The sequence below is a fragment of the Sciurus carolinensis genome, chromosome 16 (genome assembly GCF_902686445.1).
Source record: "Sciurus carolinensis chromosome 16, mSciCar1.2, whole genome shotgun sequence".
NCBI lineage: Eukaryota > Metazoa > Chordata > Mammalia > Rodentia > Sciuridae > Sciurus > Sciurus carolinensis.
Genome location: NC_062228.1, coordinates 25,185,420 through 25,257,508, shown reverse-complemented (window position 1 = coordinate 25,257,508; position 72,089 = coordinate 25,185,420). Strand labels below are relative to the sequence as shown.

At 35.1% G+C, this 72,089-nt stretch overlaps 1 pseudogene; it reads right to left on the bottom strand.

The window, feature by feature from the left end:
• Positions 1 to 20,515: 20,515 nt before the first annotated feature.
• On the bottom strand, positions 20,516 to 63,057 carry LOC124966047 (dnaJ homolog subfamily A member 2-like; annotated as a pseudogene).
• Positions 63,058 to 72,089: the final 9,032 nt, after the last annotated feature.

Here is a 72,089-nt window from a genome sequence, read left to right as displayed (position 1 = left end):
AGGGTGGGTAGGGGAAGAATAGATGTTCATTGCATTAGACAATGGGGAATGAAGAGAAGGGAGGGAGGATGGGAATAGAAATGAGTAGAATGTATTTTACAAAACTTTCCCATGTGCATATGTGAATATATGGCCAGTATAACTCCACACTGTATACAACCACAAGAATGGATCCTAATTACAATATGTTATGCTCTGTGTATGTTCAATATGTCAAAATACACTCTAATGTGTATACAAAAAGAACAAATGAAATAAAAATAAATAAATAAATAAACCCCTCAAAATAAAGAAAATTCCATGACTGGACAGCTTCCCTAGTGAATTTTATCAAATATTAAAAAATAACATCCATCCTTCTTGTGTTTTTTCAAGAGATTGAATGAAAGAAACACTTCCAAATAATTTTGAGATTGGTAATACTCTGATATCAAGCCAGACTACAAGGATAGAAAAACATAGGCCAATAACCCTGTTAAACATACTTGTGAAATCATCCATAAAATACTAGCAAATCAAATTCAATGGTACCTTCAAAGGATCATATACAATGGCCAAGTGAAATTCATCACTATATGGAAAGATCATTCAAAACTTGTCAATAAATCAATGTGATATACAACATCAAGAGAATGTGGGCTTAGTCTCGTTGGCTCAACAAATGCAAAAAAATTGATCACAACTTTATACAAAGTTCTCACATAAAACTCATGATTCATTCTTGCTGTAGAACAAATTTGCCTCAGCATAATAAATATCATATATGAAAAGCAAATGGATTACATCATAATGATGAAAAACTGAAAGATTTTCAGCTAAAATAAGGAAAAATCTAGGATACCTAAAACCTTCTCTTCCATTCCACATAGTACTGAAAGTTTTAACCAGAGTAATGAGGCTTCATAAAGAAATAAAGGACCTGAATATTGGGGATGATGAAGTCATCGCTGTTTGGAGGTAATATGATATTACATGTACTTGACAATAAAATTTCATAACAAAAATGATTAGGAAGCAAATAAGAAGGAGAAAGAGTTTTGCATTGAAAATTATAAGACAATGCTGGACAAACTTATAAAAAAAAGACATTATACATTAATGGATTGGAAGATAATATTGTTAAAATACTCATATTTCTTCCTAAAAATTCTTTACATTCATTGCAATCCCTTTCACAATACCAATGATCTATTTTATCAAAATAGAAAAGAAATTCTACATTTTTTTTTGGAAGCACAAAAGAATAGAAAAAGTCACAACACTCTTAAAAATGAAGCACAATTCTGGAGCCCTCACATTTCCTAATTTTAAAACATATTTAAAAGCTACATGAATTAAAATAATATTATTTTTATATCAGTACTAATTAAAATAGGACTGATATAAAAAACAAGCTTATAGGCCAAGAGAATAGAATAGTAAGTCTAAAAATAAGTCCTTGTGTATACAGACAACTGGTATTCAACAAAGGTTTCAATACTACACAATGGGAAATGGATAGTACCTTCAATCAATGGCACTGTGAAAACTGAATATTGACATGCAAAAGAAGGAAACTGGACCTCTTAAAGCATATAGGATGTAAATACTAGACCTGGAACTATAAGACATCTAGAAGAAATAATATGATAGAAAAGCTGCGTAACATCAGTTTTATTTCATTAATATGACACAAAAGGCAGAAGAGCTCAAATCACAAATAGACAAGTGAGATTTCATCAGATCAGAAGCCTCCTGAAAATCGGTGGACACAACACACTAAAAATTTATCCTACAGAATGAAAGAAAAATTTTTTCAAAGCATACATTGGACAAGAAATTAATACCCAAAATGAATAAAGAATTTATATGATTTAATTGCAACAACAGAAACAAAAAACCAAGCCAAACCAAAGCCAAACCAAAACCCTAATTTAGAAATCTAAGCGCAAAGAACTTGAATAAAAGATAAGCAAATGACAGAAGGTATAGGAAAGTGTTCTCAATATAGGTACTCATCAGTGAAATGTCAATCATGACACAGTGAGCTGCCATCTACCAGCTGACAAAGGGTTATTATCAAATATGCAAAAGACAGCAAATGATGGAGGAGGATGTTATATACTGAACCACCAGGGCATTGGTGATGGGATATAAAATGGCACCAGCACTATGGAGAACAGTATGTTACTTCCCCCAAATAAAGTAGAACGATACTATAACCAAGCAATCCTATCTCTGTGTACATAGCCAAAGGATTGAAATCTCCAAGATCTCAAAGAGATTTTTCAATAGTGCTAACAGAATATGATAATCGAATAATGTGAATATAGAGATTATATCACTTTACAAATCAATGAATTGTTTTTAAATTAATTTTACCCTTAAATTTTCTAGATCAATAATCTTTTAGTAATTGGGATAATAATTTTTATAATTTTTAATGCACTTTTTTACTTGTTTAAAAATTAAATATGTCATTTAAAATCTCCAGCAACAGCTTAAATTTTTGAGTTCATAATTTGCAGCAATGTAAGTTTAATTGGAAAATAGTTTGGTTTCCATGCCTGTTTCTGATGTTTTCACTTTCTCTTACATAAAATATTTTAAATCAATACCATAACACACAGCTTATAAAGATTACCACATAAATGTTTGCTTTACCATAAATTTTCTTGTTTTAATACTGCAGTTGAAGTCCTATGCCAGTTACTGAAAATGCACTTAAATGACTATAAAACTTATTTTCTCTCCTTGAATGTAACTTTAATACAAATAAAAAAAGACTTTTCCAAAACAAAACTGCAATAAGGAAACCATTCAGGGAGATGAGGGGAGAATTTGTGAAATGAGGAACAGTTAAGGCAAACTGTACCATGACAATGAAAATCTCTTCTCCATTCCAGCTTCATCTTTTTTTTACTTCTGCTGATATGTCATTCACAGGTATTTGAAAACACAAGCAAAGACTGAAGGTACAATGAGAACTAATTTGTTGGTATTACTCTCCAGTGACATAGGGACATATAGAGAATTTCCTATGAAAAGAGTAAAAAATAATATTTCCTGCAGAGACCAATAGGCCTTTTATTTTCAAATTTGGAGAAGCCACAATGGAAGGGAAGCTTTTGCTAGGTGCTAAACTATTCATGAATAAAGCCAATACCTTTCAATTTTCCCATCTAGAAACTTGACAGATGTGGTCAAAAGCCAATATGCAGTGCTCTTTTCTGAACATGAAGCATCAAATTAAATATAAGCCCCCGGTCTGCAATGATAGGATATTAACATTTGACTCAGACCTACAAAAACCGATCTATTGCCATAACCAACCTGTATAATGCAGGTCACATAGCAGAGATGCAAAGATTAGGCTCAAATGTTCCTATTTTGAGTCTTCTGTCATCAGTCCCGTAGATCTCTTTTTCATGTCGTTACACAAACTCATCCCCATTTAAGTAATATTTACTAAAAATAAGTTGCAAACTTTCCTAACCTTTTCTAAGGAATTAGATCAATAATCTCTTCCAACATTAAGAGAATGATTTTTTTCAGCTACAAAATGACTAATGACACAGAACTCATGCCTAATAACAAATCTTTTTCATGATCCCTAAGCTTGGTAAAGTGCTCTCTTGAAGACAAAAAGAATACATGTTTTCTTTATGAAAACTATGATTGAAGTTTAAAATAAAACTTGTGGTGCTGGTGATGGGAAGGGATTTTTATGGCAGGTACCTAACCAAGCACATAAGTCACAATCCTTTATTAATTACTAAAGGAGAAATAATATTAGCTATTTTATTTAGGATTCATAGGATTTGTTATGCATTATACAATACCTGAAAATATTTTTCTATGCAAAGCTTCATTAAAATTAATGATGCAAGGAAGCAGCCTCATAAAATTATGCACTGATATTCTCATAAAGAGCAATGGCAATTGTGATTGTGTTTACCAGGCAGTTTCTAGGGCATAACTGAAGATACTGTTTCTGTAGGGAATTTCTTCAGAGGAGGTCTCTGTGACATGCCTGATAATAAAATCTCCTCATTTACATTAACTTTTCTATTCATATTGCAAGTCCCCTCCCTTTAACATGACACACATAGGGTCTTATACTAATCTATAAACTCCTTAAATAATTTTACATGAATGTTACAAACTGTTAATGAGTGTTTGACCCTTACTTGGGGAATTAGCACAATCATACATCTTAGCAAATAACATCAAATAATAAGATAACCGAAGCTCCACCCAAGTAAGAGATGTTTTCTCCCTCTAGTGTCTAGGAAAATAAGAAATGGGATTTCAAGTTCCCTAGAACTTGAAAACCTCAAATCTGAATTCCTACCACTCACCAAATTTGTAATCCTGGTGAAGAGGGAAAGGATTAATGAACTGATGCTCATAAGAGTAGATTTTAGTTTTGAGTTCCTAATATGGATCTCGATGATTTGTTAACATTTAATGGAAAAAATGATTTTTTTTTTCTGGAAAGATTTTAAGGTCATCCCTCAGGATAAAGTTGAAATAAAGAGGAGGAAGGGAGTTAATGAAACCAACTATCACTTAAGAGGAATTCATTGTATTCTGAATGTTCTGTATCAATTTCAAGTACTTCTGGAGAGTGGTTAAGAAAAGCACCCAGCAGCCAGCTGTGATGGCACATACACCTTTAATCCCAACTACTTGGGAGGTTGAGTCAGGAGGATTGCAAGTTTGACTAACTTACAGTTTACTATCTTTGAAAATATGATTAACACCTACCATGGGCAAGGTCCCACACTTGTATATAGAATACATTAGTACTATAAATTGATATGGTTCCTGCCTCTAAATATTATACATACAGGATAGTTCTTGGTACATGATATATGTTTTAGACATGAGTAATGTTTCCTTCCTTGTCAACTGCTTCTTTTTGAAGAGTGAGGAACTCACTTAAGAAGATTCTTGCCTCATTCTCCATGTAGATACCATGGGAATAATTTATTAGATATTTATACTCAAATGATTTGAAAAAAAATTATCCTCCCTTCCTTTTTATTTATTTATTATTTTATTTTTCCAATAATGAAAAGTCATTGATATCAAGTAGACCAGGATTCTAGGGTAGGCAAGGTCAGGAATAAATTCATCATCTACATTTTCTGTGTGTCACAGGTCAGTTTAAAGCATGCTGACTCCAAATCTTTCTTTAGATGCTATATGAAAAGAAGAAGAAGTAAGAAAAAAGAGTTGGTAAGACTGGGGGAAACCAGTAACACTACAGCAATTTCCTTCCTATTTCACCCCAACAACTGTGTGCCCTTGGACTTGATCACAAACTACCTCTGTCTTTACAGGTCTAATTCTGACCCTTGCTCCCTAGCACAAATATCTAGTAAGAAGACACTAACAAATTATTTTTGCAGGAGAGCTCAGACGCTCACTTATGGGTCTAGTGTTTTGAAAGACAGCACATGAACATCCTTAGCCAACATTTTTCATCACCCAAATCTTTCCTGTCTGAGGTCAGGAATTTGTCATTTTTAATTGACCAAAGAGATTCTAATAATCACCTGAGATTTGTTACTCAATTTTTTAATTTAAAATAATTTCAGGGGAATTATGCTAAGTTTAAAAAAGAAACTTCATGAGTTTATTTAATATGGGAAACAATTTAAAAATATTCTTAAAATGACAATATTATAGAGACGAAAACAGATTTTTGCCAACCAGGAATTATGGAGGGGTGAGGAAGCAGGGGAATCCTGTGGATCATGAAATAGTTCTGAATCTGCATTGTGTTAATAGTTACATGTGTCAACACATGTGATAAAATTATAGAGAAACACACATATACCAATACATACACAAACACACAAGTGCATGTAACCCTGCTTAAATCTGGACAAACTGAATCATACTAATATAAATTTTGTGTTTTACATGTACCCAAGCTCTTTCTTTACACTTTCTCATCTCTCTGTGAATCAATAGCTATTTCAGAATAGAAAGTGAAAATAATACAAACCAAACTATAAATTATTTTAAAAAGAGAACAATTAAATAATAAAGAAAAAAATTTCCAAATCAATTCTCCCTGTTGATAATTTCTTTGTCTAGGCAACCCACTGAAGTGACAACTGCAATGTCCAGATTGGGCATAAGTTAAATTATTATGTGTCTATACATTCATGCTATAATTTTTTGAAATTCCCCAGTGCTGTTGACATCTTGTAGAACTCATTTATTCAGGTCACAGTCTGTTAATAACTATTCAGCTCATTGATGTTACAGAATAAAACTCTGTGGGAAAAAAAAGTATGCAATTTATGACCCAGTCTTAGATAGATGGTCTGTACTATTATTCCCAAAAGGTTCAATTCTCTGACAAGATCAATTGCTATAGAAAATATATGTGGTGTTTCACACCTAATTCAGCTCTACTTTGCAAAATGAACTTGGAGAAAGCATCCAATGTTGAATATATCCCATACTTGCCCCCATTAAAAATGGATCTCAACATTCAATGATGCGGGTCCCTTCTCTGAATTCAGGAGGATAAAGAGAGCTTAATTAATGGCACAAGAGGTGTGAAAATATTGCTGTGTGATGGGAAGCACATGGAGTTTTCAACTGTGCAACCAAAGAATTGGCAGGGTTTTCCCATGTCCACTGCCAGCAATTCTCTTCCTCTGTTCCTCCAGATTTTGCCAGCTGGAAAGCACAGGCTGTGCTGTCTTCCTGCTTTCCCTCAAGCAATGCAACCCGCTCTGCTGTTAGACACCCATACAAATTCACACAAATGAACCTCGCCTGGCTTCCAAGAAATCAATAAACCAGTACTAAAAATGGTTAAAAGCAGCATACAGAACTGAAGCAATAGGAATTTGTTATTAATTTATTTAAGCATCTTTCACTTGTGCTTTGCTCACCAGGAAAGCAGACCCACTCACTAACCCCACAGAAGAGTTTTGGACTTATAAGCATTTTACTACTAGGTGTTAACATTTATCAATAATTTTGCCCAAGGCACACAAATCCTTTCTCAGTGTTTGACACAGTTGTTTACTCTCTTCTTGAAATGTTTTCTTTTCTGGGCTTAGTGACACAAGTCTTCCTAGGAAACTCCTTGTTTTATAAACTCTCTTTCTGCCCTTCGTATCATTTTATTTTAGAATAATTTTAGATTGACACAGACTACTAGAGAGAGTTCTCTTGTGATTGATATCATTTCTTAATATGATCAATTTGTCACAATTGATAAATTAACATTGGTACATTATTATTAAATAAGTTATGTATTTTGGGGGGGTTTTCTTATTTTCCACATAATGCACTTTTTCTGATCCAAGATTTCATCTAGAATATGTCATTAGATTGAGTCATCATGTCTCCTTAGGCATCTCTTGGCTGTAGCAATTCTCAAATTTTTCTTGTTTTTGATATCCTTGCCAGTTTTAAGTAATAATGGTCAAGAGTTTTGTAGAAAACCCCTCAAATGGATGTGTCCAATGTTCTTATCAAGAATAGACAGTGCTTATGGGTTTGGGGGAAGAAAATCATAGTGGTAATATATATTCTCCTCACATCATATTCAGGGTACCTTCTAACCATGTGAGTTAGCTCTGTTAATGTTAGCATGACTACTAGTTAAGGTAATATTTATCAGATTTCTCTACATATTTCTCTTTCTTTTTCATATGCTATTCTTTAGAAGGAATTCACAATGCACAACTAAAGCTTAAGGAGTGTGGAGTTCTGCTCTACCTATTGAAGAGTAGACTACATACAAATTGTTTGGAACGGCTTTTCATGGGAAATTTATCTCTTCTCCTATATCAGTTTAATATAACTTATTTATGACAGTATAGACTGAGAATTTTTATTAATACTCAAATATATATGTATACACATATGTCTAGATACACTTTATATTTTCTTATTATACATATATATATATATATATATATATATAAAATGCTTTATTTTATACTTTTTGGTTATGATTCCATACTACTTATTTTAGTGCTCAAATTTTTCATCTTTAGCCATTAGGTTTTTTTTTGTTTGTTTATTTCATTTTTGTTTTCTGTACCAGGGATTGAATCCAGGGGGTTCTTAGCCAGTGAACAATGTACCCTAGTCTTTTATTTTTTATTTTGAAACAGTGTCTCACTGAGTTACCTAGGGCCTTGCTAAGTTGTTGAGGCTGGCCTTAAACTTGTGATCCACCTGCCTCAGCCTCCACTGAGATTACAAGTGTGTGCCACTGAGCTCAGCAAGAGCTCTTTCAACTGGCTCCTATGTTCCTCTTCAAAACCACATCACTCTATTTTTTCCCTATCCCCCACCTATGGTGAATTAGCATCTGCATATCAGAGATGTGATCCTACAAAATGTATAATCAGAAAAATGAGAAATTACACTCCACTTATGTATGAGCTATCAAAATGTATAAATGCATTCTACTGTCATATACAACTAATTAGAACAGATTAAAAAAATACATCACTGTTGGTATTTTGGAGTACTTCTTCCGTTTCAGTACCACAAGATGCTCCAGGCTCATGGGTATATTTCTTGCTTCAGACCTGGAATCAGCAATATTTTTTTCAAGGAACTTAAGTTCCATTATGGAACACCAGTATTAGAAAGCAAGATCTCAATGCTAAGTATAGTTGTTGCTACTGGGTGTCATTATTTCTAGTTCCTCTTTGCTGAGGAAGCTAGGAATTATGTGTTATTGCTAGCACGTTTCCATACATATATGTTTAATTATGTTTACATGTATACATCTGAATCCATACAAAGCTAAACATGAGTCTGTTGGTATCTCCAAATGTATTTTATTACAAGCGCCATGCTCATTTTTGTACATTGTTTATTCAATGCAAACTTCTACTTCAACAGTGAGAAACCTGGCTCCCGAGATCCCACATCCATTTACTTGATTGCTCACTACATTGTATATGTATAGTAACTTCACAGTTATTAACTCACACTCCCATGGAAACAGCCTTATGAACTACAGTTGCTCAGTTCTTTTTGCCTGTAGACCTATGGATTTCATTCATTTACAAAATTACTTAAGCCACCATCTTTTCTAGCCTTTAGTGAGACAGTTCACACAAATTCAATTCAGTTGGATGTTTTTGTAATATATTAAGCACTTTATCCTGTAGTATTTGCTCATTACATTTGCCCATTAATTTGTGCATGTTAATGATCATTGTTTTGCTTACAAAGTTTCTTGGGGTTTGATCACAAGTATTGTGTCATGCTTTCATCCTTACAGTATCATATAGAATAATTTGACCACACTAGCAATCTCCTTTATATCACATCTGAAACCCCTAGTGACCCCTGATGTGTTGACTGGTTTTGCTTGAATATTTTCATAATGAAATCTTATAGTATGAAGTCAGTTTACACTGGTTTCCTTCAAAAAGGTAATCAAGATGCAATCAAGATCCATCCAGTGTGATTTGATACTTCAATACTTTTTTAGTTTGTTTTAGTTAGTTATACATGACTGTAGAATACATTTTGACACATCCTACATAAATGGAGTATTAACTTCTATTCTTCTGGTTTGTACATGATATAGAGTCACACCAGTCACACATAATCATATATGCACACAGGGTAATGATGTCCAATTCATTCTACTATCTTTCCTACCTCCATATCCCTTGCCTCCTTCACCCTATCCAAAATACCTCTATTTTTCCCTATCCTCCCCACTTACTGTAAATTAGCATCCACGTATCAGAGAAAACATTCAGCCTTTGCTTTTTTGGAGATTGGCTTATTTCAGTTAGCATGATATTCTCTAGCTCCATCCTGCAAATGACATAAATTTATTTTTCTTTGAGGCTGAGTAATTTTCCATTTGGGAAAGATAAGAGATCCAGAATAGCCAAACAGTCCTTAGCAAGAAAAGTAAAGCAGGATGTATCACAATACCATATACTTAAACTATACTACAGAGCCATAGTAGCAGAAATGGCATGGTATTGGCACCAAAAAAACCATGTAGACCAATGGTACTTAATAAAAGACACAGAGACAAACCCACATAAATACAGTTATCTCATACTAAACAAAGTCTCCCAAAACATTCATTGAAGAAAAGATAGCCTCTTCAACAAATGGTTGCTGGGATAACTGGAAATCCATGTGTAACAAAATGAAATTAAACCCCTATCTCTCACTCTGCACAAAACTCAACTCAAAGTGAATCAAAGACTTAGGTAATAGAATAGAGACCATGCACCTAATAGAAGGAAAAGTAGGCCCAAATTTTCATCATGTCAGCTTAGGAACTGACTTCCTTAACAAGACTCCTAAAGCACAAGAAATAAAATCAAGACTCAGTAATGGGAAGGATTCAAACCAAAATGATTCTTCTCATTACTTTTTTATCATCAAATGTTATCTTGTTATATGGATGTACCAAAAGCTATTTACCCATCTTCCTGCTGAAAGACTTCTTATTTCTTACAGCTTTTGATGATTAAAGGAAAAGGTGCTATAAATATTCATGTAAGTTTCCTGTGGAAATAACTTTTCAAGTAAGGCCTATGAGTGTGCGTATGGGATTTTCCAGAAAGTATTTTTAATTTCTCTGCAAACTTCCAAGTCATATCCCAAAGTTGCTGTTTCATTTTGTGTTCCCATAATTGAATGAGAACTCCTGTTGTCTATATTTTCAATATAAAATGCTATTGGCATTTAAAAAAACAGCCATTTTATTAGGTGTGCAGTGATATCTCATTATTTAAAAATTTGCATTTCTCTGATGAGATATGATATTGAACGTTTTGATATGATTATTTGCCATCTTTATATGAACTCTACAGAACACATCTCTTCAGATGTTTTCCAATCTTTAAATTCAATCCAATCTTTAAATTTTGTTTGCTTATTTTTGAGTTTTAGAAGTTTGCCGTGTTCATTAAGGCCCTTACCATTTTAAATATAGATATTTTAAGTTCCTTCCCTGATAACTCCAACAACTGTGTCACAAATGAGTTTGGTTTTAATGATGACTATCTCCTTAGACTATCTTATCTCTTGTCTTTGGCATGTCTTGGACGATTTTCGTTGAAATTTGACAAATTGCATTGAGTAATTGGGACTAGATACATAGACCTTTAGTATTTTTTGTGTTTGTCTGGCTAAGACTTGGAATCAGTGTGACATTTTCTGTAACTATAAGTGTCAAAGTCTTCACGTCCCTATAATGATGACTTTTTAGTTTCCTGCTCTGAGATTCTCTAAGTATGCTTCCTCAGAGATTGTCTACTTTTGAAGGTCTTTTACTTGTAACACTAAGATAGTATATTAGTGCCCTGATAGTGTGGTTGTAAGGTGCTGAGGATGTGAACACCCTTTAGTTGTCTGATTGAATCTCATATTTCAGTGTTTCTTGGTTGTGACCCTAGCAAGTATGTCTATAATGGTATAGGTTCTCTTCTCCTATTTGTTTCCTTTGGCTATAGCATTTGCATTTCTTTTCTTATGTCTTAATACCTGTTGCCTAGGTTTTCTCTCTTTTTTTTTTTTTTTTTTTTTTTCTCTCTCAGGGCACACAGAAAAGGTAGCAGGGGACTGAAGTGAGGAAAATCAGTTTCTACCAGCTTGGATAAGGCTCTAGCAATGTGCTCCCTCTATCCCAAGACAATAGATCTTTGATACTAAAAGGTATCTGGGCATATTTCACAATGATTTCTATTCCCACTCCCACCCTTTACCCCTCTGTTTTTAGAGAGTCCTAAGGGACTCTTTCTTGAATTTCCACTGGGAGATGCTGGTAGATTCATAGGGGTAAAGGCTGTACAAGAGTGAGACCCCTTAAGACTGTGGTCCCAGGAGATTCTCACCCTCAAGGTAGTTCATAACCACACTGGGACAATTCATTAGTGTGTAAGTATAATCACCAGTTTATGACTCCACTGACTTCTGCCCAGGGTAAGCAGATCTCAGCAGTATCTCTGAATCCACCCATCTCTTCAAATTTGGAGTTGAAAACGTCCTCTGCAGCCTCTGATGTCTGATGGGTACAAGAAAAATCAAGATTTCTTTGATCCTTTTCTTGCTGTAGGATAGGAGTAATAACTTTCAAATTCTTTGTTTGTTGAAGCTAAAATTAGAGTCTCACTTCTTTTAAGCTTTTTCAACATTCTTTACACCTGGAGCATTGATGTACCACATGCCAATTCTCCTTATGATATTTCGTATCCAATGGGATGCCTTGCCCTATCTTACATGATTGATGACTCCTAAACCTATATCTTCATTATTTTCCCAGCAGGTGTTTCATGATCATCCTTTTGCAAATGAAATAAAATATTAAATGTATTGCCAATGAAATAAAGGGTCAACAATAAGAGTAAAAACAGAAGTAAAAAATATCCAGAGGGTTTCTAGCTTTGAATTTGTTAGCTGAATTGCCCATATTCAAGTTATAACTGCAAAGATGTACTTCAAAATCTGCAGAGCATGTCTCTCATTTTGAAGAATGAGTGGAGTTCTAAGGAATTTCTGAAGTGTTTAAGTAAATTCATAAAAATCCTACCTGGACTAAAATAATGGTCTGTGTTTTTTTTTAATTAATTTGTTGCAATAACATTGAGTTAGGAGGAAATATCAGATGCTCCAGAGTCTTCCTTGCCCATCCTTCAACACAGAAATGAGAAATAAATCTTGGTGATATCCTGAAATAACTTTTAAGCGAAGATACGATCTTAATTTAGAGTCAGTTTTGTATTCTCTTTATTCCAGTGATGTTAATGAAACATGAGGATAGTCATGGATTTTTCAATGGCAACTGGTTATTATCAGTGAACGAATCCACAGTTTTGATGTTAGTACATGTTTGAAACATTTTTCATGGTAAAATAAAGTGAAATAATTAAATATAGTCATGTAAAAGGGAAATGGTGTCATCTAGGGAATCCATCCCCATGGAAATAGCATTCTACACATGTAATTTAGCTCTAATATTGTATAAAATGTAATTATACATTTTATAAATGTATAAGGATTAAATGAACCTTTCTGAAATACATGCATATCCAAAATATTACATGTTTTAATAGTATCTGCAAAATATCATCACAATACTAAAAATTCAAGCAAAATTTCATGGAACAGAACTTTACACAATATGTTTTGTGTGAAGGGCTTTGGCATCACATCACAGGCATCTAAAGCGGGATGTTGGGGGAACTATGGTATAAGTGGGTACAAGAATAAACAAAGTTGAATATTCTTGTCCCTATGGCTTAGGTATAAAAGATGACTACTAGTTTGATGCAGGGAGTATCGAAGCTTGCCAAGGAGAATGCAGATATATGAGGCATTGTGAAATTGCACTCATATATTTTTCCATGCCTGTGATTATTTGCTGATTTACTGTTGTCAAACTCCGGTGCTCATTCATTTAATCACGAGTCCCTTCACAACATAATTTAAGGTGATCACTCATGAGAATCTGGGTTGTGCCAAGAGCTTGAGGAACACAGTGAGTTAGTGCTCTTGCAAATTCTATGGGGAGCGATGAATCTCACTCTTCAAATGGGTCCAACATGAAAATGAGCCATGTACGTTTTCAGATTCCCAATGCTTGAGATACATTTTGGCAGAATGGATTGGATTTCTCAAGAGAATCTGGAACTAGAATCAGTAGGTTCATGAAACTCAAGACTACAAAGGATCTGAAACCTGTGGCCAAAATAATTGCAGGGATTATTCCTTGCTCATGGCAAGTGTCTTCAGATATCAGATTCATCTTTGCTCTGCTGTGTGCCAGAAGGATTTCAAATTGATTCTCATTCCCCAAAATAAGCCTCAACTCCATGCAAGTTTAAATCGATAAATAGTTTATCCAACAAAACATGTAGTGCAGAAACCAGAGTTTTGTTTAAAACTTCTTATTCCAGTATATGGTTAGGGAATGATGGTGCTTCAGAACCTTGGATCTCAGAGTATGGCATTTAGCGTATGGCATATTTTTTTAAAAATTCATGCTGCTTCCTATACTGTATTATTGCTGGTCCCAAACATTGTCATCCAAAATTCATTCTCTCAACATAGTCAAAGTCTCTTATGAACCACGGATCCAATGATATTCTACCCAACATCATTTGGACTTATTTTAGGATTTTTTTTTTTTACAAATTCCTAAGTTTATCACTTAAAGAAAGAATGATACACAAAATTTACAATCCATGTAATTCTTGGAAAACATTGGATGCACACATTTTAAAGTATTTCTGTATATACAATTATAAAACCATTAATATAATGATATACCTTATGAATTTTCAAGAGAACAGTTGATATATGTTTAGACAACACTGTGCATTATTTGGAGCTTGGTAGAACTAAGTATTTCTGTCTTATACTCCACGGACATTATTTTTTTTCCAGTTTCCTAGGCCATCAACTCATTAAAAGAGGTAAGGCATGCAAAATTACTTGGTAAATGCTCAGTGCCTTTGATTATTATTTTATGGTGAATTTTGTATTTTTATCTTTTAAAAATATGCTTAGTCTTTCTGATTTCATTCTGCATAACACAAAATATCCCTCTCTTAACTGTGTTGTGCCCTCATCTCCCTCCCCATTTCCTTGTGCCTTCCTTTCCTGTTTTCTCTCTATTCAAACTGCATTTCTTTGAATGTCTGCAGTACCCTCGCTCCTTCCTGATTTAGGATCTTCACAGTTACTCTGCTTTTAGCCTAGAGCAGTCCCTTAGTCTACCATTTTTCTTTCCATAGTTAATCTCCACTTTCAATCTGAAATAGCAACCCACCTCCTTAGGGAAGTCCTCTCTGAGCTTAAAGACTTTGCCATGAGCATCAATCATAACTTTTGATATCACCATCAAAAAAATCACAAAATAATTGTGATATTTTATATGCGGTCGTTTTTTCCTTAGACTTTGCTATGAAGTAAAAAATGATTTTGTTTAATATTATATTTTTAGAGTCAACATACCTGACACATAGCAGTTATCTTAGAAACATTTGTTGAATTAATGAATGAATGAAAACAGAAGAAGATTAACTGTTTAGTGGGAATGTTCTGAAATAATCCCAACAATTGATTAAAGAAGGCTACTCCAGCCCTTGATCCAAGAAAGCTAAGCCCATAGAATCTCAAGACTGCTTGAAAGCTATAAAACCAATATTATGAGCAAATTCTATATTGATAAATTTTTTTCCACTGTGTGATAATATTTAAAAATTTTTTTTGAATTGTAAGTGCTACACAAAAGCTTTCATTTAAACTTCATTGATAGTCATCTTGGTTCTCTGATAGGTACTTTTCCCAGCATTTTCAATATTTGGCACCTTTAGGGGCATCTGCCTACATTTTGTGAGCTGTGCTAGTCTGACTGCAGACCAGTTTTTGATATTTTCCATACATTTCACTTTCAATAACATTTCCCAAGTGAAATGTCTTATTTGTGATGACTTTGACTCCTCATTTGCTCTTTCAATTTTCTTACACAAATGCTCAGGGAAATCTATATTTTCTACTTGAAAATATATTTACCTATTTAGATAAAAGTTCCTTTCCGTATTTCCCATAGACATCACCATGTTTCTTTTTACTGTTTCGAACCTTTTTATCCCCCTTTGGCACTGAGTTCCTTTCACCAAAGGCACTACAGAGATCCGTTTCATCTTGCCTGGAGAACGACAATCTTAACACTTCCGAGGTCTGTTTTTGTTGAAGTTTAGCTGGACAACTATTTGCATCTTGGATTAGAAGGGCTGTGTTCACTCTTATCTGGAATCAGTACCCTAAACCGTCATGATCCAGACCACAAAAATTCAACTACAGTTTCCGTGTGGGAGCCAACAGTCAGGATCCACATGTGGAGTGTATATGAATGACAATGGAGAAGCAATGGAGAAATCATCTGGGAGCTAGAGAGTTTGGACATAGTCTCAGACTCCTTCTTGCAGTCTCTGCTGTACAGACTGGACTATGATTGCAGATACAGACGAAATTCTGTAGTGTTTTACCTTAGCCATGCTTATAGGGAAACAATATTCCCTTGAATAGTTTCAGTTTTTGGAATGAATTTGTAAAGTTCCTCAACTAGCTGCTGATTAGGATTAAAAGACAATTATTAAAGGACATATTTGAGAATAAATTTATTGCACTTCCATTATAAACAACATGAAACAAATATTCACTTATTTATTAATATAAATCATAAGCAGAAAATAGAAATCACTATAATCTATCCATGTTTATTATAGATTATATCAAAACACCAATATATTTTTGAATAAAAAAGGGCATCTCCTTTCTCCTCATAAACTATAGTATATTTACATTCTTTTTTGGGGGGTGGGGGGGCCTATCTTGTGATTTATATCAAATATCTCACAGAATTTTAAACCAAAAACTTTTTGTGTCCCAAACTGTATTAACATATAATGTCCCTAATACTTATCTACCTTTGACCATTTACTTTTAACCTAATTATTTATTCAATTTAGAAAAATTTTTCCCCATTATCTGTATATTCACCAGAATTCTATGAAAGAAAAACAAAATAGTTCTTTACAATGGGCATTTTTTTCTCCACAAAAGTTCAGATAAATAATATACCAAAGATACCTTGAAACCATTGCAGCATATATTCTTTAAGAATATCATGAAGATTAATATTCAACTTTTGTCAGGTGAAGAGGGTTGTGTTATATGGTATATACATGCAATTACTCTTTTGTAGCTTTCAAGTACATTTCTAAATGAGTGTTTTAATGAACACTTTCTGTATGAGCCACATATGAATCTCTAAATGTTTTAGTACACATATATAATCAGAAATATTCTCTTAAGAATATCTAAACCAAAGAATTTAAAATCTTATCATTTTCGAATATAATCAATATAAACATTGTTAAATACTATTTGTACCAGGTGTTTGAAAACCAGTGGTATTATATTTTTGAGCACATCTCAGTTTGGACTAGCCACAGTTCAAATACTGATTAGATACATGTGACTTTTGGGTGCACATTGAACAGTTCACAAATGAACATTTTTTTGAGTGGAAAAACAATCTCATGAAAAAAAAAATGACCTTCCATTTTAAAAACAGAATTTGAAGTTTGAAGAGTGAAATCTTTTATTTTGTTTCCAGAGAAATTCTTCTTAAAAATAGTTCTTTCTAATATCAAAATTATTTTTCTTTTTACGGACTGCATTTTTTTTAGCTTTTAATTTTTTACAGATTGCATTTTGATTCATTGTACACAAATGGGGTACAACTTTTCATTTCTATGGTTGTACACAATGTAGATTCATACCACTTATGTAATCATACACGTACATAGGGTAATGTTGTCTGTCTCTGATATCTAATTTTAATTATCACATACACCAAATGATAATGATGTAGTGATGTTCTGATTCAGTTTCATGATGTTTTACAAAATAATTTATCTTTAACATATAAATATCTGATGTAACTTTTTGGTTTTGATGTTACTAGTCTTTCTAAGTATTTCAAAGAAATCATAATTTTTCAAAATGTAGACCACTGCTTTATTTAGCAAGTATGTTATGTTATTAATATCACACAGTTTCTTGAGGTAAAATGCCAAAATATTAATTTCAAAGACAATCTAGAATCATCATGGAATTGTGGAAGATACCTTTATATTTTTACCAAAACCAAGGTGTAAAAAGTAAATGAACAACATTAAATATCTCCCATGGTCTATGACTTTTTTTTACTGCAATTTGCAAAAGTAAAGATTGAAAATGGAGGAGGAAAAAAGGTGATGACTTTTATCTTTTAATTAAGGAGAAGGAAAAAAACCCAAATATTAAGCTATATGGACTATTTTTATTATATGCTTAAAAAGTTTAAAAATCTGAGATATATTGTTATCCAGTCCTTAGCATTTTTCTTCTATTTTCCACATATACAGATTCAGGTTGTTACTGTGTAAGTAGACTAGGTGACTGAGCAAAAGTGCACATAACAGAGTGATCCATGCTCACTTGCGATATAAATGTCTACATTTCTCTCAGCTCCACTTTCTACTCTGTAAAGTAGGATGATCAAGATCTTGAATTAATCATTTTTGTTGTATATAACCTGACTCTTTACTAATTGACTATTAGCAACTGATTAAATATTTAAAAACTAAATTCAAAATTCCCCATTTGTGCTTCATTATTTTGATTTCTTTAGGTGTTAGTTATTTTTAATTAACAAAAAATAATTGCACAGATTTATGAAATACAGTGTGATGTTTTAATGCATATCTACATGATCAAAGCAGAATAATTAGCATATCCATCCTCTCAAGTATTTATCCTTTCTTTGATAACATTCAAAATCCTCTGTTCTCACTATCTTAAAATGTACAATTTTGTTTGCTGTAGTCACTGTCCTGTGGAATAGGAAACCTGAACATATGTTTCCTATCTAACTGTAACTTTACACTGTTGATCAACCTTTTCTCATCTCCTTCTTCAACCTACACTCGCTAGCCTCTGGTAACCACTATTCTACTCTCCATTTCAATGAAAACAGCTATTGTAGATTTTATGTAGAAGTGAAATCATTGATATTTGTCTTTTTGTGAGTGGCTTTTTTCATTTATTCATTTATTTATTTTTATCTTTTAACAACATTTAATGAAAACAGAATTTTAACAAGTTCTATCCAAACATGGTTCCACTACTGATTTGCTTGATTTTTTCTTACATTTTTAACATTTATTTTTATTCTTTTATTTTGAAAATTTTTTAGATTCATGCAAAAGTTGTAGCAGTACTCAGAACTCACATGCACTCTATATTGATACCCCTTTTATTAACTTCTATAAACTCAGTACAACTTTTAAAATTAGCAAATTAACATTGGTAGATTACTACATGAATTTATAAACCTACAAATTTTACTTGAATTTTCCACTAAAGTTTATTTTCCTCTTTTAGGATGCAATTCAAGATCTTCAAATGCATTTTCTTATTGTGTGTACCCAATCTGTGATAATTTCTATATTTGTTCTTACATTTCATAACCTTGATATTCTATGCCCTTCAACAGATGAATAGATAAAGAAACTGTGGTATATATACACAATGGAATGTTATTCAGCCATAAAGAAAAATAAAATTATGGCATTTGCAGGTAAATGGATGGAATTGGAGAATATCTTGCTAAGTGAAATAAGCCAATCCCAAAAAACCAAAGGCTGAAAGTTTTCCCTGATAAGTGGATGATGATACATAATGAGGGTGGGGGGTAGGGGGTAAGAGAAAAATAGAGGAACTTTAGGTTAAGTAGAGGGAAATGAGAGGTGAAAGGGGGCAGGGTATGAAAGATGGTGGAATGAGACAGACATCATTACTCTGTGTACATGTATAATTACATGAAGGGTGTGAATCTACATCATGTACGACCATAGAAACGAAAATGTACTGTGAATCCAAATGCAGTCTGTAAAAATAAAAAAAAATTTAAAAAAAGAATGTCAAGATTATGAAATATAAGGACTGATGTAGAAACTATCAGATTGATTTGCTTATTTTTAAAAGAGGATGGTGTGAGGGAGATACACAGGCCTGGGCTAATCTCAGTGTTTAGGATTATAACTTAGGAATTACATGACATAGAAATCCTTGACTATACAAAGCATCAATTGAAGTCAGTAAAACCTGTTTCTCCCATACTTTGTCTTTTTAAACTATAAAATGGGCAGGTGCATGAGGCAAAGCTTCAGGCCAATGGGTTTTTAAGGACTCTTTAAAAACCAGAACTAAGAATACATTCTTCAGTTTAAGGATACATTTTGTAGATCAAAATGTATTCTTCCTTCTAAAACTTTGACACAAAGAATAAATTACACCAACTGCTTTTTATTATCAAGTTTCAGAAACCTTCCACAAGATGGTAAAAAAAAAAAAAAAAAAAGAAGAAGAAGAAGAAAGAAAGATAGAAAAAAGGGAAAACAAACAAAATCTTTAAGACCACTTCTAATGTAATTTTTTCCATTGTTCCCAGTCAGCTCCAAACCCATTTTGTGCAAAGCCCATTTTTCATGCATCTAAACGATAGATATGGGCTATGAAATTCTTTATTCTATTTGTAGCAGCTTATGCAGGTGCAGCCAAACACAAAGCTTCAGGACAAATTGTACAAACTTTACAATGTGGGATTTGAATTTAAAATATGAAACACACAGTCTACACAAAACTGATAAAAATCCAGCACAGATAACAAGACTGAAACTACAACCCATGTGTGAAAGGGAGTCTGGTTTTCTTTCAAGTGCTTTGTTCTGCTACAGAACAATTGAAACGAAGATGTAAAGCTTTGTGGCTAGTTTAAATTATACACTCTGTAGATACTATAAGAGTATTAAAAGTTACACATAGACCAACAGATGTCCATCAGCTCATCTGGATTGATCAGACACTCCAGCTGGATCACTGAGGACAAACAGGCAAATGTGGAAAGAAATTCCACCTGCGCAATTTGTATGCAGAGTTACTAATGGGAACACAGTACTCCAGGTTCATGATGGCTGCTGCTTTCTTCATCAGAGCTATCATTATATGCTTCATGCCTCTGACAACCCCCTGAGCCTCAAGTGTTGTCAAATTCCTGAAGCTCTACCTCCTGTGTTTCTCCAATTACATTAGAGACTTCTAGATGGTAGAAGATCTTGTAGTTCAGAAAGCTTGTCTGGATTGATCCATAGTTTTCAGGAAACTGCACATCAAACTTCACATAAATAAAGATCAGCTTTTTCAAAGGGAAAATACTGTGGGATTCCTTCAACTCCAACTATATAAACACATCCTGGTTCAATTACTTAGCCAGAAGAGTATTTCACCACAATTTGATGTCCATCGAGGTGCTTAAATTTGAACTGAAGCCCACATAGAGCTTCAACAAGTCCTATCTTGTGTGTCATGTGCAAATCATTCCCATCTCTCTGGAACACCTCATGTTCTTTCTCCTGTAGCCAAAGAATAATGTCTCCTGGTTCCACTCCTGGGGACCGATCTACTTCCCCCGTGAATGGAATTCTCTGTTCATGTTTGTCTACATGAACTTCAAGAATCTTGACTTCTTTAATCACTTTCTTCCCTTCACACTTTTTACAGAGGTCCTTTTCATTAATTACCTTTTTTTCTCCATTACAATCAGAGAACACAGACTGCATCTGTTGTATACCATTCCTGGAACCAGCTGTCTGATTATGATGCATGTACACTGACCCCCAAAACACTACACTTTTGAACAGCACCTGACTTTCTGCCTTGGCCAATGCACTACAGAGGACTTTCTTGCTGAGTTGTAGTTTGGTTGCCACTAAAGAGATCTTCTAAAGATACTTTGAGTGGAAGCATCATATCCTCTATTCTGCCATTTTGACTTCTACTCTGATTGCCTATGAAGCTGAACAATACTCCACCCAAAATGTGAGAGAAAATATCACCCACGACCCCACCTCCACCACTGTCTTCCCAAAGACCTTGTTCTCTGTATCTGTCATATAGCTCAAGTTCTTCTGAATTGGATAATACTTCAAATGCAAAACTTATTTCTTTAAATTTGTCTCCAGTGTTTGAATTCTTATCTGAATGGTATTCCTCGGCTAATTTTCTGTTTGCCTTCTTCAGCTCATTCTTGCTGGCACCAGGCATAACACTCAGGACGTTGTTCAGTTTCCTGTTGACCACATTAATCAGGGTAGCCTATGGGCAGCACTCAAGAGGGTAGGCAGCAGGAAATTTTGTTGTAGCCAGGCCCACCAGATGTCTTTTTTCTTTTATGATATCCTGTACATTCATCTGCGCTGTTGCAAATGATAGGCTTTTATTCTTTTTATAGTTGAATAATAGTCCATTGTATTAAATGTACAATCTTTTCATAAATCCTGAAATCCTACTATGAGGTAGGATTCAAAGGAAGTGAAATCAATATGTCAGAGAGACATCCGTGCTCATTACAGCACTATTCACAACAGCCCAAATGTGAAATCTGTCTAAGTGCCCATCAGAAGATGAAAAGGTAACATTGCTTTCTTAAATTTGGAAGGCATTTCCCATTACCTTTATCTTTAATTAACAACAATAACAAAAATATAGCATTCTCCTGAAACAGAGCTGGGTGCTATTTCATATGAGGGTTTGGTGAGAAAGTGTACAAGAAGACTAAAGACATGCTTAATGCTAAACTGGAAGGTTTATCCTTACGAAAAATCTGTTCTGGCATTAAGAGATGAAGAACTCTCTTCAACCTTCTAACCTTATATTTAGTTTTCCTTCCACCAGGCATCTTGAACTTGGAGGAAATGTGCGTATTTCAGCCAAAGAGAGCAATGAGAAAGTAGTTGCATCTTCCCTGGATAAGTTTTGCACTTTATAACAGATGACACTAAACAACTTGGCTGTCTGCATTTTTGCTCAAGCTGATCAGCGATAAAGACTGATCATTCTAAAAACTTCTAATCACTAAAATATTATGTCAATTGCTATCTCTCTGAGTCCTTCTGGGTATCTCAGTTGATCTCACTGGGGAAAAACTATTTCTATAGGGAATCTTTTTTTTCAGTGCTAAGGACTGAACCAGTAGCAAAGAATGCCAGGCAACGGCTCTACCACTGAGCGGTCTCCACTCTGATGCCCAGAAATTTAATATTACCATTTTAGGTGTAAGCTTTTTATTTTGTTGTTTTGTTTTGTTTTAATTGGTTGGTCTCTAGAAAGAAAAATACAGCTTGAAAATGATAGCTCCACCATGCTCTTTATTGAATGTGTATATGTTTACAGAGCTTTTTTTCAAAACCGCTTCAAGTGTATAGAGAGAACAAGGGAGAAACCTGAGCACTCATCTGTATATGTTTACAGTATACAGTCAATTAGCATTAATAAAGGTTTAAGACTAGCAAATTAATTTGTGAGGTGATTTGTTTGAGTGAAAGTCTTTAAACATCCTCTGGAGAGCTACTGTGAAATCACTGAGCACAAGGAACCATGTTTAGAACACATGTTGGATCTCCAAAAGCACAGCAGCCACAATAAATGTATCACTGAGGTGAGGACTGTGTCCTTGTGGAATACCTCTGGGAAGAGGACAAACAAGAGGATTCCTGAGTCAGAATGAAAAAGGTCAGATAGATCAAAAAAACTGTTCTAAAGTGACCTTCATAGTCAAAGACATTTTTGTTTTGTTCAATAAATATTTAATGTGCATCTATTATGTGCCAGTCCATGTCCTAAGTTCTGGAAATATAGCAAAATCAAGATATATTATCCCCTTATTCCCACGGAATTTATATTCATAGTTTAAGAGGTTTTCAAATGAATAAAATAATTTTCAAGTATGAGAACTGTAAAGAAGAAAATAAGCAGGTGAAGTTCTAATATACTATGGGGGACTTCACATTTTTATTGGATAAATCAATCAAAGTTTTACTGAGAAGATCTGAAAGTTGATAAGAAATCAGATAACCAAATGAGAGACCTTGGGTGAGTGTTAGCAGCAGAGCACCCCCAAATTAACCGAAGTGAGAAAAAGTTGTGTGTCTTTGATGATCAGGAGATAGATAATCATTTTGGTCATGGTGCAGAGTTTGAGTTTTATATAAAAATTCAATACTAGATGATTAAATTATCTTCAGGAAAAAATTCGACTGTTATCTTTCTATCTACTATGTGTGGAATGGTTTATGGCGTGAAAAAAGTGGAAGAGAGTCTCTTTATATAAAATTTCTCTCATGTGAAAATATACACAAAGCAGAATTACTGGTTGCTTTGGGTTGGGAGAGACTGAGTGAATAAGAGAACAAAAGGAGGTATCTGCTAATGTACATAGATATTCTTTTGGAAAAATAAAAGTGCTCTAAAATTAAATTGCAATGGTTGCACAATCCTGTGGATGTATTTCAAAAGCATTGAATTGTGCCCTTTAAATGGGGAAATTTTGTTGTACTTTAATTCTACCTCAATAATGTTGATTAAAATAATTAATATCATACCACATTTTTTCAGATTATTATGACCAACAATTTCTCATCTCATTCAATGTAAAATAAAAATTATTACATGCAAAAAAATTTTATTACTATAGTGGTTCAGATTGGTAACAGTTGCAGCATGAACTGGGGTATTAGCAAAGCCAAGCAGAGTGAATGATTTCAAAAGGTGGTTGGAAAAAATAAATGCAGAATAATATAAAGGGAGGTGAAGAAAAGAAGAAAAAAAATAGGTATTATGACCTGAGAAATTAAGTGAATAGTGATATATCTATTGGGTGAAGACTGAGGAAAGAAGATGCTTGGAGAATAGCAATCAATTACTGCTTTAGACACCGATTTTGAGACAACTATTTTATGTTCCACTTTCTACTAGAAAGTGAAGTTTTGAGCTCAGCAAAGAAGACAGTCATCACAGACTTGAATATTAGTCACATTTACCAGAGAAGTAGTTTGTTTTGGTCAGTTCTTTGTGTCACTTTCACCAAAACATCTGACAAGAACAACTTAGATGAGGAAAAGCTTATTTCAGTTCATGGTTTCAGAGATTCAGCTCACCCTTGGACTGGTGAATTTGAGGTTTGTCTAAACACTGCTAGGAAGAGAATAGCCAAAATAGTGCCTCATGTTTCTTTATGTCTCTTCAGAAGAACTCTAGTATCGATGGTTGTTCCCAAGAGTCCTCAGGATATTAAGTTTTCTCAATTTAATTAGTCTTCAGAAAGCAAAGTGTAAGATGTCTTCTCTGCCTTGGGAATGTTTCCCTCAAAATGAGATTTTAGTTCAATGATATTGACTTAGTCCAATGGTACTACCTAGTCTTAGGGCATGTTGGAAAACTTTTTAAATCCTGTTCATGAGCTTGTTGTATATGTTTTTAGAGTCACTCTGCATTTCTTCATTGAAGAAAAGGATCTCCCAAATTGATCAGTAACCAGGCTATTCACCCACATACTGCAGATCAAATTTTGCTCTTTCCAAAGATCATGAAGGTAAATTTTGGTCATGAGAAAGAATTATTCAAATAAGTCACAGGTTCAATGTTGCATGCATATCTGTTACACCTGATTTGCTCACTTGTACAGGGTAAAGGTTTGCCCCAAATGGGCATTTAGTATTTCCATACTAATATTCTAAGTTTTAGCATCTCTTAAGAACCTACCCTGAGCCAACAACTATGACTACCCTTAACTAATCACGTAGAAGAGAGTAGAAATTTTTCAAAAGGTGTTTCAAACATGTTGTGAAAAAATATAGGAATGAATATCCAAGAACCAATAAGATGACTTGAGAAAAGGACTCATCTTTAATATATTAATTCTGAAGTTTTATTTTTTAAAGGGCTTATTTTTTTACATATTTATTTTTTCTTTTAAAGTATTCATTGAGCTCTCACTGGATGCAGGCACTAAGCAAGGAAAATCTTTTTTATAATAACTTTATATTTTTTTAGTTAGTTTCATATGTGGTGTTGAGTAGTGAACCCAGTGCCTCACGCATGCTAGGTAAGCGCTCCACAACTGAGTCACAGTCTCAGCCCAGCAAGGAAAATCTCGAGGTGCACGATATTTACTGGGCCTTCCTTGTTGCAGCTCCCACTCTGAGTATAGGAGGATGTACCCCAAATTAATACTGCTTCCTTAAAAGAAAAATGACAATTTTTGATTCTATTATATTATTATTATTATTAGCGATAGAGGCTTATGTAAAGGGTGCATTAAAGATTGTACCCCAATACAACTATTGGCAGTCTACAACAAACTAATTGTATTTCTACTCTCCCAGAGAAGCTATTTGTTGTCACTTATAATGATGCCATAAATTAACCATCAACTGGAAGGAGACCATTTACAATGCAACACCTTCACAATTTAAAGCAGGTCTTTGGTACTAAACATATTACCAGGACAGCTAAGTGTTCCTAAAAAGAAAATGTATCTCTCCTTCTCACTTCATACTACATGTTATGGTGAAGAGGGGAACTGTCAGGCAGCCTGAGCTGCTCAAGAGCACCTACCATGGGCAAGTGTTGGGTGGCATTATTTGTACCCTCTGTGTTGCTGATTGCCTCTTTTGTGTCTGAAGTGTAATAGGAACCTGGGAAGAATTATAAAGGAAGCCTCTCCAAAGTTAATCTTTCACATCTTTTAAGTGATGCACTTCAGAGCTGTAGTTAAGAACATGGACTTTTGAAGACATGTCAGTTTGATCCAATCTGTCACTTTCTAGAGCGGCATGGATCAATGGGGAAAGCACTGGCCATGCATGATTAAATTCAAATTAATTAAAATCAAATTAAGTTTAACCAGCAAGTTTCACAGCCATGTGGATCACATTTCAAGTCCTCAGATACAGAACATTTCCATCAGCACAGAAAGTTCTACTGAGCAGAGCTATTTTATGGTGGTCATTTTTATTTCCATGACAGACATTCTATCTAATTCAGTTCATCTCCATCATCCACCTCTGCTAGAGCAGAAGCCTCCTTTCTTCCATTTTTGATGCCCTATAATTTCTTCTTCACTTTAAAGTCATTGATGTTTTTTTAAAATACAAATCAGCCTGTGACATCTTAATTCAGGGCTACTATTATCTATTAGAATAAAATCCAAGATCATTATTATTGTCCAATATACTTTGTATAAAATGACTCCTATCTTTCTTACCTCATATTCTACCACTCCCCATCTTATCCTCATTCCCTATCTTCTCTTACTACTTTTAAGACACAATGGCTTCTTTCTGGTCTTTGAATGCTCCAAGCATAGTTTACCCTTAGGATTTGGGGAAACTATCCTATTACTTGAAATGGTTTTGCCCTTTATTATCATATGAATTACATTTTCAGTTCAATCAATTCTCAAATTAAGTTTAATTTCCCCTGGAAGACCTTGTATGACCACTTGTCTCTATTCTATCACATTAGTTTACTTAACTATTACTATTACCTGTCTATCTCTATATAAAATATATCTACAAATTGTAATATTCATGAAAAGTAGGGTTATTGTATCTTTTATTCTATGTTGAACTGAACTTTCAGTGCCTAGCAAATGGTCAGACAAAGACAGAAGTACAATAAATAATTTTAAACTGGAAAGGCAAAATTGGGCATGTTATTTTTGCTTACAGAGTCACTGAAAATTTTAGACGCATTAGTTTATTTAATCTTCACAATTTTTTCTGAAGAAGATATTAATAAAACTTTTATTTTCTAAATAGGGGAAATACTTATGCTACATTTAGCACTATTTATGATTTTTTTCAATGTTTTAGGTTTTCAAATATCTAATTGACACAATTGTTATACAGATTTATAGGGTACTATGTGATATGTCCATGCATGAATACATTATGTAATGTTCAAATCAGGTGAGGTTGTGGATGAAAGGGAACCCCCACACACTGATGGTGGAGATATAAATTTGTACAGTCATTATGGAAAATAGGATGGAGGCTCCTCAAAATACTAAAAATAGAATATGGTATGATCCATATCCATCAATACTACTACTGAGAATTTATAATTTTAAAGTTTGCCCAGATAATTAAACCAAAATAGCTGTTAGAAACTTTGTGAAACAGTCTGGCAACTCATAAGGAAACAGAAATAGAATGAATGTTGGAAGATATATTATTAACATCGCCTTACTGTGAATTGATTACTCTTATCTTCTGACTCATCTGTCATATAGATAATTAGATACCTATCTATATTTACATCTATATCTATAGATATTTCCTAACATCACATATCCGCCCCAGATTGGTCCACGGTTTTTTAAAGTTCAGAACCAGCTAATTGATCTTGAAGCCAATTCACAAGAGAAAATTGCATTTTGAGGATTAAATTAGTGCTAGCTAATAGATAACTCCATAGGAATAATATCATGAGGTGAGAAGCTGGACTAAATTTTCCAAAAGAATCTCTTCTTGTAAACTTCCAATCCTGTATATTACACCTATATACTGTGCTTATTAGATCACTAGATCAGAGTTAGGAATTTTACTTTAACTCTTTGATCTGTTAAAAATAGTGTGTGCAATTAACTTGTGCACATAACTATGAGATAGCCAAAACCCTTCTATAGACTATAGAACATAACTGAGTATTTTCAATATCAAAATGTTCTATGCTTGACTATTTATGTATGCAAGACAGCAAGAAAAACCCAGAAAGTCTAAGAGTAAGACACACACACTATCCTGAGGATTAATAAGCGATGGACCTAATTTTGTCTTTCCTAGAGGAGCATTAACTGTATAAGATTATCAGATAATTCCTCAAAATCTATAAAATACATAAGTCAACAGTGATGACAAGAAAGCATACTAGAAAAGAAATTAAGAGAGTGGTTGTTGGTGTCTTTTTATATTTTTTAGAAATTGATAACTGTATCAAAGAATCACAGATGAATAGACGATATATTGCAGGGAAACTGGATGTTAGTTCACCAACTTTCATCTAAAACCGAATCTCAGTTAACAGAAGCAGTCTCCCACAAGTCATAGAAATATTAGATCTTAGACTGGATTTAAATCTCAGAAATAGAGTCCAGAGATTTTAAAAAATTTTGTTAAGCACTGCACTTACAAAATGAAAGAAAAATCTGCATGAAACAATTTCAGTGACAGACAAGTTATTTTATTTTTTCAATTAGGCATAATTTTTTAAAGGAAAATATCCACCTAACTATTCAAGCAGAGAACCAAGTGTAGATGAAGAAACATCCATGATTACCATGATGACAGTTCTCCCAGGGCTGCCTTAGATTCCATCCTGTAGAGAGTTAAGAGACTGAACTTCTTCCCTTCCTTTCAATCTCTACTCTCTCTCACTCACTGATACTGTACTGTCATCAAAAGGAAATAACATTCTATGTTTTCAATGATTTTTTTTTTTTTACTTAGAAGATGTGTTATTTAATTGTCACAAACTATCCTCTCAATCTGTCTTTATCTCATAATTCTATATTCGGTCCAACATAGCCTGATATCCCCCACACCCCTAATCCCACAATCTGTTCATCGTGTCCCAAAAATATCATACCCTTTTCCACTTTTCTGCTTTGCTCAGGCAAAAAAAAATCTTTTATTTGATTTTATCATTTACACATTTATGGTTAAGGTGAGCCTTGAAGGTCTGTTGAATTTCAATAATTAGAGAAGAGGAAAAGAGGGATATTTTCTGTTAACAACATTTAAATTAGTAAACCTTCCTCTAGTTTTCTATAGTACTGCAATGACAATTCTCTTCTAGCACTTCATTAACTTATGCAACAGTTATTGAATGCCTACTGTCTGCTAGGTTAATATGTTATTAAGCCTCATGATACTAGTAAGTAACCTATTTTACCTATGGGAGCTTACAAGTTTCTTAAGATCATAGAGCAGATCTTATAAAACTTTGTTATTGTTGTTGCCCACAGCTTCTCGTGCCATTCCTCAAGCATATTAGGAGCTCGATGTTTATTGAATAAACAAAAACATGATCCATCAGCTTCAAAGTGATTCTTGAGCCTGAAAGAAACCAAGGGCACTTCTTGACAAAAATTGTGTAGCTCAAACTCACTGCAAACTATGGCCAAACACATGCTTCATTTTCAGAAATATTGAATCCGTGTCACACATTTGGAAAAATTTCAGGCATCAGGAAAGTGACTCACTGTGTGACATCTCCCCTGGAGGTTTACGCAAAGGAAAATTGATTTGAGTACCTGGCCAAACGTGGGCATTGCTATGGGGTAGGAGGGGCTGAGGTCTTTGGGAGGACTTTGATCTACATGATAGATTCCTCAGGAAGTGAGAGAGGGAGGGGATAGTGTTTGCCAGGCAGTTTATGGATGGATGAGCAGCCTAATGGCTTGATGAGACAAGAGGGCATAGTTCTAAGGCCACTTTTTTCACAGAATAAATTTTCCCATCCATATGACAAGATTGGGTTACTTTCTGGTAGCTTGATTTACTGGTCTGTATGTTTCCAGGTTTCTGAATAGACAAGATATAAATGCTAAGACTTTAACTATATTTTCTATGTAGACTTATTTATAAATACATTTGCATATAGGAATAACTCTATCTACAGACATAGATCCATGTTTTCCATTCACAACATTTAAAATGGGAAACCTTCTTCTAGCCTTCTATAATAGCATGATGATAGTTCTATTCTAGTACTTCATTAACCTGTGTAAGTTAATGAATGCCTCTATTGACTAGATTAATATGATATTAAGCCTTACAATACCAGTAAGTAACCTATTTTACCTATGGGAGCTTACAAACTGCTTAAGGTCCTAGAGACATGTTATACATTTTTTGTTGTTGTTGCCCACAGCTTCTAGTGCCATTCCACAAACATATTAGGAGCTAAATATTTAAATAAACAAAAGCATGTTTTGTCAGTTTGGTATTGACTAATTCTCTATAGACAAGTCATTAGCATACATTGAAGAACATCAGAATATCTATGGAATTTTCAATAAAGACATTGTAGAGATAACAGATATTTGAAGTTCATAAAATGAGCATTCCAAAGACTCTTATCATGTGATTACTATGCAAATTCTTGGAGAACATTAAAATGACTTCAATTTTCTTTCCCTATTTGTCTCCAAAAATGATGTTTGCAACAAAGTCATCTGAAAGGAAACAATTTCCTTATTTTCTGGTGTTTTTAGAGCAAAAAAAAATTATGCTTCGTGGTGCTTATCCTCCTTGTTATGGTTTGGATGTGAAGTATCCCCCAGAAGCTCACGTGTGAGAAGATGCAAGAAGATTCAGAGGAGAAATGACTGGGTTGTGAGAGCCCTAACTCAATCAGTGAATTAATCCTATGGTAGGGATTAACTGAGTGATAACTGAAGGGGCAAGGCATGGCTAGAGGAGGTAGAAATTGGAATGGAGCCTTGGGGTATATGTTTGTATCTGGCAAGTGGGGATTTTGCTTCCGTATCGACATGAGATACTTGGCTCCACCACATTGTTCCACCATGATGTTCTACCTCACCTCAAGCCCAGAGAAATGGAGCTGACCTTCTATGGACTAAGACCTCTGAAGCCACGAGCCCTCAAATAAACTTTTCCTCCTCTACAATTGTTCTGGTCAGATCTTTTTGTCAGAGCAGTGGAAAAACTGACTAAAATACACCTTTATTATAAAAGTGTGCTGTATCCTCTTAAATATTACTTGCATGTAGCTATAGAATTCTTTGCCAAATACCTCTCACATGCCCATAGGCTCATATACACACATGTATACAAATATATACATACACATCATATTTAGGGGTATTCTATTTATCTCCTTTGAGATCTCCAATTAAAAGTATATATTTAATAATTACTTATTTACTAAAATATATCTATAGATAATCTATATCTCCTGACCTTAAATAATTCCCCTTTTAATCTTAATGTGTTTTTTTTTTTTTTTTTTTTTTTGCATTTATTGATTCTTTTTAATCTACACGTAAATTTTCACCTGCCAACACAGGATCTTTATCCTTACAAAGAGTGACATTTATTAAACACTGAAATTTTAAGATTCAAACCTAGATGGAAGAATCTATACAACATTTCCCATTATGGAAGAGTTATGGGAACAGAAAAGAGCATCTCCAGATGGCCATGCCAAGGACCTGCACCTTGCCAATGCTCTTGATGAAGCTATTTATTTCAAGGAAAAGCAGCATCCTTGGGGCTGACTATATGAGAGAACAAATGGTTGTAGTTTTAAACTGCTAATATCTGAACAATTTGTTATGCTGTAGTAAAATCTTTACTATGCATGCATTAGCTTGTTTTAAATGTTTGTTAGAGATGTTAAGTTCCCCATTTTACAGAAGTTACTGAGAACCACAGAGGCAAAACTCTTACTGAGGTTTGACCTCCATTCTGCCTGGCTCCTTCCTAATTCTCTCCATTACACTGGAATATCTTCTAAGAATTGACTTTCTAAGACTAACAGTGGTAATTTCCATGTTTCTGCAACCTTGGCTTCCTTGGTTTCATTTCTGACCATTTTCTGATCTCTTGCACAGTCTGGTTAAGAGTAGGTGTTAGGGGGCTGGGGAGATAGCTCAGTTGGTAGAGTGCTTGCCTTGTAAGCTCAAGGCCCTAGGTGTTAGTATCTGGTGGCGCTGCTTCCAGCAACCTGCTGCTTTGGCTACATCTGGGAACAAGGAACTTTCCCAGCAAGCTGCGATTAGCATTTTGATCTTGATGAGCACTTACTTGGTCTGAATGCCACTGCAGGATTGTTGTCACAGCCACACCTTAGGCTTCCACTGTACTTCTGTGCATTGCCTCTGTTTACTGCAAACAAGTTATATTGTGACACATTCTAAAGTAATCCCCTACAGATTGAGCTAGATAAGGATTGATTTTTTTTTTTTTTTTTTTTTTTTTTTGCAGTGCTGGGGATTGAACCCAGGGCCTTGTGCTTCCAAGAAAAGCACTCTACCACCTGAGCTATATCCCCAGCCTACTAGATAAGAATTGAGAAAGCATCTAGAGTTGGAAGGAAAGGGTAGGACTGGAACTGGCATTGGTGGGTCTCTTTTATGTGTCTGGTACTTATGATAAATTAACTTATTTGGTACTTACCAAACAAAGCTTGTGAGTGACTGCTAGTGACGGAAAGGGCCAAGAAAAATTAGTGGAAGGGCTGTGATCCCAAGCCTTACCTTTAAAGTGTGCCTCTCTTCACTTTCAGTGGTATAATACCTGCGGTTATTGAGCACTCTCCATGTTTGAGATAAATTACCCTTACGACTTTACACCAGTTCTTCAAGAAACTATGTACAGTTTCTCAGTTTGCAAATGGGAATGAAGACTTAGATAAATGCCCCAAGGCCAAGCATAATCTGTAGGAAACTTAGGACATAAAAAAAAAAAATGTTATTGTTTCCTGCTCCCAAACACAAAGCTCTGTTTAGTCTATCTGGCTATTATCAATAATAGCATTATAAATAATAATTAGAAAGGAGAATTCAGAATGGAGGAAATACTCCAAACAATGAGTGAATCCAGGAGGAAAATACTCCAATAAAGTGAAAGGATAAATAAATACATAAAGTGTTGCAGAGTGAAATTAACTGAGGAGTTCCAGAAAAAAAAGAATGGAAATTCAGGCAACAGTAATCATATTCAAGTGCTCCCTCTATACCAGGGACTTTGCCTTTAGGATTGTTACAAGGATTGTAAGAAATAATCTGTACTAAGTATTGTCTTTATGTCTATTTTATACTTAAAACATATAAGGCTTAGAGAAGCTAAAAAAAATTGCCAAAAGCACATAATAAGAAATCAGAGGGAGGCAGGCTTGGCAATTAATCTGACTCCTTGCCTATAATCTCAATCACTGAACAATACTACTTTCTCTCTAAAGCTGATCTTTCTCATCAAGGTACATCTGTAGGATACAATGTGTAGGCCTTACATATTAAAGCAAATGACATAGGAAAAGATGAGAAGCTTCTATTAAACGAGAATAGGAACCTGTATTACATAATCAAAATTGTGTGCTATGAACAGCGTTTTGAATGTTTTACAGAAAATAAAGTGTTTTAAAAAATAAAATATGTGAAATGTAATTAATATGCCATCTAGACAAATTCTATATTACTTCAATTAACTGCATTAGCTAATAGTAGGGTACCATAAATATCTGACATAACTAGAGGTGAAATATATAATCAGACCATGATTTGAAGAGAGCACTTTGAAAGATGGTCTACTCTGTACTTTTAATTCTGCATTGGAGATAGTACTGGTTATTGCACTTTGAAAATGACTTTTATTTTGCTAATTACATAAATTATGCATGTTGATTTGTTATAACCTTGTGACTAGAATTTGGTATGGTCTAATGTCATCATTTTAAGCCAGTGTGGCCAGGTAGAAAGTATTCTGAGTTTGAAATCAAGATATATATAGATATAGATATAGATATAGATCATGGGACATGCTTTTGATAAGCATGTTCATTATTTATTTTAAATTCAAATTTAAATAGGCATCCTCAATTTTCATTTGCTAAAGGTGAGTTTGGGAAAAGTATTGACTCCAAATGTTTTCAATTAAATGTATCTAAATAATGATTCCTTGCCTACCTCACAGACTTGTTGAGAGGATTGCCTAAGAAAATGAATGGAAAAGTTGTATCAACTGTTTCCATTTGTGTCAAGGGCTCTGCAAACAAATTTGAACTTATTTAAATAAACCTAATGTCCTATAACATGAAATAATTCTTTAAATAATCCTTGCCTTTGACTGTGACATTCTTTTTCCTTCTGCTATAACATAACCTTTGACTTAATTTAGATAAATTTTTCTGTATTGCTCACTTACCTGTTATGATTAACTGCATTTATAAAGATATAAATTTGGTTAGAAGGATATTCACTGTTTTTAAGCATGGCAAATACTAGTGGGAGTAAGGTGTGGTTCTGGTTTTCTAAGTACCTCTACCTTTGAATAAAGTTCCTTACATAGAGAAGGGGCTGTTATGAGTTTGTTTTGGGAGGTATTACATTGGTGAAACAAGAAATGCTTTAACTAAGAGATACAGGGAAAGATACCTATTCAATGGTGTGGAAATTAGAAGTTGTCTAATAAGCTCAAAACTATAGACAAAGGAAATATGCGGTTCGCAACCTGGTAAGCTGAATTAATTCTTTGTCTCTTTTAAAACCTTGTGGGGAAAAATGATAAGGTGGGGGGGGAATCAATTGGAGATCATCTATACTTAAAATTGATAGCAACCCCTAGCAAATTGCTCAGATATCTAGATGAGAGGGAACAGATAGATTTAACTCAATTTTGTTTGATGATTCAATTAGTCCATATTTACATAAATAGAATCAATGATGGTGCAGATGTCGGCAAAATATTAAATAGTCTTTGATATGCATTTCTATCTCATTTCTCATTGGAAAATCCTGGGTCTCATTCCAATTCCAATTTCTAATGGTCAAAATGAAGTCCTTTAAAAGTCTATCAATCTGAACTACTTTGCATAAAATTTAGATTTAATCTTAAAGATTTCTCATGGAAAAATGCTGGCCAATACACAGTTTGAATATTGAAAAGCAGCAAAAGCCAGATGGGTAGCAAGAGTATAAGTTAGTTTTTCTAGTAGATCTTGCAAAACTTTAAATAATCAAATTTTATTGTTCTTTGATGACTATCTCTGTCTCAAACTTGCTTGTCAGCACAAATTTATTTTTCAAGTAGGGCAAAAGACCAAAAACAAGTGTTATTCATTGCTATAACCATTTCAACATTTTTCAAGCGTATTTGTAAAACTATACAGCTAATTCAATAATTTATCGAAATTATCATAAAAGTTCAGCAAATCATGCATTGCGTTCAGATCCTGATATATGCTAGATTTCCTGTTTTTACGAGTCAGCAGCTTTGTAACTATAACCATTTGAATTTCAAATGATAAATTTATATCTAGCATAACCCTAGAATGCATAAAAAATGATGAGAGGGCACCCTTTAGAGAAATTTAAAAGAATTGTGCATTTCATAATTTGATATATGTAACATAATCCATTATACACCAGGGCGTACATGGTTCCAGCAAATGTAAAAAAGGAAATGCACACTCCTGTCTGTGCCCAGCATAAGACAACACAACAGAGACATGTTTCCTTGAGTTATGAACTACAGGCTCCCTGGTATGCAGCTTTCTTTACTCTCTATTGGAAGGGGTGCATATGTAACACACGGAAGGGCTCTGTGGGCTTAATTACTATGTTAGAGTTTGGCAGAGTGAGAAAGAAGAGATGCCAACAGAAGTGAGAAAAAGAACTCTGTAGCCATCTCTACAGGGCTAGAAAATTCATACAAATATTTATTCCACAGCCAAGGCAGAAGACTATCTTTTCTTTTTCCTTTGCAATGCTTTTATTTCATGTCACTCCTTCCCAAACTCATTTCCTCTTCCTGTACTTCTTCCCTCAACAGAATCATTATATTATCTGATTTTTCATTGAACTTCCTTTGTCGAGATCCAATAATAAAGGCATGTGTGTTCATATGCTGTTAACATCATGCTTCTTTTTCAGCTCTGCTAAATATTGAGATACTTGAGAATGGGAATCGATTCTTGATCCCATAATGTATCAAGTTCTTTTCTAATGAATGCAAAAATGGCACACATCAATAATCATATGATGATTGCTTATGGGATCATAAATGGGGTGATTTGAATTCCAGTTACCTGCAAACTCTGTGATGTGTGATCATTAGCAAATTACTATCTGCACCAGTAGTTTAGAATCTGTACATAGCCTCCTGACTCAGGGTTAAGGCCTCTTGTGTGTGTGAGGATGCATATTCCACTCTACCTCCATGTTTTTGTTTTTTGTTTTGTTCTTGTTTTGTGTTTTTGCTCTGTAATTGAGTGTTCTTCCTCTGACAGTGTTTTGAAGTACCATGGTCCAGAGGAACCAAACGAAACTGAAACCAAGAGTTTCAGTTTTGTTTAGTTCCTGTGGACCTCTGGATTCTTGGTTTCAGTTTCCTCTTATATAAGAAATATATTAAAAAGAAGGCATCATGAGAATGAGGAAAAAGTGACATGGTGATAGCACAAGAGACATCAATCAAATTCAAAAGTTTAGTGGCACTCCACCCTCCTCTTCCCTGTCTCTTTTCCTGCTTCCACAAATGCTAATCTTGTTTTTTTGTTGTTGTTGTTGTTTGGTTGGTTGGTTTGTTTGGGGGTGGGGCATACTGGGGATTGAACTACTCAGGGGCACTTGACCCCTAAGCCACATCCCTAGCTCTATTTTGTGTTTTATTTAGAGACAGGGTCTCACTGAGTTGCTTAGTGCCTCACTTTTGCTGAGGCTGGTTTTGAACTTGCAATCCTCCTGTCTCAGCCTCCGGAGCCACTGGGATTATAGGTGTGCACTACCACACCGGGCCACAAATACTAATCTTGTAATCATTTTAAAACAAATTTTAGCTACACATGGCGATAAACCCCACATACATGCTTTGAAAGCTTGGAACTTTTAATTTAAAGCTATGAGTTCACACAGGTGTCTTGGTTTTAACCTAGTAATTGCTTAAAGAAAATGTCTGCATTCTATTTTAATCTTTAAACAGATGATGAGTAAACCAAATGCCTGACATGAAGGGTGAAAGAGTGTGCCTACAAACTTTTGTTATCTATATCTTTAAATTAAAGCACATCTATCTATATTGGGTCCCTTCACAAAGTCATAAATGTTCTATATTGCATTTTACAATATTATTTAATCAGCAGAGACACTCTTTTTTTTCTATTTTTATTGTAAACAAATGGATACATGTTGTTTCTCTGTTTGTACATGGCGTAAAGGCATACCATTTGTGTAATCATAAATTTACATAGGGTAATGTTGTTTGATTCATTCTGTTATTTTTTCCCTTCCCCCCCCACCCCTCCCACCCCTCCCACCCCTCTTTTCCCTCTATACAGTCCTTCCTTTCTCCATTCTTGCCCCCCTCCCTAACCCTAACTCTAACCCTAACATTAACCCCTCCCACCCCCCATTATGTGTCATCATCCATTTATTAGAGATATCATTCGTCCTTTGGTTTTTTGAGATTGGCTTATCTCACTTAGCATGATATTCTCCAGTTTCATACATTTGCCTGCAAATGCCATAATTTTATCATTCTTTATGACTGAGTAATATTCCATTGTATATATATATACCACATTTTCTTTATCCATTCATCAATTGAAGGACATCTAGGTTGGTTCCACAATCTGGCTATTGTGAACTGAGCAGCTATGAACATTGATGTGGCTGTATCTCTGTAATATGCTGATTTTAAGTCCTTTGGGTATAGGCCAAGGAGTGGGATAGCTGGATCAAATGGTGGTTCCATTCCAAGTTTTCTAAGGAGTAGCAGAGACACCCTTGATGACTCTTCTGTATTATATTACGGAAGACTGAATTCAAAAGGATTTGAGAACATTTCCATACCGATTAACAGGCATTCAAGAGTTAATCTTCAGACTGAGTCTTGGTTTTCTCTTCCTCCTGCTTTATAACAGTGAGGCAAGCAAAAAATATACATTCTACAAAAATACAGACCACCAACACAAACTTTTCTGAAGTGACTGTGACTGAACTGAATTGAAAAGGAAGGGCAGCCTCTGACATTTTGTCTGCATCTGCACCTGTAATTTAGAATCTGTGTGAGCTTAAAGCACATAGCCTGATTTAGCGTTCAGAACTCCTGTGAGAGGAGGCATACTCCACTCTACCCTACTCTTGTGGTTTTGTTTCTTTGTTGTTCTGTTTTTGTTTTGCTTTTCTTTACTTTTTTCACTTATTTACATGGAAAGGAATGTTTTCCTAAATCCTGAAGCATTTGAGTGAGGTGGAAGGATTCACAGTTCCTCTGGAAGCTGGAGAGAAGAGAGGATGCCTTTTTCACTTCAGTGCAAGCACCAAGTTGAAGATAAATCATTGAACAGGAGCCAAAAGTAGACAGGTTGCTGTGATAGCATTCAAATAGAAGTATTCACCACTTGCTGCCCCCAGAATTTGCTAAAAATTCCATTTCCTCCTCCACGAGCAAATTTTTTTTATAAGCTACTTAGGTTTTAGAAGGTAAAATGATTAGTATTTGAAACTATCAACAACTTTTTCAAATGCAACTGAAAAACACTAGGCTTTCCTGTAAAGATTCTTGCTTCATAGTTTGGAAATGTAAATACATTTAGCTAATTTAAAGCACCTGATATCTCCCGTTCTTTCAAAAGAAAAACCAACATGAATGTGTTATGCCCTAAGGCTAAGGTATTAAGCATATTTGGGAATCCAAAGCCCCAGCCTCCCATCTGCCTGACGCAGGCACAGGCTACCCTGCACAACCCACTGCCTTCCCTGAATCTCCTGGGACTCTCTGCTGGAGACCTTCTCTCTGGAACTGTCAGCTGGTGAGGCACTCTGTGGTTACCTTTGACCTCTGTCCCTAATCCACTCCAACACATTCCAAGCTGTCGCACTGGATCATCCTCTCTGGTTCATTGCACACTATTCGAGCCAACAATTGGCATGTCCTTTTCTCCATCTGTGTGTTCTAGTTTAGGCTGGGTCAGAAGAGATGTCACTGTTTCTCTACCTCACTCCTGACAGCTCTCTGATTTTCAGCATTTCACTTTATAAACACTAATGTGCAAAGTCCTGAAGTCAAGTGACAGACACACTGGTAAATTCAGCATTGTGAAAATATTTGTGTTTGTTTATTTTTTTACAAGGGCACTGAAATGCCCTTTAAAAGACAGGCTACCTCTATTTCATTTCCCCACCTTTTTCACCTTCCTGAGTATTACAGATTGTTGTTATTGCCATTATCCATTCTTCAAGGCTCATTTACAATGCCACCTGCTTTGAAAAGCTTTCCTCAGTTGTCCCACAACAAGTGAAGATTAATCACTCTTATGTCATCTCTAGACATCTGAGCACTCCATATTCCTTATATGTAATTCTTCCAAATGAATACAAGGTTTTACTACTCACTCTGTTCACTGTTTCAGATGTCTCATTAGGTGCAGAGCATATAGGAGTGAGCAAGTAATCTGCTAGAACTCTAAGTCGAGTGGGGCTCTACATAATAACATAGTTAAGACAGATGTGTGTAAAGGAATTAAAGCAGCTGTGCGGAGGGAGTCATTAATTATCCCTCAGGGGATCAAGTATAGTTCCAGGAAAGGAGGGCAATAATTATCAGTACAAACAGATCAGACTTGGAACTTCCTTTCAAACAATTACTCAATCATCAGTCCTGAGTGAGGTGTTCAGTATATTTGGCCCAAAGTACAAACATAATCAAAATGGTGATAACTAAACTAATCTGAATATTTTGGGGATTAAATACCGTAGTTAAATGAGATCATGAATGGCAAACATTTAGCACAACTAAGGCTTATATAGTATATGCTTCATCCATACTGAACAAAGGGAGCCACATATCCATGAGAAATGAATACACCATCAGTAATTATGGTGCAATATGGATGGTTCCAAGACACATTGACTGAGTAAGGGCACAAACATCAGTGAGTTCAAACTGAATGTAATTAAGAGTCCATAAAGCTTAATAGTGAGGGAAAATCCTTCCCTCTTCGACTCTTCAGTAGCTCTACCCTGTTGGTCATTACCCTGAACAAAAGAACACACTCCATGCAACAAGAGATGTGTGTGTGTGTGTGTGTGTGTGTGTGTGTGTGTGTGTGTTTGGAGGTTATTACTCCAAAAAAAAAGGATTAAAAGTTTAAGGTGGCCATGACAGGGGGGCAATAGAGGTGGATGGAGTGTGTTTGGGTGTATACTATGTGATTCTTTTATGAATACATCATGAGAAGATGTCTCTCCCTTTATAAATTTTTAAAATTTCATATTTTGGAACTGTATTTCTGACAAGGTATATTTTTCTTTCAATTCTACCTTCAGATGAGGAAGGAGCTGGTGATACTCTCTTTCAGGCAGGAAAGAGGCAGTTCCTAAGACCCCTCGCTTTGCCATGTCCAACTGGATTCCAAGTTGTAAGACAGGAAGAGTCAAGAGTCCTGATTCAGTATAATTCGGGGTTTTGACCAGACTGTGGTGGCCAGAGAAACATGTATTAAATATCTAGTCTACTTTTTCTACAATTCTTACATATAGATTTATTTCCTCTTCAAAAATGATGGTTTCAGCAGTAAGAAAAATTGAAATTGTATTTTTCTTCTTTATCCATCCTGTTTAGTGTGCTTTAAAGCAAGCACTTAATCCTTTCAACATTCAGTCTAATTTTCAGACTAAAACATGAGAGTATAAAGGGGGAAATGTCTGCAAGAAGTATTTTATGAGTCTAAAGTTTGGGTATCTTATCAAAATTACTAAAGAGGAAGTGGGTGCAAGCCTCTGGCATCAGACAAATCTGCATCCGTTGGTACTAGCTATCACTTTTATTCAAGTCATTTAAATTCTTGACACCATAGTATCCTTGTCAGTAAAGGGGGACTAAGTGATGCTTACCTCAGAGGGTTGATCTGAGTTTTAGATGATATTACATGACATTGTCTGTGACAGAATTCAATGTGAACAAGTACCTTGACATTCATTTTCTTGCTAAATCAGTAGCCAACACTTGTTTTATAGGTAAGGTCAGAAACAGAAATACAGAGATAGGAAGAGTGTGGAAGAGTGTGCAGAGATGAGTAAGAAGACCTAGCACTCCAACATAGGAAAACAGGTTAGTACGTCTTATTGGATGGTACAAAGAGGTATGACTGAGAAGGGCTTTTACACTGAGAACTATATAGCATGTGAAGGTACAACATCATACAAATGGTAAATAGGTGGTAAAAAAAAATGGGAAATGAGAGGTTGATATCATAAAGACAAAGAATAGCACTGTGGTCAAAATATTAAGAGTGCCAAGAACTCCTGCAAAGTATCCACAGTTACAATTGGGAGTACTGCCCTGATAAGGTTTAGGATCATCTATTGTTAGTTTCTCAGATCCCTCTGTGTTCTGGATGAGTCCAATGTGGACATTGAATAGAGGCAGTGGGAATCACTTTCCATGAACTTTTTGATTTTTTTATTGAGTTTCTAATCTCTTCAAATCGTTTCAGAAATGCAGGTCTGCTTTGGCGTTACTATGAAGGTTGAAATAATAACTCTGAGGCTTCCAGTTGCACTTTTCTAACCATGGGATCCTCCGTTCCAGAGACATCAGTGTTGAGATGAGGCCAGTTATATTTCAACTACCCATTTCAGAACTAAAAAAATAGTTATGGAAGAAATTCTGAGACACACCAAACATGCCCCTGCCCCATGAAATGGAACCGAACTGAGACCATAGTGACATTTTGTGTTTATTGTATTGCGTAATAGTTAAGAAGAATAAAAATCTCTGAAAAATTATTTTATTGTCCTTCCCCTAATGAACGCTCAACTTTGGAATTAGTTACAGAACACTTTTGTTAAAACTTGAAGTAATATCTTCAGTGTATATTTTTGGTGGCAAAATGATACATCTTCCCCTTCTTCTCTCAAAGTTCTCTGGGTTTGTGAACTGGTTAAAATCTCGAAAGTATTTGGGAAATTGTGATTTTTTTGCGGGGGTAGTAATTTAATTCAACTTTTGTTCACCAGTCTTAGAGCTCTTCTGCTACTCATTGTGGTAATCACATTAACCTTGTCTCTGACATTTAGGGGTTACCACTCAGGCCTTGCCACTCTTGGTTCCCATCACCCTCACCGGATTCATGAAGCCAATTCAGTAGCTGCATTTCCAATGATTACTTCAGACTTAGAAAGAAGAGGTCTCAGAGACTTTCTCAAGAATTATGTTTCTTCTCTCACTGATGTGTTTTCAATCTTAGTGCAGGGAGTGTTTCCTGGAACCTCCCAGAGGACATAGTCATAGATGGGCAAGCAGGTCATACTATAAACATTCCCTAGAATTCTGATGTCCCTAGGCTAATAATTTTCTACCATGTGTCAATAGAGTCAAAGATTCTCAACTGAACTCAGCATAGGATCTTTAGGGCCAGGGTTCAGCAATCAAACACACTTGTTCTACTTAAAATGTTAGAACATTTCCCAGACACTCCAACTGTACCAGTGACTCTAGAATAATTCTTAGAAGACCCATATCAATGCATTAAAATTAATCCATTATTATATTCTATTTACCCTAATATTCTACTCTTATATTCAATTTCCATCCATAGTCTCCAATTTTCTCTGCTTTTGACTAGGCAAAATTATAAGGTTACTTTGGTAGATATGCAATCTCCCAGTGGTTCACATTTTGACCATATCCCCTTTGAGATTGCTGAAAATTGGGCATAATCATATACTTGGAAACAAGAAAAGGTTTTAAGCATTGGTTTGGGGAAGGATCAGGAATCTCCTGCAAAAAAGTTAAGTCATTTCTTCAAGAAAGTTTATATTAACTTTCTTAGATGAGGAAGGATTAAACAGAACTTGAAGTGAAGGATACTCAGTTTCTTCAAAATTTTACATTATTTCCCATTCCTATGTACAGGGTCTCAATCCTGGACAATCAATGTGATGAATTTGATGTAAAAGATCCTGCAATATTGAAATTTCGATTTATGTTATAAATCAGTTCCTCAAAGGATAAGAATTTGGGTTAGACTTGTTGAATTCATAAACTTTTTGCTATAGAAGATAAGAGTGTGATTTATGGAAGACATGGAAACTCTTTTTCCTTTTTTAGATGTTGATATGGCAACTTAAAGTCCTGAGGTCATCATTTTCTTCTTCCAAGTTTCCAGCACACTTAGAAGCCAACAACCAGCCCTATTATGTTACGTATTACCACTAAAATATTCTATGGGTATTCAAATGCAGATGACTACAGATAGCACTATAAGGAACCATTTTCTCACATATGCTAAGTACTACCAGTACTCAATATTGTATTGGCAGCAGGGTGATCCATACTTTTTAACTCTGTTCACATTAAATCAACAACTTTTTAGATTTATGTGTTTATCTCTACCTCACTATCCTGAGCCATTTCTGGTAAAAAAAAAAAAAAAGGCTCAAAGGTGTGAACAGTCACTATGTGTATTTTGGAGTAAGGGGTTTACTGTAGCAATGGAATATTACAGTTCTGAAAGAGACCGAGAAGGTGAACATCAGAAGGAGATTTAAGTCACAGACAGGCTGTTGTTAGCTATGTCGAGCTTCTGGGATTTCTGTGATAGCAAAGGGAAAGCTTACTGGAAGATCGGGACCTTGTTTGTTCTATGAGTTTATAAACAAGTATCAGGCACTTGACCTGCTGCCACTAGTGTTCAACAGGATACTGCATCAGGAAGGAAAGCAGAGTAGAGGAGGGCAAAGACAATCTGGAACTCTCTGTCATCTCTTTATCTGTCCATCAGTGCATAAGACTAAAGTAATTCCAGAGAATAATGGCCACTGTTTCATTTTAGCCTTCAAGGCTAAGTGAACTATGCTGAAATAAAAAGAACAAGTGGTCCTTAAAAAATTATTGATTCTAGAATGGCAACCAGAAAGATGTAGAATAAATCTGGAAAATCTCGTACAACTAGAAAGCAGCGAATGTCAAAACAACAACAGCAACAGAAAGATTGATACTTTTCAAAAAGATAGAGGAACAGTACCTGAAAAATAAGTTGGCAATAGTGAAATTTTTTGGGGAGTTGGGGTAATAGGGATTGAATTTGGGGCACTCAACCACTCAGCCATATCCCCAGCCTATTTTGTAATTTTATTTAAAGACAGGGTCTCACTGAGTTGCTTAGTGCCTCATGTTTGCTGAGGTTGGCTTTGAACTCACAATTCTCCTGCCTAGTCTCCCAAGCCACTGGGATTAAAGGCACGCAGCACCTTGCCTGGCCAATGGTTAATTTTTGAAGACTTCAAGTAATAAAATAAGTCATGATACTATTGTACTATAACTCCCAAATTAAATATATACTCATGCATGAACATTGATAAAAATTAATTAAATAAATAAATGAACAAATGAGAGAAATAGGCAAGTCACTCTTACCAAGAAATTCCAGATAATATGTTGAGATGTTTTCTCCTCTAGTAAGTAGAGTTTGATTTACCTCCTCTTGAATGTGGTGTGGGATCAGTGACTGACTTACAAAGAATAGAGTATTAAAGGGAGAAAACAATGACTTAGTAGAGCAAAAAACCTGTCGAATCACCTTAACCAAGTTGCAAAGACTGAGGACATCAGTGGTTAGTATATGAACAGCATATACCTTGCTGTGATATAAGAAAAGCACCTTGCCTCAGTGGTTCTTATGCTAAAAATCACAACCCCAATCAGATAAGGATGACATGATGAAATAATGGGGAAAACTTTAGCAACCCAATTTGAGAAACTTTGTCCAAAACACCTGACTGCTGTTTCACCAAACTGCTAAGTTCATGAAAAACAAGAAACATTGAGAAACCATTACAGATTGGAAGAGACTAAGGAGATACAACTAAGTATGATGTAGCCGATGTAGCATCTTGGATGTGAAGATGAGATCCTGGCAAGTAAAAAAAAAAAAAAAAGAAAAAAGAAAAAGAAAAAAAAAGGCTGTAATGGAAAAATAGTTTTTAGATTACTTCAAAGTATTGCACCAAATATTCATTCTAAGTTTTGACATGTGTACCATTATATAAGATAATAATGTTAATGAAATTCAGGTAAGAAGTTCAAGAAAAGTTTCTATAGTATCTTTGTGGTTTATGTATGTCTAAAAATATTCTAAAATAAAAAGTTTACTTTAAAAAATGAAGAAAAAATTCTTATAGGTTTCTCTTTTGGCTAATCTTAAAACACATAGAAATGGCGATTCTGAAATGAGGGTTCCAGTTAATCAACTAGATAAGAGAAGAAGACGTTCATCGCACAACTAAAGACAGAAAAATCTGAATTTAAACCTCTTTCGCTATTTTGGCCTGTGGGTTTTTGTTGTTGTTGTTGTTGTTTTGATTTTTGTGATTTAGCTGCTCAGAGACTTTGCTGATCCCCACTGGAATTATAATAAATTCCAACCAACTCTTCCCACGTCATTTGTGGTTAGAACAAATGATGTCTTTAATCTTTTCTTTGTCATAGTTTTATTTTCAAGGACAAAACTCTGAGTTGATCAATTTTTTATGTTTTTTCAACCAATATTTACATCACTCATTATTTAAATATGAGCTAAAAAAGGGAAATATGGTTGTTGCTAATATTCTGAATTATAGATATTGCAGAGTTTGGAAATTATAAATATGGAACTAAAGCAAAAATTCTATTTTTGAGAGAAGAAAATGATGTTTACCTGATGTTTCCTGAGAACAAAAGAAATTAATTATCAAAGTAGGTTTACTTTTATTTTATTAAAAATATTGACAATTAACAAATGCTCATCTTTTTCTCTTAACTAGTTAGGAAGATCATCCTTGAACCCACTCTTTCATTATGCATTTGCTATTTTGAAGACATTTTAAAGAAACTTTTGCAAGAGAAAATTTGGGAAAATAATGCAGTGAATTTTCATACACTCTCATCTATGTATGTCAATTAAAATTTTGTCATATCACCATTCAATGCCTAATTTATCTTTCTGTGCATGTATTCATATTTAAATTTGTTTGCTTCACTTTAGAAAGTAATTATCAAGTATTCATCATTTGTCCAAGTAAAATAAATTATTGTAGCATCATTGGATACCAGGATGAAGTGGAACTTTGCTGGGATTTTATTTCACTTTTTTTTTTTTTTTTTTTTTGGCAGGTGGTGGGTACCAGGGATTGAACTCAGGGGTACTGGATGACTGATCCAGGTCCCCAGCCCTATTTTGTATTTTATTTAGAGACAGGGTCTCACTGAGTTGCTTAGCACCTCACTTTTGTTGAGATTGGCTTTGAAATTGCTCTCCTCCTTCCTCAGCCTCCCAAGTTGCTGGGTTTATAGGCATGTGCCAATGCGCCTGGCTCTATTTCACTTTTATTTCAATTATTTTCACAGTGTCCCAGGAAATATCATCCAGTTTTCACTTGAATGTATGAAGCTCACTAAAACTTGATCTGTTTCCCATTTCATCTGCCTGTGGTCTTACATCTTACAATGACTTAGAATGAACTTTATGTTCACATTCTGGTTTTCTTTCCCATGGTTCACTCTCCAATATAATTATAAATTATTTCTTTGTTTTTTGTTGTTGATGTAGTCTCTATTATGTAAGTTCTTACTTGCATCATTTATTTTTATATTTAAATTATTATATACTAATATGCATTCTTATTTTATTTATGTTAAGTAAGACTCTCCGCACACCCTCTGGGGTCTCTTTGTGCTTGCACAACTCTTTTGGGACAAACAGAAAAACAAAACGAAGCAAACGAAAACAACTTTCTTAACCAAGACAGTCTTTCAGACAATGGGAACAGACATTATCCCCACTATGTCCTCTTTCCAAGTTGTTACATCAGGAATTCCTTTTATGACAATGATTTCACTTTCTCAACATGTAGGATACCCTGTTCTTGACCCTCTCTACAAGGTTGGTGCTATCCACCATTATCATCCCAAGATAATTAGTGAAGCAATGAAATACAAAGGAAAAAAAAATTTATTCCCATAACATTGGCACGCTTTTCTATAGAGAATTAATCACCTCTGTTCTATAAGAGAGAAAAAATATTAATATGAAAATAGGTAAAAAATATTGGACAATATTCTAGAATCATCCATAGAGCTACATAGTGATCCATGAATCCCCTTCTCTTTCCTCGGAAGTGTCCTTAGTGATCACACAGCTCAATTTCCCATTTTAATGAAAGATGCAGAGGTTTATCCTAAAAGGATGGTGTTTATTTCCACAGTGGAAAACCTAGTGGGATATTGAATTAATTTGATAAGTTAGAATTCTCTTGAACTAGAGCAGTATGTTATAAAAATTTCAAAAACCAGTTAGATGATACGTATGTACCTAAGATATTTTTGGAGACTATACAGTAAACTTGATTGAAGACATATTTATTTTAACATTAATATGTATCAGGAGTTATGATATGAACAAAGAAAAAATTTAAGCCAAGAGAAGATCTGTTTTTAACTTTGTGTTATGTTATACTGATCAACATAAAATCTAAAAAACGAAGGGTCTTGCTAAATTCCTGAGACTGGCCTCGAATTTATGATTCTCCTGCCCCAGCTTCCTGAGTTTCTGGTATTATAACTATGTACCACCATGCCCAGCTAGAAAAATGTACAAATTGGGATTATTGTGGTAAAATGGAATCTCCTATGGTGACAGATATGCTACTTTTATGTTTTCACAAGTGCATTATATTTATCCATAATGGTGGAGTTCGTTTTGAAATATTCATCTATGCATAGAATCTGTTTTTTTCATCTCAATCCCCAGTACTTCCATTTTCCATTCCCTCTTCTCTTCCCCTATTCCCCTTCCCCTACTGGTCTTCCTTCTATTTATTTATTGTTCTTTAATTTGTGCTTTATATATGTACATAAAGGTGGAATTCATTGGAGTATATTCATATGTATACATAGCATAGAAGCTGTTTTGACAGAATATTCTTTTATTTATTCATTTGAATGTTGATCCAGCACCTTCCATATGCCAGGCACCATTACTTTATATGCTACAGCTAGTAATACACAAATGTGAAGGCTTGTCCTTGGGGGCTTTACATTCAAGTTGGATTAAGGAAGTCCTCACTGATAAGAAAAGATTTGAGCAGAGATAGAAAGTAACTGAAGAATGAAGAAAATTAACTCATACAAATTCCCTGATGGTGGATCTTACCTGGGAAGGACCCAGAAGAGCAAACTCACCAGCAGAAGAAGTAGATCAAATAAAGTGGAGAGTTGCAGGAGATAATGTAAAACATGTAATGGTTCTGAGATTAGAGGAAAGGTTAGCATAGGAACATGATGAAGAGCTTTAAAAACTAAAGCATTTGCTTTTCTTCCTATGGGAAATCACTGGGGAGTTCTGAATGGAGGAGCAAAATACTCTACATCAATGTCTTAAGGCTGCTTTGTAGTGGCAGAGGCTACCTCCCAATGTTTCAATTATAAAGCAAATTAAATTTCCTTGCTGTGTGACACTGGGCAAATTCACACATCCACATTTCAGTGGCCATATCTGCAAAGTGGGGATATTTACTCCCTAATATAACTGATCAGGATCTGGTGATAATTTGCTTCAGTAATGCATGCCATCTCATAGTTTGAAATCGAGTCTAACTTTGGACAGAGAAACAGAGGCAAAGGTCTAAGTGAACTAAAAAAAATAAAATAATCACATGGATTAAGTATAAAGACTCCACTGAAAACCTCTCTGTATATTTAGTTCTTGAAATTAACTACTATTTTTTTTAAAGACTCGTGAATAAATGGTTATCTAGTTAGGACCACATTTCCAGTCTGTTTCAAGTGTTTATATATTTAATATTTGTTTAACAAGAAATCTATAGCTAGTTAATTAGATAGCATGCTTAATATCTCATTTTCTTTAGTTGTATGGGTAAATGCTAATTAAATTCCTGAGCATTCCTCACAAGTGGAGTGTAATAATAGGAACGTCGTCACACACTTATTGGTTCTGCAGATTTGAATTAATTACATTGCAAGTAGATTTATCTTTCATATATTTATACCTCAATAGGTGCTTTTCCCTGACAATCATGGGGGATTTAATTTCCATACTGCCATCTTATTAATACTAAATTAAATATGTTTAGTAGGAGTTTAAAACTTACTGAAGCTCTAGTTAGTGATATTTCTTCCACCTTTCTGAATTTTGAATTTTAGTGCCTGAAATTCACATTACCTTATGCTGCCAAGGAAAGAGTAGGGACAATTCATAAGGCAATAAGAAAAACTCCAAAGTTAATATGGAACCATGCCAAGTAGTCTGCTACTAAACCATTATTCCTTTTAATCTTGGTGGGGGGCTTAGCTTGCTGTTTGATCAACTATTTCCTTTTTCTGCACCTCTATGCATAAGACATTTTTTTACATAGAATATGTATTAATGTCTTTTACTCTCACCATTTCTCTCCATTCCCAATGATGCTGTTGCCTTCATCCTGAGCCTAGCACCTCTCATCCAAACCATTTTAATAGACTCCTTACACTCCTTCTGGTCTTAGTGATCATTCACATATCTGAATTATGAGCTTGTCATTTCTCTCTTGGAAGGCCCTATCTCCAGAGTATATTCCTAATTCTTTATCAACCACAAATAACATCTCGATTATATCTGTCATCTCATCCTTCATGTTTCTTTCCATCACTTGCAAGACTAGGCTATGTTAAGAAAGTCTGAATTCACTGATGCTTCCGGACCTCTGCTTAGACTTCACCTCCATGTCCTGGCTGACTCTGACCCACCTCTCACAACTCAGATGTTTGCTAATTGAATGAAGGGACGTATATCTGTGTTGATCTTGATTTACTAACAACACAATCTATTTTATTGGAGGGTAAGTGTCAGCACATAGATTGTAAAAATGATGAGATGCTTTTTCTTCCTCTTTGCTGTTCCATTTTCCCTTCACTGTACTCCTAGGACAATTCCCTGTGTCACAGGGGTGATCATGCCTTTTCTGTTTCCTAATTTGGCAATCCCCCTGGACCCAGAGACTACCTCATAAAGGCTTAATGTATTCATTCAATAATCATTTACTCAGTAACTACTATGTGTGCTCTACGCTGGAGAAAACACATCATGGAATAGAAAGAAAGCAACAGACAAACAGAAAGTGTCCTGATAACCTTAATTCCATGCAGACCACAGGGTAGTGGCTAAAAATAAAGATTCTGAAGTCCTAATGTTGGATGAGTTACTTAATAGCTCTGAACTCAAACTCCTCAACAAAAGTGGGAGTAGAAAGTACTTACATTGCTATTGAGGAAAAAACAGGTGATTTACTTAAGGTGGCTGGATGATGTGCTGCATAAGCTATTTAAAAAATGCCTATCTCAACCTCTAATGAGCTTGGAATATATTCTACTTTAATAAATTCAAATAGTTACACACAGTAGGTATTCATAAGTATTAGCTTTCATTAAAATAAATAATTTGTTTGCATTGCTGATGATGACAAAAAGGCTCAGTGTCTTCTTCCAAGGCAAACAGTGTCTGACAATGATAACAATGCAGGTTCTTTCATTTACTCATCAATAAATAACAAATGCATAGGAGATGTAAATAAACAAGAAAAAAGTAAATAATTGAGAGCCTGCAATTTCATCAATAAATCATACACTTCTCCCAGTTTGATGGAGAACTTATTTTTTATTGGGTGATATTAGTGTTTCTGATAGTCTGAATATTTTAAAGAAATTTATAGTTAGATATTTCAAAGGACATAGCTGCAAAAGCAATGATAATGCTTTATCATTTGTATATTTCTATGAATGAATTATGAACCTTTGCAAAAATTCAGGGAATCAGAATACTGGAGGTCTAGAAGAGAAGAAAGGGACAAGATTGGTTTTAGACTAGTTTTCCCAATGTGATACTGTCATACTATTGTACTTTGCATTCTTAAAATAAGTTTCTCAAGATTTATCATATTTAACACTGATGCTTGGTAAGAATGTAAGAAATTTCCAAGCTAACAGTGAAGGAAACCAACTCTCAACAAAAATCACGAACCATGTTCCTCAGCTCTCCATTATGGGAACAAAATACATAAGGAAATTGACTTTAAAAGAGCAACTGTTTCTCTTAGACAAGAGTTTTGTAGGTTTTAATCCATAGTTGGCAGGGCCTTGTGGCTTTTGGGTCTGTGGCAAGGGGTATAGCACATCTAGATATGTGGTGGAGAATGCCGCTTATTCCATGGTAGCTGAGAAGAAAAGAGAAAGGCAGGAAGGGACCAAGTTTTGATATCCCCTCCATGGGTTCACCTGTGATCACCTAACTTCTTTCCATAAGACTCCACCTCTTAAAATATTTCAACACCTCCAAATAGTACTACAGGCTGGGAACCATGTTTTTAACACATGGACTTGGGGGGAACATTCTACAGCACATAGAAGCATAACTGAAGCTACAACTCTGGAAGTTCATGACTTAATATGAGAGTTTTCCACTCCACCATTGCTCCCTCCCAATTGCTTTAGAAAGTGTCTATTTCAACCATATTGTGAGTTTGAGAAACATTTTATTATTATGAATGTGAATACTAATTCTCCTATTTTATCTTTGATTTAAAAAGTTATTCAGAACTCCAGAAAACAGAGCATAATCCTATTTACACTTGAGACAACTGGTGCTTCATTGACCCTTACTAAAGGATTCATTGTGTGCTTTGCCGACAACTTTGTCATGGAAAGGAAACCCTGGTATCTGAGTGTGGAAGAACAGTGCTCACCCTGTTCCTCAGTAACTTAAGGTCTATTTAAGATCAGAAGCATCTGGCTACTCCAACAGTTTTTATAGAATTTAGGTATCTCCCTATTTTATTGTCTTTATTTCTATTCCAGTTTTTAAAAACTCAAGCTAATATTGTTGTTATTGTTGTATTTTAATTTACCCCTAAAAGATCCAATTCCTGGCTTATTCAGTCTTCCCACCCCTCACTCTTGCCACGTATATAGTATTTGCCCTGAGTGTCTGTCCTTTCTGCACTCAGCTTCCTAGTCTAAATTGTCCCTAGTCTAAATTCACAGGCCTTCAATAGGTATCTTTATTCCTGTCATATGTGTTGAGGAAAGAGTGTTTCTGTGTGGGATACATTAATTCATCTGTATATTGTAAACAGGGGTGGTTTATAATCTTTTGTCATGTTGGTTCTATGATAAGAATCAATAGAATGCTAGCAATATTAATCAAATCTTTGAGGTCATAATCCATTTAGATCTTCTTTCTTCTTCTTCATATACCTTATGCTCCAGATAATATGAATTAGTATCTGTTCTTTAAAGCCAATGTTCTCAAATTTTAACAAGAATCAAAATTAATTGAAGAGCTTATAGAATCCCAGATTTCTGGGTCCATTCTTCCCTGAAGTTCTCATTCAGGAGGTTTAGGTGGGATCTAAGAATTTGCATTTCCAACATTTTTTCCAAATGATGCTAGCGATATAGAGGACCTCATGCTGAGAATCACTTTCAGATACACCTTGATATTAATCACTTCCATGACTCTCCATATGAAATACCTTCGAACCCACTCTCCACAATTTCAACCCAGCACATCCACTGACACTCAGAAAAGCGTTGCTTTTACTCATGGCTCCCGTAAGTGAGTATTTATTGAGTTCCTACTAAGTTCCAGATGCTGAATTTGGTCTATGTCCTCAGGAAGATTAGATTACAAAGCCCTTCTTAGTCACTCCAGCTAGAGAAGACTGCTACCCTCTCCCTCATTGCAGACTACTGTCTCCTACTACCTTGCAGTTCCAAGGGTCATTCTCGGGCCAGCATCACTTAAAACTTGATAGAAATGCTAAGTCTCGATTGTGGCCTCAGACCTAAAAACCAGGATCTATATTTTATTAAGATCTTAGTAGCTGCATATGCAAGTTAAAATATGAGAAGTGTTGCTTAATTATGATGGTGCTCCTCCAGGTAAAAATTGAGGTTTTATACAGTTGTGAATTTCCAAAAACATTTAGCAAAGTATCTGGCCTGTAAGAGCAGAAGGAGAGAAAAAGCAGGCAAAGGATGATTGCCACTTTGTCAAGATTTACTTAGTGAATGTAAAGCTTTAGTATTGTACCTGACACAAGCTCATTTAATCTTTACAACAGAACATAACTAATGATAACTTGTTGTATTGAATCAAATTGACTTCCCTGGAGTTTGGTCTGGAATAAAAGCACACTACAACTATCTCATCAGTTAAAAAAGAAATAGAAAATACCTAAAATCCTTATGCCAAAGACATTGCTTTTAAAATAATATTTTGTTCTCTCAAGAGATATAATAATTATGAATAATAACAGCCATGATTTATTTAAAAAGTGTGTTAAGCACAGTTGTGTTTTATTTGTAGAATTTTATTATGATGGCTCTTTCAAAAATATTATTTTCATATCTGCTCAATAATGATAGTGAAACAACAGACTCAAGTTCATTTAGCTTCAGATGGAAAGATTAAGTAATAAAGGGGCAAAAATCTGAACGCATCAGATAAAAATTTAATGCCTTAGGAGGCATATACATTCAGTATTAAGAAACCTCTTGAGAGTCCATCTAATTTTTAGTATTCTATGAAACAAACTTTTATCCATAGCTTTGTCTGTAAACTATAAAAAAAAAAAAATGTACTAACTTCCTAAGAGCAAAAAAGCTGTACTAACTTCTTAAGAGTAAGCTTCATGGGACACACGGAAGTCATAGTGATGTCTTTAGTATCACATATCTCAATGCCAGCAGTTCTTGAGGGAGATGAGAGGGTAATGATATGTGAATGTACAGAATGTCTAGAGATACATTTGGTTACCACTTTGGAAAGTCATGTTCTACTGGAATCTGTATGTAGAGATCAGGGATATTGATAAACATTTTAAAATACACAGGACATTCACCCAATCCCCACAACACCCAACTATTTGTCCCAATATATCATTGGTTCTGAGTGTGAAAAACTTTGATCTAACTTAAAATGTTACATGAAATAAATATAAATGCAATATTTAATGAACCTTTATTTTGAGAAGAGACAAAGGTGGTTTGGAAAGAATAGGACATAGGAAGAGATTAAGATTTAGAGAGTTCAAGTAACTTGATCAAACACCCACAGAAAAGTTCTTCAGTAATAATCTGAACATGTATTCTACTTAACACTTTGACCTTATCCATGATAGACAATGAAAATGTACGTGCATGCACACACACACACACACACACACACACACGTACACACACATCACACGCACACATCTCACACATTAATCCTCATGCTATTTTCCATTATAATATGCCTACTCTCTTAGATCACAACATGAAATAGTTTAAGCAGGTGAGTTCTTAAGTGAGTTTACGTATACCAGACTCCACTACTTACCAGTTTTGTGACATTGAACAAGTTATCTAACCTCTTTTCCTCTTCCTTTTTCCTTCCTTCTCAGTAAGTTACATGATAATTATTTATTAAATGAGAATATTCAGTCCTCAGAGTATCACTAAAACTCATAGGATAGTTTCTGGCACATAAAAATAACTAACACTTACTCTAATCTATTTAATGTGTCCAGTGTGTTAAACATGTAATGCCCCTCCTCACATCCTCTCTCTGAAACTTGTAATTCCATTCTTGGTTTTTGCTAGCTGTTGTGCAATCTGAAAGTGCAAAAGATTTAAACAATGCTTAGACAACCTTTGAATTATAGGAGTAATAACTGTGGAGTAAAACTCCTAAAGTCCATCTTTTGAGCCAACAATTTTGAGATATATTCTGCTCAGTAGCTCAGAGATTCCACTTCAGATCTGAGCCCTTTTTGTCCACAGCATGGACCTACATTATATATTACACATTTGGACTAGATTTAACTTTTTCTCCACAGTTGACCATTATGACTAATTTTAAAATAATAGTCTAACTACACAAAACCCATAACCCCAAATTATTCATTGTGGAAAAACAAACCAAAACAAACCAACAACAAAGCACAAAAACCCACAACAGAAACCAAATACCCAACAGTCTAAGAAAGCAATGCTCTTTTTTCCCACCATATTAGAATTTAGACCTCATGACAAAGGCTACCTCATAGACCATGCTTCACAATAAAAAAGGGAGTAAGGCCATAGAACTAGGGAAGTTGATACTATAACTCTCAGTTCAGTAGAACTAGGGAAGGTGATGGTATAGTTCTCAGTCTAAGACAGAAAGCCTGAGGATCCTAGAAGCTTTGTTGTAAGTCCCTGAGCCCAAATGCCAACAAACCAGGAGTTCCAATGTCCGAGGCAGCAGAAGAAAACTCTGTCCCAGCTCTTAGTGACACACTAATTCATCTTCCATTTTTGTTCTCTCTAAGCCATGACAGATAGGACGGTACTTGAATCTTCTCCAACTATCCCACTCAGATCCATGCACTAACCATTCTGCAAATGCCCTGGCAGATAATCCCAAAATAATGCTTATCCAGGTTTCTAGGAATTTGTTCTTCCTAAGTAATACAACTATCCTGTGTACAACCAAAAACACACTAATCCCTGCCTCACAATTTAGATTTCTATCCGTTTATATAGTAGATTTCTTTTCTTTTCTTTTCTTTTTTCAATTAGAATTTGATCTGGGGGACTTGAGTTTTTGAGATCAATATTTGGGATGTAATCTTTTGGGATTGTGAATTCAGATTTTAGGATTTTAGGCTTTGGTGATTTTGATCATTTGGGAAGTCAACATTTAGGATTATGACATCTAGGACTGCATCTTTCTGGAATACTATTGGCACTTGTTGCATCTCATGCTTAGACTGTCAGTGTGTAGAGACAGGAACGGGTTTGTATTACAGATACAGAATATCACTGGAAGGAAAATATACTACATATCAACAAAATCTAAAATCACCTGAAATCTCAGGTTAAGGATTGAAAGTGTGATTTAAAATATTTTAGATATATGATACCATTTCAGAATTATAATTAATATGTTTCAGAAATGATAATCAGAGGTCTTGGATTGATTTAAAAGTGTTTGAATTAGAAATACAAAAGAAAATATACCAAAAACAAGACACACCTGGTGTTCCATTGATTTTTAGTATTTGGAAATTTAAAATCAACTGTATTTATGTCTGAATTTTTTAGAAGTTATATGACATTTTTTAAATGAAGAAAAATTCAGAGTTAATGAGTGCCTAAGTTAGAAGAACTCTTAGAGTTTATCTTGCTCATTTGTCCCGTTTCATTTCACAGGTGAGAAAATTGAGTCTAAAAAACTCCAAAATGACTTTCCTGAGGTCAATAACAGTTTGATTGGAACTAGAATCCAGGTCTTTAGAGTCCCCCTTGAGTGTTTTTTCTGCTACAAAGCCAAATAGACTGGATTAACCCAAGGCACTCAATAGGCACTTCTCCCACACTGGCTCCTGATCCATTATTCCCACTCCACCATCTGTCGGTTTTCCATCCAAGTCTTCACTGCTTCTCATTCTCCTTCCTCTGCTGTATATAACTTGTGCTTAAAGCCCAAGCACAAGCCTGCTTATGGGAAATTGTGGACACTGAATGTTTCAGAGATGCCTGGAGGATCTGTTTTGTTATTGATGCCCTGAGAAGCATGAGCTGTATTCTTTTGAAATGGACAGAGGATGACAACAGCTTTTGTACTGAAGTGGTATTTTCTTCCCTGAGGACTTAACTGCAGGAGGTCTGTGAATTATGAAAGGATTACTTCATTTTGTTTATTTATTTATTTAGTCTTTTTACAATCTGTGGTCATCACCTCCTCTCATCAAACTCTGACCCACAAATTCAATTAGAGAGCTTTCCTGGAAGTTTGCTCTTTCTTTGAGGTTCACCTGCAGGGTAAGAAAAGAATATGTGTTGGCCAGAAATCAAAGTCAGTGCAACATCCTCTGCTCAAATTACTTTGAGTCCATATTTCTATTAAATTTCCAGTAAAGTATGCGCAATAAATCATAGCATTTGAAATTAATTGTTTCAATGAGGCATTTAATTTTACACAATCCATTGCTCTGGGTGTATATTAGCTAAATATTTATGAGTTGATTATTTCCAAAGCAGTCAGATTTGTTAAGGATGGAAGATAACTATCTTCCCGTATGATTTGCCCAAGATTTTTTTTCCCTAAGTGATTACTAAAATGTCAAAGTTGTAAAGAACATTTGTACATTTTATAAAAAATGAAGTGTAATGAGTTAGATTTTCAATTACTGCCCTAGCCTGTTTCAGAAAGCATGACATAAAGTGTGGCAGTTTAAAGCTATCTTGCATATCTCTATCCATCAAGTTTCATACAACTTAACAGCTTAGGGTGTCCTTGTGCAAGCAATTATTCATTGTGGGGGCACAAACCAACCACCCTAAATCCAAAGCAGTAATTCTACTAAAATCTCTGATTAAGCAACTGGTTGTACTTACCTGAAAGTATTTCAAAAAATATATGAAGAAAAGAAAATAATTGTTCCCAAATGTGGTACTTTCCAAGTCAATGATTATTGGTGAATATATAATGAAGAATGTAATGTCACATTAGAATGTTACTGATGTATCTGGTAAAAGTCATGCTGGTAGATCTTTTGTGAGATTACAGGGGCCATGACTTTTCTTCTCAAACCTTCTCTGTCCTTACAAAATCTTCAATGATAATCAAAATGTTCTCTGTTTAATACTAAAATTTATTTAGAAAAATATGTGTTTAGTATATGAACTTGAATCAATTTCTGGACTTGATAGAAGGAAAGTGATATTTCAAAAGATGGGCTGAATTAGGAGGAAATGATGATAGTGAGTGGATTAGAAATGGCTGGCACTGTCACCAGAACCATCATGGAAGACATAAGCCATCTGTCTTGTGCATAATTTAGACTATCAGTTTGTCAACATGGAACATAAAAATTCACCTAGGAAAAAAATGTCGAAAGCATTATTATATTTAAGTTTCAGAATTAAAGACTACATAAGATATAGAAAGATTGGTTTTTGATTTCTCCTCTCCCTTTTGGAGAGTCAGAGATATCTAACAACCATTGAGAAATGCTTTGAAATAGTTCAAATGTTCTTAAGAAATTTGTGCTTGTAATCTTGATCTGAATGGTAGGAGAATTTGTCTTTTTTTCTTAATTTTCAAAATTTTATTTGTTCTAATTAGTTGTACATGACAGTAGAATGCATTTATACATTTTGATAGATCATACATAGAGTATAATCTCTCATTTTTCTGATTATACATATTGCATTATAACATAGGTCATGAAGTCCTACATGTATTTGAATAGTGTCAGTTTTACTCTACTATCATTTCTTCCCCCATATGCCTTCCCCTCCCTAATATAAATTCTATTCTTCCTTATCCCCTACACACTTATCGTGAATTAGCTTCCACGTATCAGAGAAAACATTTGACTTTTGTTGTTGGGTTTTTTTTTTTTTTTTGGTTTGATTTGGTTTATTTCACTTAGCATGATATTCTCTAACTCCATCCATTTACCAGTAAATGGCAGCATTTCATTCTTCTTTAAAACTGAATAGGGCTGGGGAGATAGCTCAGTCGGTAGAGTGCTTGCCTTGCAAGTTGTAAGCACAAGGCCCTGGGTTTGATCCCCAGCACCACAAAAAAACAAAAAAACAAACAAAAAAAAAACTGAATAATATTCCATCATATATATATGTATACTATATATATATATACATATGTATATATAATCACATTTTCTTTATCTTTTGAAGGGCATCTAGGTTGGTTCCATAGTTTAGTTATTTTGAATTGAGCTGCTATAAACATTGATGTGACTGTGTCACAGTGGTATCTTGATTTTAAGTCCTTTGGGTATAAACCAAGGAGTGGGATATCTGGGTCAAACAGTAGTTCCATTCCAAGTTTTCTGAGGAATCTCCAAACTGCTTTCCATAATGGTTGCACCAATTTGCTCTCCCACCAACAATGTATGACTGTACCTTTTTCCCAACATCCTCACCAACATTTCTTGAAAAAATTGACAAAAGTTGGCTCTTTGAAAAAAAATCAATAAAATTGATAAACCCCTAGCCACACTAACAAAGAGAAAAAGGGAGAAAACCCAAATCACTAAAATATGTGATAAAAAAGGAAATATCACAATGGACACAACTGAAATACAGAAGATATTTAGAAACTATTATGAAAATGTATATTCTAATAAAGAGAGTTTATCTTTTGACCCACACCTCTCCTGCACTGAAATAAGTGTTCTCACTACCACCTATGCGGCCATCCCTGGTAGCTCCTAGAGTTTTTTTGTTTGTTTTGTTTTGTTTTGTTTTTTTCCTGCAAATACATGAAGGAAAACTTCAATTCACACGTAAGTTACCTCCTAAAGCTAGGTCCCTTCTCTCTTCCCTTCATCCAACACTGTCCTAATCCTTCTGGTTCTTTAGTATTTACACCCGGCAGGCTCTTTTTTTTTTTTTTCTTTAACCTGCCTTTTTGCAATATTTTGTAACCAATTCATCACTACTCCTTCTTCTAGGAAACCAAGGCTACCAAAGTAACCTTTCTAAAATTCCAACATGATTTGTTCACAACCTTTCAATGATTTCCAATAACAATAAAACATTAAAGTTTCCCACGCCAAACTCAAAAGGCACTCTGAATCGTGGCATCTAGTGCCTCCGCAACCTCGTTCCACATCGTTTATGAACCTAGCCTATGCTCAAGATAACAGAACTCCAGAAGTTTCTCAGCTCTCCCTTGTGTGTAGGTTCCATGGCTTTGTATTGCTTGGGTCTTCTGCCTGGATGTCCCTCCCAGTCTCTGCCTTCCATGCTCTAGCTTCATGCCATGTGTAAAACCTACCTACCGTGAACACACCCATAACCCATTCTGCGTTCTCCTTCCCTCTTGTTCCTTTACATCTTTTTGAATCTACATTTATTGTCTTTGTTGTTATATCTATGCAGACCTTTATTTCTTATAATTTCTGCAATCACAGGCCCATCTTTTAATTTCTCTCCAATTGTTTCTTCATCCACCAGTGCCACAATACATAACTAAAGATTCTTACTTTATGTAAGGACCATAGAGCATACAGTAAAGTACCAATAAGGTGTTTGTAGAATGGAACGATCACTTTTCAGGGAGTGTGACATTTTGGTGAATGTATGATTAATCATTGTTAAATTCATCTAGGTCTCCCATGAAACTTATTTTCCCATCAAAGCAATATTTATTTAATTTGTCATATTTTCTAAAAGAATCTAACATTTGGAAGGTTTTTGTTTTAATATTCCACAGGTTGGAAAAGAAACATGACCATTTCCTTGCTATTGATAGTCAAGAATGTGTTAGTTGGGACTTCATCTACATTGACCCTTATATATTATTCAGCTTTTTAAAGGGAAAAAGTGATGTAACTTGTGTAATGAGTCTGAAATCTGTAATGATGAATAATAACTATATCTCATCTTATAAAACAATGTCATTAATTAATTTATTCTTGAATCAATCTATGCATCTACTTATCTATTCATCAAAATACATTCATGTTTTTGTACAGCATGCTTATTTTGACTTCCAGATTATTATAAAATATATTTCTTGGTTGCAGAATGTTCTAAGTCAACATATTAATAATTCCACCATAATAAAAGGGAGAATGTACCTGAATTTCTTATTGCCTTCATTAATTACTTGGAAATTAGCATTATCTCTTTGTAGTTGAGTTACCTTCCTTGCCTACTAGAAATCTGAAGATACAAATATGGCAAATATGTTTACATCAAAGACATAACAAACACTTTAATATTTTATATGTAGTTTGTGCTTATTTAATTATTAATTAAGCAGATACTAATTTAATGGCAACTACAGAGCAAACATTTGTTAAGGACTAATGATTCAAAGTCAAATAATATATGGTTACTTCTCTGAAGTAACTCCCAAAAAGCTTGGGAAGAAACACAATTTTTAATATAATTATTTAATTTGTTACAGTGTGTTTAGCTTGTATGTGCTGGGTATATGTGTGGGGCAGCAATAAACTTCTATTGGAGATTAGGGAAATTTTTCCAGAAGAATCTGAGCCATGGAATCTGCTTCTTAAATGTGTGAGTTTTTCAGATAGGAACTACATTCCAAAAAAATGGATTATACATAAATGGTCATGGAGCTTAGAAATTTTGTGAGGCATGTGTGGTACTGTGAAGAAAACATTAGCATTAAAATTGCTAAAAATCCTTTTTGAAATATAATTTAAAACCTCACTGAAATTATGCATGATCTAGCTGGGTATAAGAGGGAAAACACGAGCTTGGAGTTAGACAAAACTGTCCTCTATGACAGCAATATTTATAAAAACAAGAACATTTTATGACATGCATTAGTCACTTTTACCTCATCTAAACCTCATTTAAAAAAAAAATCTGACAAAAGGATTTATAGTGACACCTAACCAGCTTGGATTTCATCAGAATTAGATGAAGCAATCTACAGAAACCATTGATAAAGTGCAATATCAAAATGAGCACTAAATAATAATAATAATCTCATCCTCTTTGTCTTTTTTGCTTAAAAGAAATGCCAAGTGGAACTCATTTGCCAAGGGTGTTGGGCATCCATGCAGCGTGTCCCCAGGAATGGTACTTAAAAACAAGTAATACTTTTGGTTGCTTTTCTTTACTATATCTATAATTCAGTTGAATTTTATATCTTTTACATCCTAGATTAGACTCACCCTGGAGACTCACATTCGGTTTTGAGCCTAGTAATTGCAGAATAAGAAAGAACTAGGTTATTTTATGCCTCAGTAAGTCATAGATGATTTTAAAGAGTTGAGTGTCTGTCAATGCTACTTCAGATGCTACTTTGTTCAGTGTTTAACAACATGAACTATGAATTTATGGGCATTTAATAAAGTTAGGCTTCTGAACATAAATTACCAGATAGATATCCTCAGCAAAATCTTTTGAATCATCAGTTGGAAAAATTAGTTTTATTTTCATCATTATGTAAAGAGTCAACTTTGGCCTTGCATGATCATAGCACTCTTATGATGATGACAGTTGTTTATCTCACAAACACACAGAGCTCACCCTGGCTTTCACCTCTCCACACTTTCTCTGTCAACAGCAGACATTTATTATCTGCAGGAAGAAAGAGATTACCTTAAGCATTGCTTTTACAATGATTAATGTGAAGAATAATCATTGAAGGGTACAGTTTCACAAAGGAAACAAATGCCTGTCTTTATGGATTATTGAAAATCATAATGTTTCATCTTCTGTAGGAAAATGAAATGATCAAATACCAGTTTGCAGTATTCAGAGGAAATATAGATACCATTTAGATATAGTCAGAGTTCATCCATAAAGCAGGCACCACAGTGAAGGGTATTCACGTGTGCATTAAGACTACTGAACAAGATGCATTGTGCTGTAGAGGACAGAATCAGAAGCAGAGTCAAGCAAACCCGCTTTAAGTTCTTGATATTTTGGTAGGCATGAAATGTCGTGATGATTCTTTTTATAAAAAAATTGGTGTTCATTTTCTGTAACCTTATTTCCATTTTGCTAATTGTCTGCAGAATGGCTCAAGACCACTCAGTGGTTGTTCCTACCCATTCAGTGGCCTGAGCAGTGGAAGCTGCAGATCAGTCTTCAGTGGCTAGCTGAGCACTCCAGTCTTCAGTATGGAACTGCTTGATAGGCACAGAGGGCACCTGCCTACCTTAGACCACTCTGCAACCTCAGGTTGAATAGCAGTGAACTCAGGAGCTAAAGCAGTCCATTCATCCTGAAATTCCTCCTTGGTCACAGCTTTTTCAGCAGCAGCCTGATCTTCCTTTTCAATCTCTTCAGGATCTCTGTGAAAGTAGACATCAGGCATGACCTCCCAGGGTGTTCATGGGAAATGGTACCACACATGCACAGAACTTCTTGGGGCAGCATCCACCACATCAGACCCACAGAATGAGCTCCCTTATTGTTGCACAGAATGGCAATATACACATAGTGCAGAGGAGAGACTGTGTTACACAGAGCAACAGTAGGCAGATTGACATAAGATGCTTCTGCAAGAGGCAGGTGGTCAGCCCTGGGATCAGTAACCACCAGAAGAGATGGCTCTGGATCTGGTTAGTGAAGGTTCCAGGATTGAAGCAGCCAGCAGTAGGAATGACAGAGCAAACTTCAGCACAGCCTGCTGGCCAGTATTCCCAGAGGAGGTGACACTGACATTAGCAGGGTTTTCAATGGCAACAATGGCATGAGCAGCCATCAGAAACTTCTCCCAGGTCCTCTTCAGATTTATGATGCATAGATGTATATGCCATTGCCTTTCCTTATGTAGCTATATTGTTCCATCTGGAAATCAAGGTTGGTGACACCTAAGTGGGTTCCTGCTGCAAGGAATTTGAAGACATCCTCTTTCATTTGCAGGATATCAATGTCTCCAACATTGTGACAGTTTCCATTTAAGTTACAACCAGAATCAAGGAAAATGCCAGTGCCATATGGACCCCTCCCTGGGTATCACAGAAAGGCTCTTGAAGACTTTTTAAAGGCCTTATATTTATTTAACACTTACAGACCCATCATTTTATTTGACTCTCCCATGATCCCTCAGATAAAGGTGGAAACTTATCTTTGCTACACAATCATCTTATCATTGAGTCCTGACTGCTCCTTTTATCTCTACTCTCCTATCCACTCTTTCTGTCTTCATTAATAATGTTAGTCCAAGGCTCCATCACCACTCACCTTCTCAACTGCAAGGTAGACAGAGTAAGTTTCCTAGCTTGCAAATTATAGTGCACCACCTCATTGCTTAAACACAACAAAGGTTTCACATTGCACTTATAATAGAATCTGTATTGCTAAGGAAGGCCTACAGATTTCATCTGATCTGAAGTCAATGGGTGTGGGAAGCCATCCTTATTTAGCAGAATCAGACCAGGTGGAGCCATGGGACACAGATGTCTGGCTTCTAGGAACCACTGGGAAGTATGTGGTGATGTGTGGGAGTGGTTCCCTGTCTCCCTCAGAAACAGTCCCCTTAAGAGAGTGGCTTCCCTAACTCTACCCTATCCTGTCCATCACAGAAGAAGCTTCTCCTGGTCCTGGCCCCCTTTTACCTGTATATATAAATAAAAGAGAGTTGGGCGACTTGTTGTAAGAGCCTAGAGTAGGTTTTTGTAAGAGCCCAGAGTTGGTTGTTGTAAGAACCCAGAGCTGGTATGGCCAGACCTGTCACACCCCTCTCATTTAAAAAGAGTATTGGTTCTTGTGTATTTATTGAGTAGATAAATTTTTGGGGTAATAGAAAAACTGCCAACATCATCCTCTGGCAGTTAACCCTTTTCTCTTCCACGTGGGATGTGGCAGAGAGGACCCCTACAAATGGGCACATGACTTTCCACCTAGCAGGCAGCGCTCTAGGTGGGTACACCTTGTGCCATCCCTGTCTTTTAGAAGACCCTCAGGATTCCACTAACAGTCTTTTCCAGGCCCTTTGCAGTTCTACTAACTGCATCCTTAATGTTCTTCCAGCTTCTACTAAACACCCAGTTATCAAACCACACATTTTAGGATTTTTCATGACAACATCCTGCTTCCAGGTACCAAAATATCTTCTTGTAATCTGTTGTATAACAAATCACTACAAGATGTGGTGGCTTACAACAACATTTATTTTGCCTAATAATCTACTACCTAGACAGGAATTGACAAAGAGAGCTCTTGTTTACTGCATTAGACATCAGCTTGAGCAGCTGAAAGGTTGGAGATAGAAACATCAGAAGACGTGCTCACAAATATGTGGGCTGCTGGTCCAGAATGACTCAGATGACCAACACTGGAACAGCTGGGCTCTCTTGGCACTTTCCTTTATCTCTAAGAAATATGTCCAAGCAATCTCTCCAACTGAGAGCTTCAATGAAGCAGGACGTCTTGCATGATGTTCCAGGACTACCATAGTGTAAGATTCTAGACTCAACTTTGCAGAAGAGAAAATAAATGTTATTATTTTAAGCACCTAAATTTTAGATAATTTTCTAGGTGATAGATAATTAATACCTGTTTCAATAAACCATGTTATGCATGATATCTTTGTTACGATAATGACAGACTCAAAAATTTTTTGAAAACCTTTAAAATTGGAATATGCAGGCATGTGTGAGCTTTTTAACCTATATTTTGACTCTACTTCTTCATTCACAAATCTATTTTTCTCATTTTCTTGTTAAAAAAAACTCTAGGTTGATTGAGGTTTACTTACTCTACAAATTTTTCATGTATTTAAATTATACAATTTGATCACACTTATCATGTGGATACTTCTGTGAAACCATTACCATAATTGCTAAGGAACACATTAATTATCCCCCCCCCCATTTCCTTATGGCCTACTGAAATTCCATTGATATTAATTTCTGTTTGATAAGGTTTTATCTAAGTGGTATTATACAGTACTATTTTTTCATCTTTCACTTAGCATTATTATTTCTAGATCCATTAGTACTGTTGTGTGTGTTAATAATTCATTTTTATTACTGAGTCAGATTTCATTATAAGACTATACCACAATTTTTTTATTTATCCACCTGGTGATAGAAATACACGTTGCTTCAAGTTTTTGTCCATTATAAATAAAATTTCTATGAATATCTCTATTAAAAGCCCTTATGAAAACACATATTTTCTTCTCTTGGGTAAATCCTAGTATTGGAATGTCTGAGTCACATGCTGGAAAAACATAGAACTATTTGAGACACAGACAAAATGTTTACCAAAGTGGTTGCACCATTTTACATTCTAACCAGCAATATAGGGGAAGGCTAGTTTTTCCCCAATATCATCAATAGCTGTCAGTACTTTAAAATCATAGTCACTTCATGAATAGTGGTTTTAATTTACATTTTTCCTGTGACAAATTGTGTGTCTTTCATGTGCTTATTTTTCATCCATACATTCTCTTTTTTAATGTTTATACATCTGTTCAAATGCACAATGCTTTTAGGAATAAATATTATGAAATACCTCTTATTTCCCAGTCACCATATCAAAACTGGGGAAAATGTAAGAAGCACTACCGAATTGGCAGCAAATTACAACTCCTGGAGAAGTAGGAAACTACTGATTTGCTGAATTGATTCAGAATCTCTAGAAATGGGGCCCAAGCCACAGGTCTACAAAAACTTCCCAGGCACTTTAATGCACTCTTAAGGTTGAGAAGCATAACCAATTTATCAAGGTTTCTGGTGTGATGGATGGAAGACAATTTATTATTTCTATGTTGCAGATGAGAAAACTGAAATTCAGAGAAGTGGTAAGAAAATAGAGAAGGCATAGATAATAAGAGGTGAGGCTTCAAATCCAGGTTTATTAACGGACTCTGCCTCTATTCACCCCGCCAAGCTAACCAGCTAACCTGTAGTGTAAAAGTGATGAAAGGAAAGTTCTCTAAGATCAGCATTAAGAGTAGCAGAGGAATAGAGACCGTCATGTTAAGTGAAATAAGTCAAACTCAGAATGTTCAGTTTTGTTTGTTTACTCTCATATGTGGAAGCTAAAATGAAAAGGGGAAAGAAAGATTGGGGGTGGGGCAGATCTCATGAAATTCAAAGGAGATCACTAGAAGAAAGGGACCAAGAGGCGAAAGGTGGGGAGGGAGGGGGAAAAGTACTAGGAAGTGATATTGGCCAAATTGTGTATTATGGGCATGTAGAAATATGTAACAACAAATCCTGTCAGTATGTATAAATATAATTCACTAAGTTTAAAAATGTATAGAAAGATAATAAAAAGAACAGCAAGGGACCCAAGACAAGAAATGTTGAACCAGGAGAATCACAAGTTCAAGGTCAACCTCTACAACTTAGAGTTTGTCTCAAAAATAAAATAAAAAAGGAATGTGGATGTTTGGTGCACAATGGTTACTTGAGAGTATTTGCTGAATACTGAAGGAATATGGGGGTAAAATGATCAATATCAGGCAGGCAATATCTGCACAACTTGCCCAGTCTAATGACAACTTCCCTTTGAAGCTTTCCAGTCTGATGACTTTCTTGAGTTTAGCAAGAAAACAGATCTCTCACTGCTGTCTATTCTAATCTGCCCATCATTTGTTCAGACTGTGAAATCCCCCTGACAGCTATGGAAGTCCCATCTGTAGGGCTGCCTGCATAATTCGTCTGAGAGAGAATCTCACTGTGCCTTAGAGACAATTTATCATCTACTTAAGAAGATAATTGCAGTGCACCAACCCAGGTTCCAAGAATGACTCTTCCTCTCTGTCCATGCAAATCTTTCCTGTATTTGCAGGTCCAGATCCAATTCCATATCTTCTTTGAAGCCTTCTCTGACCCTGCTCTGAATCCTATTGTAATTATTGTCACTGCCACTCGCATGGTAATTTTCCAGGAGCTGCTTGATGACATCTATTCCTACCATTTTCTTTAGAATGTATGTATCTCCTTCCTCCCCCAATCTGTCTTTGTGGGGTATCAAAGGGTGTCTCACATAATGCATGTGGATAAAAGGTTATGCATGCTAAAGAACTTTCTTTAATATCAGATCACATATATCCAGGAATATTTTTAAGAACAAAATGTGGAAAATTACCTCATAAAGAGAATGATTTTAAAGATTTTTCAAGGGAAGTTTACTCGAATTGACTTGATATATGATGGTAGAGCATAAATTATATCACTATATTTAAGGGAAGAATTGGTCAACAAAGGAAGTTGAGTTCCAGAGGTATAATTTGTATACATAGCTCAGTTTGCCTGTCTGCCTCTATTGCAGAGATTTAAAGTAGAGTTCTGAGAGTCACATACAATTGACACCTCCTCTTCTATGCCAGGCACACCACGCAGATTTCTGATAATGATACGACTTCTCTTGGAGCTTGTGTATTAACATGGGTTGTTAACTGAGGCCAATCCTTTCAGTGACCCCACTACCTGTTGTGTATTCCTTCATATGGCTTCTAAGACTATTCATTATCAGTTCATATTCATCTTTCCGGCTTCATTCCCCATACTTCGAACCATTATTCTTTAACATTATGGAGGTTCTACTCATGAACTAAAAAGATATTATGCTATGGAGGAATCCAAGCTTCTTTCTCATCCTGAAACATACCTCTGTAACTTCGCATTATACTTAAATGTTTAGATTGCACAAAATGTTCTTGAATTTGTAATAAAAATAGAGAAGTACATACAAAGTTTTGTTAGTATGAGGTGGCACATTGTGTGTTGGGATTTATGAGCAATGGTGCCCTATGGAACAGTGAATGCAAAGTGGGCAATGTCACAGTAAGAATTAATGTCTGTGAACATACCAGGGCCACTGCGGACCATGGGTAAGACTCATATTTTATCTCAGTCAAAATGGAGAGCTCCTGCAAGATTCTAGGCAATTGAAGTTTGCATGTTGAAAAGAATTTGATTTTATGTAGAGAATGGTTAGGGCGGGTCAAGACTGAAAGTAAAAAGATTAATTATAAGGTTATTGGTGTAGTCAGGTGAAAAGTAAAGCCAGACTGAATGAAAATAGTGGCAATTGGGATGGAAAAGTTGCATGGATCCCAGATATATTTATCAAGTAAACTCAGTAATTGAGTACATTTAGAATAACTGAGTTGAAGCTGAACTGCACAGGACAAAAATAGACCTAATCCCAGTTCCTTGCTTTGAAAAGGAAAACATAATATTTAAGTATTTGTCAGTATTCATTCAATAAAAACTCGAGAGGTAGTTTCAGAATTAATTTATTCAAAGTGCAGCAATAACAATTTATGATACATCTTCTTAAAATTGTTAAATGAAAAGGTTGCCTTATACCATGCATCAGGTAATCATTCTTTCAGAGCCTAATGTTAATATTCTTGAGATTTTTTAAGCATTGGTTAAATACTTTAACTGTCTAAAGTAATTGGCTTCAGGAACTTGAACACATCAATATTAATAGAGAAATTAGGCTTTGACGTTCCTTTACAAAAAGAATAATGATAAAAATAAATCCGAGGGTATAGCGTAATGTGTGCTAACGAGAGAGAGATGGTCTGAGCTCAGCGCTCATTCTCCTGTGTTGACTGATTAATGGATGTGTGTGTGCTTCCGATTGAAATGCAGATCCAGGCGTGTCTCAGAAAATGAGATCTGTGGTAAAGAAAGATGAGGTCCACATGCTTTAACAGCTTTGGTTTTCTCTGGATCTAAGGACTATCAAGGTCTCTCCTCAGTACCCAGTGATTGGGGAGAGCAGAGCCTATCAATCAGAAACACTACAGAATGTAAAAGAGATGGTTGTAAGCACATGGATAATTACTCTGATATGTGATTATACTAGGTCAGCAATCAGAGGCCAAGTTGGATTTTGAAGGAAAATTGGCAAAATTCTTAAAAGTAGAGATAGAGCAGCAGGAAAGCTTAAATATTTAGTTTATTTTACTCCTTCTCCCATGAAGAAACTGAGATTCAAAGAAAAATATACTTATATAATACAGACAAATAATTAAATTCTGCTGTTTAACCAAGGTTCTGTTACAAATGTCAAAGTATTTATATGTTTGTGTGTGTGTGTGCATGCCCTCTTGCATGTGAAGAGTCTCTTTTTTCTCAGTTGTTGTATGTATTTAAGAATATCTACTGTTCAAGAACATCTGCTTATGGAAATGAATGTAGAAGACCTTCACAATGTATATATTAAAGGGATTGAGGCTCAACAAATGATCTATTCTTTTTCATTGAATTTTATGTTTTTTTTTATTTTTATATTTTTCTTTGTAGGTGGACACAATGACTTTATTTATTTATTTATTTTATGTGGTTCTGAGAATCAAACTTAGTACCTCACATGTGCTAGGCAAGCTCTTTATCGCTGAGCCACAATCCCAACCCAGCACTGTCTTCTTAATAGTTGCTTCCAAAGGCTCCAGGAAATTAAATGATAGATCACCTGAGATATTCCCTGTTCCTCTCTTGATTTTCCCTGCTATATATGTTTCTATTCTGTACAATTTTCTTTGTATCTATTTTTATCCTCCTTCTCCAACTGTTAAAGCATGTAGGTAGGTAAACATGAAAAGGGGGGTAGAGCCTAGAGCGCTCTCTGTCTGAAGGGATGAGGGATCACTCCACCTCAGGTGACCCATGAACCGTGCACAGACACAACTGTGTCTTCTTAATAGCCAGACACATATTTCTTGAAACCATAAAGAAGCCAGTGTAACTAGCTTAACGATTTTCCAACTTTGGAGCATGCACAAAGCACTGAGCACCTTCTAGGCGACCCTGAGTTTGTTTGTAATATCAATAACATTGTAGTTTGATAGCTCCTGTGCCATCGTTTCTGCTTAGGTACCGATGGGAAATTTTCCAACATGGTGAAATCAGTACAGGTACACTAAACCATAGTGGAAAATGTGGTAATCTCCATGAATACATAATACACGAGGAGGGAGATTTCCAAATGAAATGTAAAAAGTTACCATGTGGAAAATCCTAGACTGCCTCCTCTCTTGGGATGGTACACTCCATTTTCTCTGGAGCGTAGTTTCACTTTGCTAAATAAACTCTTTGTACTTTTTCTGTGTCTCCAGACTGAGATTTTTCTTTCAAGAAAATAAGAAGCAAGGAACCCATCATTTGGTGATAAAACTGTCATCACCTCTAAACAGGAGCAATAAGTTCCTACTTATGATGTCTAATGTGATCCCACCCCAATATATTCTCCAAACATCAGCTCCATAGATTTGCACAAAATGCAAATGTGATCATATTTTTGGTCATCAAGTTTGAAACAATTTAATGCCTTTTCAGTGCTTCACAGATATATTCTAAACTTCTGTATATTTGTCCTTCAACTACATCGTATGTTTTTCTTTGTGATTCATCCACTATGGTCTTCTTATCCATGATCAACTATATTGTGCTCCAATCTGAAAATGCTCTCACTGTGCCTAAAGTGCACAGCTGCCCCTAGGCCTTTCCCAGTTACCCCCTGAATATATTCACAGGTTATGTCATTTGCCACTTCCTCAGTATCCTACCACGTAGGCCAGACCACTTTGTTTTATGCTCTGATAGAACTAGTTCCTTTCTTTCTTGAGAGTTTGTCTCATTTATAATTGTACTGTAATTTAGTGCTGGTTTCTCATGTAGACTCCAAATTCCATGACTGTATTGACAGGATTCTTGATTGGGCTGACTGCAATGGCTGACATAGTAAACACTTAACATTCATACATTTGGCATCATTTTGAATTATTAAATCACTTGTGCACAGTGTCTTAGTCCATTTGGGTTGCTACATCAGAATACAAAAGATGGAATGGTTCATAAACAACAGAAATTTATTTCTCACACTAATTTTAAGACCAATCTGTGGACAGGTTCAGGGTCTGGTAAGGTTCTGATTCCTGGTGCTCACAAGAAAAGTAGGGTAAGGTAGCTCTCTGTGATCCCTTTTATAATAAGGACATTCTTACCACTGATGAGGGTCCTGCTCTCATTATCTAATCATTTCCCAAAGGCCCCCCCCATCTGTAAATGCAAACATAAAGGCAATTAGGTTTCATCATAAGAATTTGAGGGTGGGCAGGAATGTTTAGTCTATTCCAAGAAAGGGTCTAATATTCTTCCAGTTCACATCTTTGTTTTAAGAATAAAAGACTCAAAGTCCAGAGATGTAAAGGGATTTGTCAGAAAGTTGGATCTAGGCCTCCAAGTTCAATGATGTTTCTTTAGTTAGTTTACTTTAAGTCTTTAAAATTCTTAGGTATTTTATAAGAGGTATTTATTTCTAACAAATTCTTACCACTTTTTTGCCTTTCTGTGAACGTTTAGCTAAAAAAATTAAAAAATAAAAATGCGGAATGTGGGCCTCAATTTGTTTTTAATGTAAAGGAAGTTT